General features: G+C 37.6%; 4 protein-coding genes and 1 long non-coding RNA gene across 7 annotated transcripts; 4 read left to right on the top strand and 1 right to left on the bottom strand.

Annotated features, from left to right (window-relative positions):
• The first annotated feature begins 16,971 nt into the window (after window positions 1-16,971).
• On the top strand, window positions 16,972-18,972 carry LOC142644700 (CCG-binding protein 1). The gene is made up of 3 exons (XM_075819275.1): window positions 16,972-17,432; window positions 17,612-17,685; window positions 18,440-18,972. The coding sequence occupies exons 1-3, from the start codon at window positions 17,189-17,191 to the stop codon at window positions 18,749-18,751; spliced, it is 630 nt and encodes a 209-aa protein (XP_075675390.1). The 5' UTR covers window positions 16,972-17,188; the 3' UTR covers window positions 18,752-18,972.
• Window positions 18,973-22,432: 3,460 nt separating this feature from the next.
• On the top strand, window positions 22,433-24,661 carry LOC142644347 (uncharacterized). The gene has a single exon (XM_075818979.1). It carries the CDS (start codon window positions 22,433-22,435, stop codon window positions 24,659-24,661), a length of 2,229 nt encoding a protein of 742 aa, XP_075675094.1.
• Window positions 24,662-29,856: 5,195 nt separating this feature from the next.
• On the bottom strand, window positions 29,857-36,395 carry LOC142642338 (uncharacterized). The gene is made up of 5 exons (XR_012845643.1): window positions 36,156-36,395; window positions 35,423-35,569; window positions 30,782-30,906; window positions 30,628-30,706; window positions 29,857-30,166 (listed from the first exon to the last, which is right to left on the bottom strand). It is a non-coding gene; the product is annotated as an uncharacterized LOC142642338 (long non-coding RNA).
• A 7,473-nt stretch (window positions 36,396-43,868) lies between these two features.
• LOC142643461 (uncharacterized) lies at window positions 43,869-52,189 on the top strand. Of its 2 annotated transcripts, none has more exons than XM_075818105.1 (9): window positions 43,869-44,377; window positions 45,364-45,561; window positions 46,063-46,160; window positions 48,299-48,386; window positions 48,467-48,670; window positions 48,752-49,008; window positions 50,033-50,123; window positions 50,252-50,468; window positions 51,712-52,189. In XM_075818105.1, the coding sequence occupies exons 1-9, from the start codon at window positions 44,156-44,158 to the stop codon at window positions 51,921-51,923; spliced, it is 1,587 nt and encodes a 528-aa protein (XP_075674220.1). In that variant the 5' UTR covers window positions 43,869-44,155; the 3' UTR covers window positions 51,924-52,189. The 2 variants fall into 2 exon arrangements, with proteins under 2 accessions (XP_075674220.1, XP_075674221.1); XM_075818106.1 differs by lacking the exon at window positions 51,712-52,189 and adding an exon at window positions 51,368-51,483.
• A 1,901-nt stretch (window positions 52,190-54,090) lies between these two features.
• Window positions 54,091-56,740, top strand: LOC142643121 (protein DOWNY MILDEW RESISTANCE 6-like). 2 transcript variants are annotated; one of them, XM_075817657.1, is made up of 3 exons: window positions 54,091-54,666; window positions 55,523-55,850; window positions 55,934-56,205. In XM_075817657.1, the coding sequence occupies exons 1-3, from the start codon at window positions 54,206-54,208 to the stop codon at window positions 55,952-55,954; spliced, it is 810 nt and encodes a 269-aa protein (XP_075673772.1). In that variant the 5' UTR covers window positions 54,091-54,205; the 3' UTR covers window positions 55,955-56,205. The 2 variants fall into 2 exon arrangements, with proteins under 2 accessions (XP_075673772.1, XP_075673771.1); XM_075817656.1 differs by lacking the exon at window positions 55,934-56,205 and adding an exon at window positions 56,269-56,740 and having other exon boundaries at window positions 54,095-54,666.
• The last annotated feature ends 15,179 nt before the right edge of the window (window positions 56,741-71,919 follow it).

The raw sequence follows: 71,919 nt of genomic DNA, 5'->3' as shown, positions 1-71,919 counted from the left end.
TTCTCTTTTTTTTTCATTTGATAAAAAATATCATTTTATTTATTGATTATAAATAACTCTATTGGTTAAAATTTGGGGGCCTTTTTTTTATTTGGGGCCTTAGACGATTGCATCTATTGCTTTTACTATTCAGCCGACCCTGATAAGTAATAAAATTAGCAGCAAAGAATGTTCCTTTTCTTTTTATGATCTAGTATATATTTACTATGAACTATCCAAAAGATGCCATCTTTCGAGCAAACTGATGCTTACAAAGGGTTTAAGAAGAAATTCCAGCAATAAAATGGGATTATAGTGAAAGGAAGATAATAAGTATGAAGTTAAAAATGATAGAAGATTTAATTTTGGGCTCAGGTTGCCAACAAAGACTCAAAAGAAGTTATTTATAATAGGATTTAGTACACCTAGCATCTTAACCCTTCATTTTTCAAGTGTTCAAGTTTGTAAAATGGTGTGAGTAGATTCATGGATCATAATATGCATTGTAGGCTCTGCCCCTTTGATGTTTCATTATTAGGCTTGTTCATCCTCCGCCCGCCACCAATTGAACCGCCCCTCACCGCACCGAGCTGCTCGACTCAAAGCTCCACTTTAAGTGTCTGACGCGGTGGTCGACAGTGTTTTTTGAGAACCAAAGCCAATAGGTACGGTGTGTGTGTGCGCGCGCATGCGTGTGTGCATATACACATATTTATTTATGTTTTAGTGGGACAAAGAGAGCTTAGAGAAGAAGAGGATGAGAGAGAGAGAGAGAGAGAGAGAGAGAGAGAGAGAGAGAGAGAGAGAGAGAGACAGAGATAAAGACACGCTATTGAATCTAAAGGAGGAAGAATATCATGTCAAATAGGTTGAGGTAATACGATATAAAAGGAAGCCATTTTGTATTTTTTTTTTTTTAAGTTCTAATACTAAATCGACGTAGTTTTGGTCTTTAAAAAAAAATTCAAATTAAGGAACGACATCATTTTATCCTAGGTTAAACTTTTAGTTCCTCGTTTATATCACTCTCCCTCTCTCTCTCCACAAGCCCACCGCCCATAGCCTCTCGCTCTCCCTCTCTCTCATCACAACCCCTCTCTTTCCTCAGCCTTAACCACTCACTGCTACCGTCCTCTACCACTTGATGCCATCATTATCCAAGTGTCTTCCTTTCCACTCTGCTCTTTATCCTAGAAATTCTCTAGAAGTTTGTAGAAAAGGTTTTCATGGTCAATACTTAAGACTACCGTGCTTCTCATTCTTCTATTAGGTATGTGAATTTATTTGATACTTAGTATCTAGGTTACTAACTATGCTTTGTCTTGCTATACTTTTTAGAAAGATTGTGAATTTCTTTGAGATATTTTGTGTGGGTTTTAGAGAAATATAGTGAAAATGTTTATTTGTTTCTTTTAATGAATGTTTGTAGTGTTTGATGATTCAGTATGGGTTGTTTGATGTGGTTTGATTTTTTTTTTTAATATTTGGGTTTTTTTTTTAACTGAACGCACCACACCGAACCAACATGGTTCACCACACCGAACCAACATGGTTCACCACACCTTATGCAAACCAATTCCTACCCCTTCACAGGTAAGGTGCAGTCAGGGATAAGGGGAAACCGCCTCTGTAGGTGCGGTACAAAAAAGCTCTCCAAAACCAGCCACACCACACCATGTACAACCCTATTCATTATCGCCCAATATCTTATGGTAATCTTGCCAGTGATGGCACTCTTGTAAGTACTCATCAGACCAACTAAAAAGATATGTCTATCTTTTCAAACATTATTAGTGCAGTTAGTTTGCAAGCATGTGTACTTTAGAGTATTCACATCAATTCGTGCAAAAATTCATATTTATTTTAGCATTAAAAACTTGTTTTTTCTATTTTATACAACCACTTTTCAAAATATAAACACTCACATTAGATTATTTATTCTACATTCTATTTGATTTAAATAATCATCTTTCATTCTTTGTTTATTATTATCTTCATATATATATATATATATATATATATATATATATATATATATATATATATATATATATATATATATATATATATTGTGGGGAGTAAAAGGACCCAAGCGGGCATTTGGGCCTTTGGGCTCTTGCAAGGAGGGCCGATCTGTTCTTGAGCTAAGAATTTGTTAGTACTACGAATGGGCCCATACGCCGAGGGTCCGATGACACATACGATGGTGATTTTCTCCTCAGACAGACCCAAGAGAACTCGGAGATTCACTACGAAGGTCAAGGCAGAATTCCGGAAAGACTGTTGGTTAAGAGGGGGAAACCCTGAACCTTCTAGATACACCGGTGTTAGAAAAATATCATGAGCAAAGGGTGCCACCCCCACATTAAAGACTCTGCACCTACCTCCCTGGCCGCATTAATGGGGAAGTGACCCCTGAACAGTAGAATTGAAACTTCTGGTTACTATTCAAAGGCACTAAGAGAAGAAATATCTAGAGGGGAAGGAATTTGAGCAACACGTGGATAAAGCATCAGGGGAAGAAGTATTTAAGGGGGGAAGGCCAAAGAAAAGGGGGGGATCAGTCAAAAAACCAAGAAAGAAATTAATAATTGTAATCTTTAAGAAAGAAAGAGAAATAATACAGAAGTAATTCTCGGCTTACGTCCGAGGAGGTCCATCTGCAATTATCGTTCATTATTTACGAGCGTTTGCACATCATAGCCTGTTATTAAGTTCTCAGTACCTCTAATCTAGATTTCAAGCCCACACTGTATAAATTTCATTGTTTAAGGCTCATTGGGCCTGAGCCCATAATTGTCTTTGGGTCCAGGTACAATTGTGCACTTATAATTGGCGCCGTCTGTGGGAATCTAGTCAAAGAGGAGCTGGGATACTATGGCAGGCCTAGGTTCTCACCATGTAGAATCATAAGGATCACAACCGGAGGATCTTTTCGAGTGTCTTGAGCGTCGAATGGATCGAGAGGGAAGTGTCCATACAGAATACCCTAGGGTTAGCCATACTCATGGCGGGGGCAGCACCACTCACGAGGATGGTGCTAGAGCCATGTAGAAGGCCACGCCAGACGTAAGCCTTCACCGTCCTCATCTAATCCTTCTTCAGTGGAGGTCCGGGGAGGTAGTTACAGCTCGAGGTCATGCTCACCCCCCAGCGCAATGTTCTCTTGTGAGGAGGATGATCCACCAGCTCGCAGACGCAAGAAACTTCCTTCCAGGGGCTTGGGGAACGATGCTATGAGTCGGGCGTTGCACCAACTCTCCAAATCTCCATTCTCACGGAGGCTCCCCAGGAGGTTCACCCAGCCCACCTTTACCATCTACAATGGCCGGACTGATCCGGTGGAGCACGTGAGTCACTTTAACCAGAGGATGGTGGTACACTCTCACAATGAGACCCTGATGTGTAAAATTTTCCCCTCTAGCTTGGGACCTGTTGCTATGAGGTGGTTCAATGGCCTTAAATCGGGGTCTGTAGGTTCGTTTGGGGAGCTTACTAGAGCATTCGCTTCGCGGTTTATTATGTGTAGCAGAGTGCCTCGGCCATTGGACTCGCTGTTATCCATGACCATGAGGGAAGGGGAGACGTTGAAAGCATACTCCGACCGGTACTGGGAGATGTTTAACGAGATAGATGGTGATTTTGATGAGGTGGCGCTCAATACCTTTAAGGTAGGCCTTCCTACTGATCACGACTTGAGGAAGTCCTTGACCAAAAAGCCCGTCTGCAGCGTACGTCGCCTCATGGATCGTATTGATGAATACAAAAGGGTAGAGGAAGACCAGTAGCAAGGAAAGGGTAAGGAGAAGGTTATCCCGCAGGAGAGAATGGATTTCAGGTCGGACAGATACCGCAACAACAAGCCGAGGAGAGATTACATCGGTCAATCCGGCTCAGCAGCACCTCAGACTGTGTACACTGTGTTCCGAGAACCAGTACACCAATTACTGGAGAAAGTTCGTAAGGAGCCCTTCTTCAAGTGGCCTAGTAAGATGGCAAGAGACCCTGCAAAGAGGAATCAGAACCTCTTTTGTCAGTACCATCAGGACGTGGGCCACACTACCGAGAATTGTTGGACCCTTTGGAACCACTTGGAGCAGCTTGTCAGTGAAGGAAAACTGAAGCAGCACCTATGTCAACCTAATGGGCAGGGCAGTCAATCCGGCTCAAACAATCAGAAGAATAATCCATCTCGGCCGGCATTGGGAACAATTAACGTTATCTTCGCTGCACCTGGCAGGACCGGCTCAGGTCCCACTAGGGTGATGGTGGTTTCCCATTCTCAGGCCGAAGAGGCAGGCTGCAGGCCGAAGAGGTTGAAGGTGAATTTACCCATCTTGGGATTTTCAGAGGAGGATAAGGTTGGTACCATTCAACCTCATGACGATGCTCTTGTGGTCACTCTCAGGATAGGGAATTATGACGTGAAGAGGGTGATGATTGATCAGGGCAGTGGTGCAGATATCATGTACCCTGATTTATTTAAGGGGCTAAGGTTGAAGCTGGAAGATCTTACCCCTTATGACTCGCCACTCATAAGCTTTGAAGGAAAGGCCGTTGTGCCGAAGGGACAGATTCGTTTGCCCGTTCAATTTGGTTCAGAAACGATTGAGGTGGATTTCATTGTGGTTGACGCGTACTCCCCATATACAGCCATCCTCGCCAGGCCATGGCTGCACGCTCTAGGAGCCGTCTCATCTACCTTGCATGTTAAGGTTAAGTTCCCCTCTGGGGACTATGTTGAATAGATCCTCAGCAGCCAATCGGTGGCCAGGCAATACATATCGGCTACAGTGCTTCATCAGACAGAAGCCGAGTCATCGGCTTTGCTCATTAAAGACTCATAGCAATTAACAGCTCCGGATGCACTTGGAGCGGTGACAGGTGAGGAGGCTCTTTGTGAGGAGTTAGAGAAGTTTTTGATCGCGGATGACCCAAAGAGGTTCTTCCTAGTCGGCATACGTTTGCCACACTAGGAGAAGATGGAGTTGTTGGAATTTCTAAAAGGCAATATTGATGTTTTTGCGTGGGATCCTTACGAGGCTCCAGGCGTAGATCCGAGCTTCATTCGTCATCATTTAAATGTCAACCCCGCCATTGTTCCGAGAAGGCAACCACCTCGGCGTTCTTCCAAGGAACATTCCGAGGCTGTCAAGGAGGAGGTGCTCAAACTCAAGAGGGCTGGGGCTATTAAAGAAGTTTTCTACCCCGAATGGTTGGCGCATACGGTTGTGGTCAAAAAGAAGAATGGAACGTGGAGAGTATGTGTGGACTTCACAGATTTGAACAAGGCCTGCCCCAAGGATTCGTTCCCAATGCCGCGTATTGATCAGCTTGTGGACGCCACTGTCAGACATCCTCGTATGAGTTTTTTGGACGCCTTCCAGGGTTACCATCAGATCCCATTGGCATTGGAGGATCAAGAGAAGACTGCTTTCATTACTCCAACAGAAAACTACCACTATAAGGTCATGCCGTTTGGATTGAAGAATGCTGGGCCTATCAAAGAATGATGACCAGAATGTTCGAACAGCAACTTGGGAAGACCATTGAGGTATATGTGGATGATATGGTAGTGAAGAGTAAAACAATACCTTCACACGTTAAAGATTTGGCCGACACCTTCCAAGTGCTAAGAAAGTACAGGTTGCGCCTTAACGCCTCAAAGTGCTCTTTTGGCGTGGGATCTGGAAAGTTCTTGGGATATATGATTACTCATAGAGGTAAACCCAGCGCAGGTCAAGGCTATTCAGGATTTTCAGCCACCTCGGAACCCAAAAGAAATCCAGAAATTGACCAGAATGATTGCCGCACTAAGCAGATTTATCTCTCAGTCAGCTGACCGGTGCCGTCCTTTCTTCCAATTGTTGAATAAATGGAAAGGGTTTCAATGGACTGAGGACTGCGTGTTAGCCTTCCAACAGCTTAAACAATATCTTTCTCGGCCACCCATTTTGTCTCAACCCGAGGCGGACGAGGTCTTGTTTGCTTATCTGGTAGTGGCCGTCCACGCGGTCAGCCTGGTCCTCATAAGGGATGAAAGTGGGGTGCAAAGACCGGTCTACTATGTTATTAAGTCTTTGAATGAGGCCGAGGTGCGCTATCTACTCTTGGAGAAAGCACTTCTGGCCATAGTTCATGCCACGCGGAAGCTTCCTCATTACTTCCAGTCCCATACTGTGGTGGTTCTTACCCAATTGCCTCTCAAGGCGGTGTTATGCAGTGCCGATTACTCTGGCAGGGTGGCAAAGAGGAGAACCATTTTGGGAGCCTTTGACGTTAAATACAGGCCTCACACCTCGGTGAAAGGCCAGGTCCTTGCTGACTTGGTGGCAGAGTTTACCGAACCATTGCTAGAAGAAACTCTGAAAGAAGCACACATGGATGAAAAATCAGTTGGTGTGATCACAGTCGCAGCACCTCTGACTTGGAAAGTGTATGGGGATGGGGCAGCTAATCAGAGAGGGTCTGGTGTTGGACTTGTCCTGATATCCCCTGAGGGAATTGTCTTCGAAAAATCACTGAGATTGGCATTCTCGGTTACTAATAATGAGGCCGAGTACGAAGCAGTCTTGGTGGGCATGAGCATGGTATATAGGATGGGTGGAAAGAAAGTTCATGTGTTCTCGGATTCTCAATTAGTGGTCGGCCAGGTCACGGGGACCATGGAGGCTAGGGACCCAAGAATGCAAGAATACTTGGCCCAGGTCAAACGTCAGCAAGCTAAATTCGATTCCTTCGTCTTGTCTCTCATCTCTAGGAGTGGAAACACCCATGTAGACTCCTTGGCCACATTGGCAACGTCTTCGGCTCAGGGTTTGCCCAGGATTATCCTCATAGAGGATTTGATAGAGCTAACTCTTACCGCTGTCAACGCAGCTCGCATCCATCTAATAAGGCCTGGACCTAGTTGGATTGACCCGGTCATATCTTTATTTAAGAACGACATCCTTCCTAAAGATAAGTCTGAAGCAGATAAGATACGCCGAAAGGCGCCACGTTTCTGGTTGTCCGAGGACCAGAAACTGTATAAACGATCCTTCTCAGGACCATACTTGTTATGTGTGCACCCTAAATCAACGGAAGCACTTCTGGAAGAACTGCATGAAGGGATTTGTGAGAGCCACACCGGGGGAAGATCCTTAGCCCACAAAGCTCTGACTCAGGGTTATTGGTGGCCCAATATGCAAAGGGAGGCTCAGGACTATGCCCGAAAATGTGATCAATGCCAGAGGTTCACCCCTAATATTCATCAACCTGGAGGGGTTCTCAACCCTCTCTCCAGTCCTTGGCCTTTCGCACAATGGGGATTGGACATAGTGGGGCCATTTCTGAGGGTTGCAGGAAACAAAAGATGGCTTTTCGTGGGGACAGACTACTTCACTAAATGGGTTGAGGTCGAGCCCTTAGCAAATATCAGAGACGTTGATTCCAAGAAGTTTGTCTGGAAAAACATCGTCACTAGATTCGGTATACCACACACACTTATCTTGGACAATGGCGTTCAATTCGACAGCAAGGCTTTTAGGAAATATTGTGGTGATATGGGCATCATAAATAGATACTCCACCCCAGCTTATCCTCAGGGAAATGGGCAAGCCGAGGCCGTTAACAAGGTCATAGTTAGTGGGCTCAAGAAAAGGTTGGACGATGCGAAAGGCAGATGGGTAGAAGAACTCCCACATGTTCTGTGGACGTATCGAACTACACTGCGCAGGTCCACGGGAGAAACGCCATTCTCTATGACTTATGGAGCCGAGGCGGTGATACCTCTGGAATCTGGTTTTCCCACTCTAAAGACGAGTTCTTTTAGCCCAGAGAATAACAATGGCCTCCTGGAGAAAGGCCTGGATTTAGTTGAGGAACGGCGTGAGGCAACTATGGTCCAAATGGCTTATTATCAACAGAAGCTTAAACGGGAATATGATGCCCATGTGAAGCTAAGGCCACTCGCACCTGGGATCTTGTACTAAGAAAAGTTGTGGGCGCTTCTAAGAACCCAGCTTGGGGTAAGCTAGGACCAAACTGGGAAGGCCCTTATCGCATTGTTTCAGTAGCAGGCATAGGGTCGTATCGGCTAGCTGACCTAAATGAAAGAATTGTACCACGCCCATGGAATGTAAATAACTTTCGAAGGTATTATTATTAATAAAATGTGCTTTTGTTAGTTAACAGTTGAAAGTTATAAATACCTCTGGGGCTTACAGTTACTATTCTTAAGTGTCAAACAGAAACTTGGTTAAGTATGGTCCTCGGACCACAAACCTTGTGGAAATTGATATCTTGTCATTTGTTAAACAGAACATTAGTTATGCCGGGTCCTCGGACCTCCTACTTTGGGAAAATTAACATTTGAAATTACTATTCTTAAGTGTCAAACAGAAACTTGGTTAAGTATGGTCCTCGGACCACAAACTTTGTGGAAATTGATACATTGTAATTTGTTAAACAGAACCTTAGTTATGCCGGGTCCTCGAACCTCCTACTTTGGGAAAATTAACATTTGAAGTTACTATTCTTAAGTGTCAACCAGAAACTTGGTTAAGTATGGTCCTCGGACCACAAACCTTATGGAAATTGATATCTTGTCATTTGTTAAACAGAACCTTAGTTATGCCGGGTCCTCGGACCTCCTACTTTGGGAAAATTAACATTTGAAGTTACTATTCTTAAGTGTCAAATAGAAACTTGGTTAAGTATGGTCCTCGGACCACAAACCTTGTGGAAATTGATATCTTGTCATTTGTTAAACAAAACCTTAGTTATGCCGGGTCCTCGGACCTCCTACTTTGGGAAAATTAACATTTGAAGTTACTATTCTTAAGTGTCAAACAGAAACTTGGTTAAGTATGGTTCTCGGACCACAAACCTTGTGGAAATTGATACCTTGTCATTTGTTAAACATAACCTTAGTTATCCCGGGTCCTCGAACCTCCTACTTTGGGAAAATTAACATTTGAAGTTACTATTCTTAAGTGTCAAACAGAAACTTGGTTAAGTATGGTCCTCGGACCACAAACTTTGTGAAAATTGATATCTTGTCATTTGTTAAACAGAACCTTAGTTATGCCAGGTCCTCGGACCTCCTACTTTGGGAAAATTAACATTTGAAGTTACTATTCTTAACTATCAAATAGAAACTTGGTTAAGTATGGTCCTCGGACCACAAACCTTGTGGAAATTGATATCTTGTCATTTGTTAAACAAAACCTTAGTTATGCCGGGTCCTCGGACCTCCTACTTTGGGAAAATTAACATTTGAAGTTACTATTCTTAAGTGTCAAACAGAAACTTGGTTAAGTATGGTCCTCGGACCACAAACCTTGTGGAAATTGATACCTTGTCATTTGTTAAACAGAACCTTAGTTATGCTGGGTCCTCGGACCTTCTACTTTGGGAAAATTAACATTTGAAGTTACTATTCTTAAGTGTCAAACAAAAACTTGGTTAAGTATGGTCCTCGGACCACAAACCTTGTGGAAATTGATATCTTGTCATTTGTTAAACAGAACCTTAGTTATGCCGGGTTCTCAGACCTCCTACTTTGGGAAAATTAACATTTGAAGTTACTATTCTTAAGTGTCAAACAGAAACTTGGTTAAGTATGGTCTTCGGACCACAAACCTTGTGGAAATTAATATCTTGTCATTTGTAAAGATTCTATAAGGTATGATCTTCGAACCTTACACTCTACTAAAATTGATATTTCGGATTACAAAGTTTAACTATCATATGGGCTTTCTAATTAAAGCACTGCATACCATCCAAGCTAAGTTAGTTTTTGCCAGATTCTTGAATAATATACTTTGCAAAGCAAGTATGCATATGGGTGTTTAAAAGTTATAATTGTTTATCTGAGTGGAGTTAGACTTATTTATTCCATTCTTTCTTTAGCTACGTGCTAGTAAGAACTTTCATGACAAGTATAAACAGGATAAAGTCAAGTAAATACAACATGAATGAAAGTAGAATAAAAATTGTTCTTCATTAATTATAAGCAGAATACATCATTATGTAAAGAAATTGCAAGTACAGGAAAAGTCCTATGCTAGGCCCTAAGCTTTGGGAGAGGGGTCTTGAAGGGAGCTGCTGCCAGCCTCTGTGCTCTTCAGCTCCAACTCAAAGGTAGACAAGACTTGTTTCCCTTTGTCTGTTAGAGGAAGGATGGGCTCCACATTCTGGCTTTGCTCCTGCTCGACAGCTTCACACCCGTCCTTCTCTTTATGGGAACATTCAGGTTTTGTAGGATCAGGAACTAGTTCTAGAACCACGGGAGGAAGGGCAGGAGAGGCAACAACAGGAGGGTCTTCTATCTCCTGTATGTCTAGGGGAAGCCAAACGTTCTCGGGCTTCCTCAGCTCAGAAGCTTGAGGAACCCCTCCTGCGTTTAAGGCCTCTCCCCAGAGCTGTTGACAGTACTCTCGGCACAAGGCCGCAAAGGCTTCTGTCAACAGTTCCTGCGTTGCAGTTACTCCCTCCTGATAGCTGGCCTGCTTAGCGGCCTCCATTGAGCGCTTGTGGGTGTGAGCCTCCTCCTTCATCCGCGTAAGCTCCTTCTCCAAGTCAGAGCGTGCCCGTTAGGCTTGGGAGAGCTCGTCGTCCTTTTGGCGAAGAAGCTTACGTTGCCCCTCCACTTGGTTCTCCATCGTCCTTAAGCTGGCCTTGGCACCATCTTTCTCTCTTTTTAGATCGGCCAGCTGCGATGTGATCTTCCCATTTTCTGCTAGGGCCTAGCGTAGGGACCTTTCTGTCTCTCCGTAGCTCTTGCTCCATTCCAGCTCGCTTCCGAGAATCCTCCACGAACTTCTCGGCCGCGAAAACTTTTTGGATGGCCTGCAAAAAAAAATGTTAGGGGGTTAAATGTGGTAAAGTGTTTACAAATGAACCTAGAGTATAAGTGTGAGGTGGAACTTACCAGAGCTAAATCCCTTTTCAATGAAAGGAACAGCTGAGGCTGGCTCATTGTCTCCAAGGCTTCCATGTCCTTGGGCAGCAGAAGAGGACGCTCCAACGCCTCGGCCAGGTGGAGGGCATGGCCTTGTTGGAACAACCTGATGTTGGACTAGAGGGGAATTGGCGCTCCATCCAGTCTCAGTTCGGGAGACCACATAGCTGGTGCTCGGCGCACCTCAGCCATGTCTCTGATCTCGCCGCTTTCAACCGAACGGGCACGCCCTTTGCCCTTGTCTAACTTCTGCTGCTGAGCCGGCAGTGGTTGCTGTTTCAGCTTCTTTTGCTTTTTGCCACTAGCCCCCTTGGCTTCCACCTTCCTTTTCTTCTTCGGATCGTCGGCAGGAGGCTTGGGGTCGGCTGGAGGAGGGGGTGGTGGCAAGGCAAGGCGAGCTTTGGATTCCCTCGTCCCCTTTTTGGCAACTTTCTCCCCTCTCGTGGTCAGGAGGTCCTTAAGCACGTCCATGTCCTCTTCAATAGAGCTGTCGTCTAGACGTGCTATCACTAGACGGGCTATCCTAGAGGTCTCAACGGCTTCCTCTTCCTTATCGGAGAGGACGACAAATAGGCTTCCATGAGGCTTTTGGACGTCCTCAAGTTGAAAGTTATTTATCTCCTCGTCCAACATGTTCGACGAAGACACTTGCTCTTATGGGAAAACTGTTGCCTGAGAGTGCGTGGCGAGGGGGATTGCCGCAATGGTTTGTGTGTACAATATAGTGCGGGGGTCGTCAGGAATGTTGTGGTTGGCTAAGAAGTGTGGTCTGGCTACGTGAATCCTTCTTCGCCTCCGGTCACCCTCAACGATGGTGTTCTCAATCTCCTGGGAGTCCGAGGAGATAGGGTCGTACCCTAATATCAAGTGAGCCGCTCTCAATTGCAAGTCTTCACTCACGAACACTTCTGAGCGTAGCACTCGGTTCAAGTCGGCAACGTTGTAATGGCTCAGGCGCGGGCGAACGTATTGTTTATCTGCAAAGAAAGACACCAGAACAGACAAACCTGGTCAGATTTGTAGGAAATGTAATAAACTAAAGTTAAAATGCTCAGTAAACGTAAATGGACATTTTAACATGTTTAGATGGAGCTATGGGGCGGGAAGTTAGATCCTAAGGAGTCACACCTGGATCTCCCCACTCGACTGGGCAGTGGGGGCCATCGTGTCAGTTGCCTGAAGCAATGAGGTAGTCGTCCTTCATGCCTTTATTGGACTTAGGCAGACAAGAAATCAACCTAACTATGCTAGAGCGAGATTTGATGTAATAGCCTACCCCAGTAAGTTTATGGCATTCGTACATAAATGCGACGTCATGCCAGATAAGGTTCAGACTCATCTGCTCGTTTAGAGCATCAACGCTTCCTAAGACTCTAAAGACGTTAGGAGCACACTGGTCAGGGCATAACCGGTGGCTGCGGAGGTATTCCCTGGTCACGCTTCTCATAGGGAGGGTCATCCCACTTTCTATGAAGGCAATCATGGGAATGATAACCTCTCCCGTTTTCCTAGACCCAACTACTGCCCCCACCGGACAGTATCTTAAACCTACGTCGCTGGGAATGTGATATTTGGCTCTAAAACCTTCCATCCCAGCGGCGGTGTCAACTAAACACTTAAATCTACTCATCAGAAAGGAACGAAAGACTAAGTTTTAAGAGGGAGAATGGTTAAAATGGGAGCCGAGGACAGGATCTGAGGAGAATGGGTTAAAGAAAAAGAATAGGAACTTACAAGTTTGAAGTTGTTCGAGTTTCCACGGATTTTTGCAGAGAAAAGGTGATTACTGATGTTTTGATGGGATTAGCCTCTGAAGAAATAAATGAAGGCGCAGGTTCCCAAAGCGTCACGACGTGCGGGAAGCGGCCTTGAAATTGCATTCGTCCCTCCCAAATTTTCAAGGGGTAACAAGGGCCGTTAGATGCTCATCTCACCGTTGAACGTGGGGGACAGGGTGTAACTTACGGTAATAAATGCGCGCGTTTTTGAAATTAAAACCGCCAAGTGGCATCCTTTGGAACACGAAACGATCTCCGCACGCGCAGTTATTTACAAAACGTATGGGGTAAGTTCTCGTTGTATCAAAACCCTATTTTTCTCCTCGGATGTTGAAAAATAGAGTTTTGAGGGGCTATGTGGGGAGTAAAAGGACCCAAGCGGGCATTTGGGCCTTTGGGCTCTTGCAAGGAGGGCCGATCTGTTCTTGAGCTAAGAATTTGTTAGTACTACGAATCGGCCCATATGCCGAGGGTCCGAGGACACATCCGAGGGTGAGTTTCTCCTCAAACAGACCCAAGAGAACTCGGAGATTCACTACGAAGGTCAAGGCAGAATTCCGGAAAGTCTGTTGGTTAAGAGGGGGAAACCCTAAACCTTCTAGATACACCGGTGTTAGAAAAATATCATGAGCAAAGGCTGCCACCTCCACATTAAAGACTCTGCACCTACCTCCTTGGCCGCATTAATGGGGAAGTGACCCCTGAACAGTAGAATTGAAACTTCTGGTTACTATTCAAAGGCACTAAGAGAAGAAATATCTAGAGGGGAAGGAATTTGAGCAACACGTGGATAAAGCATCAGGGGAAGAAGTATTTAAGGGGGGAAGGCCAAAGAAAAGGGGGGGGGGGATCAGTCAAAAAAACAAGAAAGAAATTAAGAATTGTAATCTTTAAGAAAGAAAGAGAAATAATACAAAAGTAATTCTCGGCTTACGTCCGAGGAGGTCCATCTGCAATTATCGTTCATTATTTACGAGCGTTTGCACATCATAGCTTGTTATTAAGTTCTCAGTACCTCTAATCTAGATTTCAAGCCCACACTCTATAAATTTCATTGTTTAAGGCTCATTGGGCCTGAGCCCATAATTGTCTTTGGGTCCAGGTGCAATTGTGCACTTACATATATATATATATATATATATATATATATATATATATATATATATATATATATATATATATATAGAGAGAGAGAGAGAGAGAGAGAGAGAGAGAGAGAGAGAGAGAGAATTTAATGAGACAAGAGGTGAGAGAAGAAAAAATTACTCGTGGAGTGACCATCACACCAAGGGTGTGTGGTGATCAATTTCTGCTATAGCAAATTGGCAATTCTTTGATTATAGGAAAATGGGTTTTTAGAAGGAAGGATTGTGTATAATTGGTGTATTTCATTGTTTAGTGAAATTCTGATGTGACATGTTTATATTGGAAGGTGTAAAATGCAGAGTTTACACAAATCTAGATGAAATGTATTTCCATCGTACTAATATGTTATCTTCCCCTATATCATAGATAACTCTAACACAGGGCCGGCTTAACCAATTTTTGAACCTAAGGCGAAAACTTTAAATGGAGTCTTTTCTCATCTTATATTTAAATATTAATTATATGATTTTTATTTAAAATCTATATTTCTTGCTTTTTGTTGTATTTTGTTTAATACTTGTAATAAATTTATCCATAGAACCTTTTTGAGATTCAATTTGTTTTTCAATTCTCTCTCTCTCTCTCTCTCTCTCTCTCTCTCATAGTTTTTATATCCAACTGGATATTTTTGTAGGCATTTATGATTAAAAATACACACACACACACACACACACACACACACACATATATATGACTAAGTGAAACGCAATTTATAAATAAAAAGCTATAATTTAAAGTATATAACAATACTTGATTTATCAAAAGCAAAATTGCAACTTTACAAATGAACATATCTTTTTTTTTGAGAGAGAGAGAGATTCAACCTATGACGTCCGCTTCTGATGATAGCTCTTTATCATCAGACCAAGACACCAATTAATTTTTGGTGTAGGCGGGGATTGAACCCCAGATCTCTTATTCAACCATCATAGACTTTACCAGTTGAGCTAGCTGGAACCCACACACGATTGAACATATCTAAACAGTTTATTTATCACATATCTCAATAAATTAAAATTGATACCAAAGTAAACTTCAAACTCATATTTTCATTATATTAACTTTTATATAGATATTTAGGTTTGATTAAAATATATATTACTAAAAAAGGAAGAATACTAGAATACTTTATGAAAACATCATTTATTGTATTGTTTACTGTATAAAAATGTATAATTTTCTAAAACTACCCTTAAATAAATTTATTAAAAATGATTTTGGAAATAAAGTAGGGGCATAATAACAGTAAATTAATGGTTTTTAATTTTAGAAAACGTTTACCTTACGTCCCGTACTTTTTTAGCAGGAATATCTTTTTATTTTAATGAGAAACTGTTATACCATCCACTAATTAAATAAAAGGTGGATATTAAAACCTACTATCACTTACAATTGTGTATTTAAAACTAAAGGAGACCTTCGGTTTAAAAAGTACTAGAGGTAAGCCAAACCCTTTTAGAAATAGGACAATATTTTAAGACCTCTCAAAATAGAATAAAGAACAAACAAATTGGGACGGAGGAATTAAAAAATAAGATAAAACTGGATTTATATTAACATATAAAAAATCTTGGATTAATGTAGAAATGGAAAAGAGAAAGGAAAAGTGATATAACACATATAAAGGCCAAATAAAATTTTATATATATCAACCCATGTAATAGCTTTTTTTTTTTTAGAGAGAGAGTTTCAAACTATGATATCCGCTCTTGATGATAATGATAGTTTTTTTTTCATCATCATACGTTTTTTATCATCAAACCAAGATAACAATTAGTTTTGAGATAGACGGAGATTGAACAACAGATCTCTTATTAAACCATCAGAGACTTTACCGGTTCAGCTAACTAAAACCCACAAAATAATAGCTAAGAGCTAATAGGTGCAGTGATATCCAATAATTACTATGAGAAATTATATGTCCACAACATTTTTACAACATTTTTACAACAAATCTTAAGTGGCAGGTTGCTACTAGTTGTTATTGTTGGGGCAAAAAAGTAATCTTAGTGTTAAGTTCAAATTTGAACCAATAATAACTAACCACCTATGATTTGTTGTAAAAATGTTGTAAAAATGTTGTGGACGTAGCACCTCTCAATTACTATAGAGGCTAAATTGTAAATGTGTGCCAACATTATGCATTTATGTTGGTTGAAATACACAAATTTCATTCATTATTACATCAGTTTTTATACTTCATACAGTAAAATTTGTAATAATTTTAGCATTTTATTATTATTATTATTATTATTATTATTATTATTATTATTATTTATTTGATAATTTGTTGACTAATTTCTTAAGGTTCTATTGGTTAAAATTTGGGGTCTTATTTCATTTAGAGGCCTTAGACAATTGCTTAATTCACTTAGTGGGATGAGTCGACCCTACTTTAACATCCCTTATTCTGTTTCAATTACCAACCGATGTTGTTACCTATATTTCTTCTGACCAAAAGAAAACCATGAATTACCAACCCACGATGTTTCCTATATCTCTGACTTCATGCTAAATTTGGGGTTTCTTTGAGTGAGGCCATTTATTAACCTCCTATTTATGAATAAGCTTGTTGTACTAGAACTGTTTGAAGACTTGGAAACCTCACACAATTCATGCTTATTGCTTTCTTAAGGGAGAAAATATCTGAATGTCTTGTTTTCATGGAAACAACTTTGTAGGAAAAGTAATCGGATAGTAGGGAGCATTACTCCCTCCCATAGTAGGTCCCATTTGTGGAGCCCACTTCACATGCTAGAGAAGCGGGCAATGCTTTGAAACTAATCAATAATTCTTTTAGTAGACATGAAATTCAAAAAGAAGAAGAAAGATAATAAAAATAAAAATAAATTTAAGTTTCTAGACTCAATACCATTAGCATAAAAGAAATTGGAAAACGATGGGCGCTCCAGAATTCAAATATTAAATAAAAAATTAATTAATAAAATAAAATAAAAGACACACTAATCTGATCCTTATCCACCTAGCTCACCGACTCTAACACACCGCCGCGTATTTCAGATCCAAAATCATCGCTCCTGATTTATCTACAGATCCGCCAAACAATCATGATCCGTCCGTCCTTTCCTAAACTCACAATCCAAGGTAACAATAACACCACCCAAATCACAGAAACGTTAAGAAATAAATATCTTAAAATTCCCAAACAATAAAATATCTTAATCCTTATCCACTCTGTCTCTGTCTCTCTCTCTCTCTCTCTCCAATTCAGCCATTGAATATTTTGGTATAAAAAGTAAAAACTGTATCTTTACTCATAAATTATCTCAAATCCAATCTGAAACTCTCTGATACTAGCATTGGTGTGCGTTTGGACACGATGATAAGGTCATCCCTGATCCGTTCTTCTTGCTATTCTCCTCTTCTCCTCGAAGCCAAAGATGTTACACGTTCATCTTCTTCATCTTCTTCCTCTGTAAGATTTGCCTATACTACTACTGTAACTTCTTGCTCGTCAAGAAGCCATGCTTTTATTCCAAAGCTTGAGCCTTTTAGCCGACCCAAGTTCGAAAGGATCCTCAAAGACCCACCTTTGATCGAAAAGTCAGAAAACGAGCTTTCTGGTATTAATTAACATTATTTTATGTTTTTTTTTTTTTAATTTTTTATGTGTGAGCTAATTTTTGTGTGTTTTTATGATTGACCCATGTGAGATCTTTGTGAGTTTGGTGGGTTTTGTGTGTGTGTGTGTGTGTGTTGGTGGTTTTGGTGATCTTTTTGTATGGTTTGTTTGTTGTTTCAGATTATTGTTCTACGCTAGAAGGAGATGATTCTTATAGCTGTTGGAGAGGTTATTTTGAACTCAAAGAACTTGAAGTAAGTTTTTTTTTTTTTTTTATAAATTTTTTTTATATAAATTTATTGTTATTATTATAATTTATAAGTCTATATATGAATCTTTTAAGGCTTCTGGGCATGAGCATAAATTGCTTAGCCCATCAGGGATGAATGAGTTTGTTTTACTGGCTAGAAGTTAGTTCAAAGAATCTAAAATTAATCAAATTGATGTTAAGAAAACAGAGTAGAAGAGCAGAGAATATACCGAGTCTTGTGCTATATATTGCTTTAGTTTTCAGTAATTTAGAATTTTTAGTTTTTGTAATTGAAATACTTATTTTAGATTATAATGATTATTAGTTGAGTAGAGACATTAATCTTTAATGGGATTCAGTTTCTGTAACTGCCTGACTCTGAATGTGTTTGGTTGCTGAGAATATGGAGGGAAACGAAAAACAAATCACCTCCATGTATCTGTTGGTATGCACGTGCGAGTTGAAAGTCCTATGTGGAGGAAAAATGAAGAGCTTTAACGTAATTGAATTCAATTTCTTAGGTATATGCCTTTAGATAACTTCGTGGTGTCTCAATATGTTATATTAAGCTTCACTTGGAGTCTTCATAAGATGTGTTCTTCTCAAGAGTATCTCATAAAATCCGGAGTTGTTTCCCAAAAAAGAAAATGAAGACATAAAAATTCAACCTCATTGAGCTATATGTACTTAATTCAAGTTTGATAATCAGTACAAGCTTATCTTTTTTCTTTTCTTTTCTTTATGGTATTGTTCTTCAGAGGCAGTCACCAAAAGAAGATGTGGAGAAGCTAATTCTTCAAGCAGGGGGCTTAAAGTCCTTAATTGGAGTCTTACACGGCATTGCTGCAATGTTTAAAGGAAAGACTAATGAGTTGAATATGGCCAAGCCATTAAACATTGAGGAAGGAGAGAAACCCTGTCCAATACCGGATGGATTGCCGAAATCAACAGAAGAGCTTGAGGAAGAAGAACAAGCTAGAATGCCTGATTCGCCATACACCCGGATGCTTAGAACCAAGGGGAGGTTCCCTGCATGGTACTCCCCTGCCCCTGACCACGAAACTGACTGATTATTGTGAGCTTTGTGCTGTGTGTAAGGGGTGGGCGAGTTTGAGTCCAGTGGTTAGCTGTAGATATACATTACGGATGTGGTAGTGATAGATATAAAATTCTCAGGCGGGTTGTGTCGAGGCTTTGAGATTTGTAACCATAGAAGTTTCTTGTAAAATTGCTTCAAGTAGTGAACCTTATCTCCTACCAGTAAAATCAAGTTGAGGTTATCAAAAAAAAAGTTGAGTATATTTCAAAATAATGTTTGATAATTGATATTATGTAACTATGATATAAACTAGGAATGGCTAATAGCTTGATTTGAGTTGCATCTTCAATCCTCAATGTTTTACTGCACTGAAAATCACAGTTTATTAATGATTTTTCTTGGGAAAATTATGTTTCTCTCGTCTTAGAATATTTATAATAAAAAAGAAAAAGAAAAAAGAACAGCCTCCGCAGCTGGAGAACCGTTTAAATTTCTTCAAATTAGTGCTGGCGCACAGAATTAAACCTAGTGTTAGTCATCCAAACCTCATGCAATCTTAATGTACATGGTAATTTTTTTTTTTTATCATGGTTGTAAATTATGTTGCATCACCACTACAAAAAGGTATCAAAAACCAACATTGTCAACACCAAAAACATATTCCATCTGCCATGCTCATGTAAGGAAGTTCTGCCTCAAGTTCAATTGCCGCATCCTAACTTAAAAGTTATCATAGTTTTTGAGTGGAGTTGTGATGTGTTAAAACCTCTTTCTCTCTCTCTTGTATGTGTTTGTTTCTAAAAAAAAAGAATGAGTAATTGTCCCACATTGCTTAAGAGAGTGTTGTATGTAGCATAACTTGCATCACTCTTCCTTAAAAGTTACCATAACTTTTGAGTAGAGTTTCAGTATGCTTTTATGTTAAAACTTAAAACCCCTTTCCCTCTTCCATGTTACTACTATGTTCAACAAAATTTCATCAGTCTGAAAAGCCATAAATTGCGCACAAGAGGAATTGATAGAGACACAAAAATGAAAAGCTAGAAATGATTTTATTATTTATATGCATGATGGGGAACAACAAAATCGTTTTTCTGGGAACAAGATGAAAGATTTCTTTAGGAATATGTATCAAATCTAGAAAAGATCAATAAAGAACCGAACCAGCCAACAACCCCTATAAATATTTATTTTATTGACGACAGTGACTCATATTGCAGCACCCAATGAACTTGAACAACAAACTAACAAGAAAATCAGAGATGTAAAAGATATTGAACATCAGCAGACTAACTGGCAGGACACCACATATATGAAATTTGAATGGTTACAGACGCCCTAAACGCAGAAATAGCTAGGATGATACCAATAGCAAGAAAAATACATTCCTGCCAGGGTTCTCATCATCAAGGAAGATTTTCCGAAAGAGTAATTCTTCAACCAAAGAAAGGGCTTTTAAACGTTCAGATTCATAGAAAATATAAAATAATTGAAGAAAATAAACTGTAGGATGTTCAGCCAAATTAGGAATAATAAATTTCATGCAGACCTTAGAGGCACTCAAAAATCCCACAATTCATGTTGTTCAGCGCCTTTAGCTACTGACAAAAACTCCTGGAAAGATAGCAAAACTATAGCAACAGGAACAAGCAGGGTGGCCCAGACATTTAGAATTGTGCCTTTTTATATCTATGTATTAATTAAATTAATGAATATTTGTATATTATAATATATTTAATTTAAAATTTATTTTTCTTACTTTTTGATAGGCAAGTTGACTAATTAAATTTTTGTATTCAAATTTTTCTAACCTTTTTCTTTTTAATAATATAACTAATTCACTTAATCTTTTTTAGGACATTGTTGATCATAGATATGATTTTTTTTCTAATATCTCATTCTTTCTTTCTTTTTTTTTTCTTTTTTTTTTTTTTCCCCAAAGACTCCCTTCCACTTGGGCCTTAAGCATTGGCCTAATTGGCCCAATGGAAGGGTGGAACAGGTAGAAAAGAGAAGTCAATACAAAATCAATGCAGCAGGGGATAACTAATACTTGAATATATTTATCAAGCTGAATGCATCCTTGTTGATCAAAATCATCCTCTGTACTTGATGAGAATGTCCTTTAGGAGGAAATTTTATTGTATACAACGTCTTTAAGATGCCGATGTAATCGCTCAAAATTCCTGTATCAGTAGTAAAAAAAAAAAAAAAAATTAGAAGGAAAACAAAACCTAAAAGAAAATCCAGACATGGATGGTGAAACTCCACTTTCTCTAAAATTAAAAAGTAAGCAGTTTAAACATAAATAACAATATAACATAGTAAGTACTAAGCAGGCGTGAATTTCTGACAAGGCTGAGTACAAAAAATTATTTTCACGAACCAAGTTCTATTTTCTGTATCTGTCACTGCTATTTATTAAACTGCGGCAGATTTTGATCCAAGTTTCTCAAAGTATGCTCCCATAACCCGTAGAGGCGTAAGTATGCAATGCAAGAATCAAGTTAGAATCAGAGCGAGCATTTGTGGTGACAAACCATACATAGCGAAGCCAAGAAATGTTCTAATATATAACCTCCAATTCCTAATGATTCTACAAGCAGTTCATATTACAGATTTGTAAATCTCATGATATTTACAGCAAAACAAAAATGCTCACCCGGCACCTGAGCTTCTAAACTTGTCATCCTTCACTGTGAAACACCACATCTGTAGCACTCTTCACTATGCCTGCCGCCAAACTTGGTGCTGTAGGCCTCTCAAATAATGGTCCCTCCATGCTCTCCTGTAAATGTCCTTTCTGTATCACGCTGGACTACAAAAGCAGAAGTGCTATGGGATCTCTTAAGCCAACTTTGGTTTCCATCAGTTGCAAGAGTATTAGTACGCTCCAATTCACCAACAAGATGCCCACTCTCGAAAGACAATTCCTTGTTAGGATCCTGAGAGAAATGCTTCCCAGATTTGTTTGCATTACTTTGATAGAGGATCAATACCAAGTGTAAGCTGCTTTACAGTTCTCTCGTTCACTCCTACAGATATTTCAGGCCTGTTGTCTAACATTCCGTTCACAGATCTTTACTAGGTACAGATTTTTTCGTTCCAGAACCCATTGTTATAGGAACGGCTATAACAGATCACCTAGTACCAGATGACATTGTTACCAAACATTGATGTCCTGATTTTGGAAAGTTAATTTGGAAACCATTCAATTAAAGATGACTTGGTCAATTGTCAATTTTTAGCTATGGTTTTCTTGTTTTATACACCCATGTACACCATATAAATCCAAGCGAAACAAAGTTTCTATATTTGTACTAACAAATTAGAGGAAGCTCCGAATTTTGTGAGTTTCTGAAAGAGCAGCCACATTTCACGGTGCTAAAACTGGAGGCCTGTTATTCACAACCTCGCAATACCTTTCAATTCACAACTCTCCTCACCCTCCATATAACACCCTTCCCCTCTTCACCTCCCCTGCCTACTATAAGCAGCCTTGGGCCAACCAAGGTGGTCAGCAATGGCTAAACCTCAAATAAAGCAGGCCTTAGGCTGCTTCCTATTCCTCTCCCTTCTCTTCTCTTCTTTTTCAACCTTCTCTCTTGCTTTGTCTGATGCTGAAGCTTCCCTCATTGCTCGCCGCCAGCTCTTGACCCTCCCAGAAAATGGGGATCTTCCCCGTGACTTTGAATATGAGGTCGATGTTGTCATGACCTTTGCCAATGAAAGGCTCCGAAAAGCTTACATCGCACTTCAGGCATTGAAAAAGGCCATCTACTCTGATCCACTTAACACAACCGGCAATTGGGTTGGTGCTGATGTTTGTGCATATAACGGAGTCTTTTGTGCTCCAGCCCTTGATGACCCCAAATTGAGCGTTGTTGCTGGTGTTGATCTTAACCATGCTGACATTGCGGGATACCTTCCAGTTGAGTTGGGACTCTTGACCGATCTTGCACTATTCCACATTAACTCAAACAGGTTTTGTGGAATTATCCCAGAGAGTTTGTCAAGGCTTACACTTATGTTTGAGTTTGATGCTAGCAACAACCGCTTTGTTGGCAAATTCCCTAACGTAGTCCTCACATGGCCAGAGCTCAAGTATCTTGATCTCAGGTTCAATGACTTCGAAGGGAAATTGCCTCCAGAACTCTTTGAGAAGGATTTGGATGCATTGTTCTTAAACAACAATCGGTTCATATCCACCATCCCCAACACATTAGGCAAATCCAAGGTTTCTGTTGTGAGCTTTGCAAACAACAAGTTCAGCGGTTGCATTCCACGTTCCATTGGGGACATGGGAAACACCTTGAATGAGATCCTATTCATAGGCAATAACCTTGGTGGTTGCTTCCCTCCAGAAATTGGTTTGCTTAACAATGTGACAGTGTTTGCTGCAAGCTCTAACGGGTTCATTGGTACCTTGCCAAAAAGCCTGTCAGGGCTAAAGAATGTAGAGGAATTGGACATTTCAAATAACAAGCTGACAGGTTATGTGCCTGATAATGTTTGCAAATTGCCCAACTTAGCGAACTTTACCTTCTCTTATAACTACTTCAGTGGGGAGGCTCAAGCATGTGTGCCATCTCAAAAGACGCAAGATGTGGTGTTGAATGACACAAGCAATTGTTTGCCAGGAAGGCCTAAGCAAAAGTCAACCAAGATGTGTTTCCCAGTGGTGACTCGACCTGTGGATTGCAGCAAGAACTGTGGTGGCTCCTCTCATCCATCTCCAAAACCATCACCACCTAAATCTAACCCAACTCCATCTCCAACACCATCTCCATCTCCAAAACCAACTCCAACTCCAAAACCATCTCCAACTCCAACTCCAAAACCATCTCCTGTACCAGTACCAGCACCAGCACCAGGACCAGACCCATATGACAATTCACCTGGCGAAAGGTACCGCCCACCTCCACCACCATCACCATCACCATCACCATCACCCCCACCACCAGTTCACTCTCCTCCACCACCAGTCCACTCACCACCACCACCATCACCACCTCCACCAGTTCACTCTCCACCCCCACCACCACCACCAGTCCATTCACCACCTCCACCAGTATTCTCACCTCCCCCACCAATCCACTCACCCCCACCTCCACCACCAGTGTACGCACCTCCACCTCCGGTCCACTCTCCACCACCACCACCACCCCCAGTCCATTCACCACCACCCCCAGTTCACTCTCCACCACCACCAGTCCATTCTCCTCCTCCTCCAGTGCACTCACCCCCACCACCAGTTCACTCACCACCACCACCAGTCCACTCTCCTCCACCTCCTGTGCACTCTCCACCTCCCCCAGTTTACTCTCCACCACCACCAGTCCACTCACCCCCACCTCCAGTTCACTCTCCACCACCACCAGTCCACTCTCCACCACCTCCGGTGCACTTACCCCCACCACCGGTGCACTCCCCTCCACCTCCAGTGCACTCACCCCCACCACCAGTCTACTCTCCACCACCTCCGGTGCACTCACCCCCACCACCGGTGCACTCTCCACCACCTCCAGTGCACTCACCCCCACCACCGGTGCACTCCCCTCCACCTCCAGTGCACTCACCCCCACCACCAGTCCACTCTCCACCACCTCCGGTGCACTCACCCCCACCACCGGTGCACTCCCCTCCACCTCCAGTGCACTCACCCCCACCCCCAGTCCACTCTCCACCACCCCCAGTGCACTCACCCCCACCACCAGTGCACTCTCCACCACCCCCAGTACACTCACCCCCACCACCAGTGCACTCTCCACCACCCCCAGTGCACTCTCCCCCACCACCAGTTCACTCACCACCACCACCAGTTGCTTCTCCTCCTCCTCCTGTACCTGTCATTTCACCACCACCACCAGAGATCATCCTCCCACCAAGCACCGGGTTCCAATACTCATCGCCTCCTCCGCCACTATACCCTGGCTACTAAGTAGCGTAATATCATACATATTTTTGCCTTTTATTTCATATTGTAGTTTCAGAATGCTACGTATACACACTCAATTTGTAATCTCAGCTTCTCATCATTGAATAGTAATATGTGTTTCCATAATTTTTTATTTTTTATTTTTATTTTTGCAACTTTTTCCCTCAGATAACATTCAATTCTTTTTTTTCCCCCCTTGTTTTTGGATGTAAAGCAGTTTGTTTAGATACTTCTATGTAACTATTTTTAGTCCAGATTTGGACTAACCGTACAAATGTGACATTGCAGCTCATCGTTTTCTTTTTTTCTTTTCTCAATATAAAGATAGGACTAGTTAATGGATGAATGTACAAGGTGTGAGATCCAAGCGAGAGTTCTGCATGCATACACATCGTTTTTTGGGCCAATATGATCATAAAATAATCAACTTTCAATGTTAAACCAACACTATGAAATAAGGCTTTCATAATTTAGAATCTGTGACAAATAAATTATTATGTTTCTTCAATATATATAGCTTTGTATACTTATCCAGTATCTAGATCTTAACTGGGTTTAATGATAAAAATTCTCAGGACTTGTACGCAAAACTTACCTGATTGTGAACCGATGACTAGCTTAAGTTGCAATACTTTAGGTTCTGAAAGTATGACCAATTTCTGCAAATGATTTTAAAGTCTAATCAGACCTAGTTAGGTAGTCAAGTCTTTAACTTGATTTTAAAATTTATTTATTTTTTAATTTTTTGAGATTTGAGATTATGCCAAAATACTAATTGGATTTATGTGTACACAATGGCAGGATTTAAACTTATCTAGTAATTTATTTGACAAAAATGAATTTTATTAGTCAAGTTAACCGATGAGACCTATTATAACTGTGCGTTCCAAAATAAGGCTGCTGGGCCTCAGAGGAGTTTGGGCTCACAATCTATCTGTATAGTGGGCTTTTGGATTTCCTACCACGGGTGGCGCTATGCTCGGCAGGCCCATTTCCTGAGTATTCCCTCTTTTCCCACTAACACTCCACTTTCTTCCTTGGGGATGATTTGTATTACTTTCTCTAGTCTCTTTACTCTGGAATTGCTAACCCCTTCAACTGAATCTTCCCTGCCTATTTATAGCCAAACTTAGTGGAACGGTCATGATTATTCCCCTAGTGGATGGAAGGAAGGGTCCAATACTATTACCCATAAGTGGGGGTTTAGTTGGGAGTGGGAGGAAAATAGGAGTGGCATTGAAACTGACTTCACCGCTGGATTTGATGCTCGGCAGGGGCGTCCCCTAGGCAATGGAAGGGAGGTCCAATACCGTTTCACCTAAGTGAATGTTTGGTGACGGGAATGAGAAAATGATAGCGGCGTTGGGACCAGCCCCGCATGCAAGTTCTGTGCTCGGCAGGGGCACGTCACAGGCTGCTTTGAGCACTCCAAGCTCAAACACCTTGGACGGCACGTGCGTTACCATGTGTAATCAGTGCGGAGCTCTTATAAGAGTTAGTCTTTATGGGCCTAGGCAATGGAAGGGAGGTCCAATACCGTTTCACCTAAGTGAATGTTTGGTGACGAGAAGGAGATAATGATAGCGGCGTTGGGACTAGCCCCGCATGCAAGTTCTATGCTCGGTAGGGGCACGTCACAAGCTGCTTTGAGCACTCCGAGCTCAAACACCTTGGACGGCACGTGCGTTACCATGTGTAATCAGTGCGGAGCTCTTATAAGAGTTAGTCTTTATGGGCCTTAGGGCAATTGGGCTTGACGGGGGGTGAGGCCCGTACAATAACAATATACATTTGAAAAAAAAAAGTGCTTTTCTTTTACAGCACGGTACAAATTACATCCCATGCGTGTAATAATGAAGAACAACTTTTTGTTGCATCTAATTATTGTTTCATATTCTCTTTTGGTTTGATATAACTTATTTTGCATAAAAAAATATTAATTCAACAAAAGTAATTATAAACAATGAAGTTTTAAAAATTTGTAAAGAAGAAAAAAAAAAAAAGAAGGAAGAAAAAAAAAAGCCATACCAAACCAAGATTTTATATATCATTAACTTGCAAAATTGCTATTAATTATACTCATTAGCCATTACCAAGAGTAAATTTGAGAAAAGAAAAAATATATTGTTTTTAAATGCTTGAATTTAACTAAAGGCCCTAAATCCAAATACTAAACAAAGTAAAAAGAGATGAAAGCTCAAGTGTTACCAAATATATAACATCATCGTATATTTAGTTTTTTTTTTTTTTTTCTTTTTAATTAAGGACCCATGTCAACATAAGCTTGGGAGTCCAGCCCTTAACTTAATGTTAGCCCAAGAGAATGACCAACAGTTGCCAATGTGTTTCTCAATCCCTAGACCCACCAGCCCAAGGCCTAAATTGCAGAAAAATGATGGGCAACAAATTCTCACAATTCATTTTAGGCCAAACTTAGATACAGTATCTTAGGTATTGTTCCTTAGGTACTCCTTTTAATTTTTTGACATCTGTTTAATTAAATAAGTCAACTAACAATGTTAACGCTGTCTCTTTTTTTTTTTTTTCTTTTTTTTCTTTTTCTGGTTCATCATCTCTTTCAGATCTATCAAACTTCTCACGGATGTGTTAAAACCCATTTACAAAACCCACAAGAAAACCCTTGAACCCCAACTTCTTCTACTTTTTACACTCACAGAAGATGAGATCTAGCTTCAATAAAGGTTTCAAAGGGCAGAACATTTGGAACCTAGAATTCGACAGAGGGAAAAACTGATTTTTATACACATAGGATGAGTTTTTTTTTTTGGGGCTAAACACACAAAATGAGTTCAAATATAAATAAAGAATATAATGGAGAAGAACAGAACCTCACGAACCAAGGCCAATCATTCATTGATCTGTGAACCAAGCATAGGAATAAATCGACTTGTTTTATAATGAAAATAATGGGATTAATGGAGAAAATAGCCCCTTTATCCTTCTTTGCTTGATTTCAATAGAAATTTTAGAGTTTGAATGTGAGAAGCTTGCTACTATTGAAGGTTTCTCGATTTAAGAAACCCAACGGGATCTTCTGAGATTGTGCATTAGAAATTTAAGAGTTTTGTCGATGATATGAAGTGCATGAACCAGCCCCTTTGTCCTTCTTTGCTTGATTTTGATTAGAACTTAAGAGGTTGGTTGTGAGAATCATAATAGCCACCTGGGTTCTTCTAAGATTGTGCGTGAGAAGTCTTGCTGAAGGAGACAATGAAAAAAAAGAGAGTAAAAGAATAGAAAAGAGACGGCGTTAACGTTTGTTAGTTTACTTATTTAATTAGACAAATGTCAAAAAATTAAAAGAAGTACATAAGGAACAGTACCTAAGGTACTGTATCTAAGTTTTACTCATTAATTTTAATACTAGTTTTGAAGCACGTGCAAGGGCACGTGTTAGCTAGTAAAAAAATTACAATTAAGGTTAGAAATATAATTTATTTATAATTATTTAATTATTGGATTGTTTAGAAATTATACTTTTAAATGTTTCAAAATATTCAAATATATTATCAAATCTAAAATTACCTTCAATATAGACACCAATACTTCAGCCCTATCCCAATCACTTTTCTCCCAAATGCTATTTTTATATTTTACTGTGAAAGATCACATACATAAAAAATGTTATTTGTTATATTAAGTAAATAATATAATTTTTTATGCTATATTTATGTCAAAATCTAAATGTAGGACTTTTTATATATTATAAATTAACTATTATAATAACGTTAGATCATATTAGAATTTATACAAAAAAGAGCTTCAATATCACAAGTGTAGCTTTTAAAGACGAGTATGTATTGTGTACAAAAGGTGGTCTAAAATAACGAATTTATCCATATCTACACATTTGATCCACAAAAGGGAAGAGAAATTGATACATAATTGAGTAACAATTATGTTTCTATCGGTCTTCCATGATCTTCAATTTTTTTTTTTTTTTTTTGACTTCTAGTGAAGTTTTCAAACATATATACATAGTAATTTACTTGTCACACTAGCTTGTATTCATTCACTTTCATTTGGCAAATCAAAGATGGAAACAATATTAAATCTATTGTGCGTTTCTCCACAAACTTCGTATAGCTTGCAGATTTGAAATGAATAATGAACTCTTGGTTAGAAGAAATCCTTGCAATATTTTCTAACTTTTGTATACCACACTACCATTAGAGCAACAATGTGAAAATTTTGTATATTTCAAACATAATTAAAACAAGAGATTTATGAACTATTAAACTATATCTTTATAAGTTTAACAAACAAATAAATGGAATTTTATAAGTGTGCCTGTGTTATACCTTAGTGGTTGCTAGTAGGGCTGTTCACGACCTACCTGGACCTAAAGAACCACTCGAAACCCAATTCTCTTCACCCAAAACCGCCCGATCTAAGCTATGTTTCAGTTGGACATGGGTTGCCAGCACCAGGACCTAAGACCGTTGGTTCAAGTTGTGGGTTGGTTGTCTGAGAAATCGACAAACTCAACCCGCCTGATGAGTTGTTCTTCCCATGTTAGAAATCACGAGTTTCGGCCAAAAACCGATAAGTCCAAACATTTAGTCTAACAATATAGGGAGATTTCAACCAGATCTCGATAGATCCTTCAAGATCTCGGCCCGATCTTTATAGATTCAGAGGAAATATCGGCCAAATCTCGTTAGATTTAGCTAGATCTGAAGAGATCTAGCAATATTTCGATCAAAATCTGGCTAAATTTCGCTCCACTATAGCAAACTCGAAACCGACCAATATGAACTTGAAACCGATACAACCCAAACCGGCAGATCCAAAACTCTATTCGAGTCGGTTACGGGTTAAATTTTTCCCCACCTGATGCATTCGAGTTGAGTCTGGGTTGGGCATAAACCTGACCCGTGGACAGTCCTAGCTGCTAGCATCAAAGTTTTTGATGTGCAATTCAAGAAATTTTTTGCATTGTTTCCAAATATGATAGCTAGCAATAATCCAATTTCATCACATAAATCAACTTCAATTTGACACCTAAAATGAAAAACGTAATAAATAAGCATTCCAATAGTAAGAATTATTTATGGAATTATTGACCAAAATAAAGGTTATATCTTTGATAGTGTACATGACTAGGTTCAGTGACAGCATCTTCCTTGCAAAATAGGCATTGAAATGGCTTATTTTATTCAACACCAGTTCCTTTGTTACAGTTGTTGCAGGCCATATACCCGAATTTTTTATCCAACTTTTTGACAAAGATAGATGCTCTGACCCAAAAATTTACCTATTGTATTCATTGTATGTAATTTTTGCCTCGTTATTCGCCGGGTTTTTGTGAAAAAAAAAAAATTTATATAAGAGAGAGAAAATTATATTATCATTTTAGGCAAAGTTGCAATAGCACCAATATTTGTCAAATTTGCCATTGGTGGAATTATAGAGGTACTAGATGAAGATGCAAGATCAAGTTTTTTGACAATGATATCCTCAAGCAACTTTTCATTCCTAGCAGCCCTATGGGGATGGAAAAAACAAATTAGAGAGTGATAAATATACACACCAAAAACAAGAAATGACTAACAGTCTTAGTGGTGATTTAGAAATATGCAAAAAAAAAAAAGCCTATGATTAAAAGTACTCCTATGTGCAGCAACCAAAGATTGTACCATTCCATTCAATTAATATTGTTTGTTGTTTTTTATTATTATTTTAAATTACATACAACCACCAAAGAATATGTCATTTTATTCTAGTAAGGGGACTCATTAGATTAAAGTCATATGTGTAATCAAAATATAATATACAACTAAAGCAATGATATTAATCATGAACATTAATCACGAAAAGGAGGGTGTGAAGCAATTAATTAGAGTCAAATTTTTGTTATAATTCAAGTAAAAAGGTACAATAAGCTACAAAATATCTTAGGAATTTATAATCTTAGGGAAGAAGTTCATAAGAGATTCAAAATTTACCATTCTTCCAATGCAATTGCTTTAGAATGATTTAGATTTATGTCGAAGGAGCTGGATGGCTTGGTTGATAGAGAGATTCCTACGATGAATATAAATATCTTATTAAATAGGTGTTTTTAGTTTATAAAGAAAAAAGATTTTGGAAATCTTTTACCATTACGCATAACCACTTTTAGTCTCATTGCTATAATAACAGGTTTGTGATTGATAATCTCTGAAATAGTTGCTGATTCATTCGTAATAAATTGGTCCCACATTGTTTAACCAACAGGCTTAAGGCTGAAACATATAAATCCAATTATAGTAATCAGTATTTGTGTAGTACTCAGATATAAGTTTAATAATTGTGCTTTTAAAAAATTTATTGTTGCTATTATTTTTCTTGGCTATTTATCTAAACTAATAAGATTGAAGCAAATAAAATGTAGAATGAAAATAATCACATGAAGAAACATAAAGATACTAATTAGTAGATCATATAGTTGATCAATGAGAGTGAATTCTTGAATCATTGAAGTTCCATTTCTCGTTTGAAGCTATTGAGGTGGTTGGACAGCTATCTCAAGAGCAATGACATCTAACATATTAAACACAATAATTTTGTGAATAAGAAGTATGTTAAAGGGAGGTTTTGAATTTAAATTTTACAAATCTTATCAATAGGGTCCTCAAGGTAATTTGAACCATGTTTATGAAAAAAGCAGCTCCACCCCTAGACGTATAGCCATGTTTACTAAACACAGCTATAGACCAGCTCTGAAGCCGCGTTTTGTGATGTTGAGGTTGCGTTTAGCTAGGTAGGACTTAAGCCGCGTTTTTAAAAACACGACTCCGTGGGTTTTTTTTTTTTTCAATATGTCTGGAGCTGTGTTTAATAAACGTAGCTTAACAGATGCTTAGAGATGTGTGTGATTAAATGCAGCTTAAACATGTCTGGAGCTGCGTTTAATAAAAACAGCTTAAACATTTATAGAGCTGCATTTGATTAAACGCAGCTTATACATGTCTGGAGCTGCGTTTGATTAAACGCGGCTTAAACATTTAGTATAAATAATAATAATAAAAAATCCCTCAACTTCACACCATTGAAAAAAAAAACCCTAAATTACAAAAAACTCTTAGATCGCTCTCAACTCTCAAGCTACCTCTCGATCCAACACACTCCCCTCCTTCCCTCACTTCCACCCTCTCTGAATCCCCTGCCTCCCTCCGCTCTTCCCTCCTCTCCATTCCCTTCTCATCGATCGATTCTCTTCCAATTTTCGCAGCGAAAATGAACACGAAATCTTCATCTACTCCTACTCCGATCTCAATAGTAGCTCAATGAAAAATCGAGAACTTCCGGTTTTGTTTTGACAAAAAGTCTGACCATTTCAAGGTCGAAATTTGGAACTGGTAACACACACACACTCTCTCCCTCTCTCTCTCTCTCACACACACACACACACACACACTTTGCATTGTCTCTTTATGTGTCGGTTTCAATGGGTTTGATTCACTGATTTTGATATGAGTTTGTAGGCATTTATTGATAGAGAAGAATCGGCGCTGACAAAGCCCAGTCCTCCATCACTGGCGCTACCTTGGGTCTCTCCCTCTCTCTCTTGAACTCTCAATCTCACTCAAGACACTTTCACAAGGCCGACTAGCAGTAAGTTTTTTAAATTGTTTGTTTTGATTTTTGGTTTAAGGTTTCGATTTTGAGTTTAAATGGACTTTTTTGAGGGATTTGCTTAATGGGATTTTGATATTTTGTTGTTTTCTTGTAGAAACAAAACAACCTCTCTCTCAATCTCACTCGGACCTCTCTCAATCTCCCCAACGGTAAGTTTTTAAAAATCATGGAATGTTTCAAAATTCATCTTCGACACTAGACTAGATATACCATTTGGATTTGTTCTATTTAATCAGAACTACGAAATGGATTCACTTCGAATGGAGATCCTTTTCCTGTTGGTCATGTGTATGTGTGTGTGTGTGTGTGTGTGTATTGCATCAAATGAATTTGCTGTTGATTATGAATTATTGTTGGCAAGGTATATGCTGTTGATTTAATGAATTTGAATGCCATTAATTTTCATCTACTTTTATCTAGTTATTCTATTTGGTAGTTTTGGAATTACTTTTTTAGTTGATCATTTTTTTTATTCCTTGAAAAGTGAATTTATTATGGATTTGTTCTAGTAAAGTACTAGAAGAGACTAGTAGCTGTAGGCCTCAGCCTATAGTCGCAGTTAAAAAACGCGGCTATCGGTTTGACCTTTAGTCGTGGTTATAAAAACGTGGCTATAGACCCGCAGGGGGTTGTTGTTGCGTAGTATAGGCTTGGTTTGTAAATGTGGCTATAGGAAACACAACTATATCCTATAGCTGCGTTTTTGGGGGCTATAGCCGCGTTTTTTAAACTCGGCTATAGACCTCGTTTTTTATAGTGCAAGGCTCATTTAAAATAGGTAAAAAGAAGCTTAAGCTCATGAATGGATAAACTTTAGGCCTTAGAGAAGGAAGAAAAAAGTAGAGGAAGCTTAACCCAGCCTTTGTATGAAGAACCCCTAAGGAGCCCAAAAAGGAGCTGCCAGAACTAGGGAGAGGATCCTTGGGAAGTGGAGGATAGAATCAGATGGGAGATGGATAGCTTAGGGAAGCATGCCATGGGCACAAGGAATGAAGAAAGATATGTTTCATCTAGTCGCTTGCAACTCAGGAAAAAAGGCTTTGGAAAAAGATGATGACTTAGGAACCAGCACCTATGAAGGGAAGTTTGGTACTTCAAGAAAAGCAGCAAGGTGAACCATTAAGGAAGGTGGCTAAGGATCTTTCAGCTTAACAGGGGGAATTTGCCTATTTAGAGAAAAAAAAAAAAAACAAAGAATGAGACAGCCAAATGAGAGGTTCTAAAAAACCTCTCTAGAAACCTTGGAAAAAGAGATTAAAAGTCAACCCCTAGGACCCCCCAAAAGAGGAAGATCAGCTGGGGACTTTTTGGAGGGAAACCTTGAAAGGGGAAAATAGTGAGAAAATAAGGAAAAGACCAGTCACCAATGTGTCTGACACAATATTAGTTTTGGTACCCAAGGCAGCAAATGGAGGGAATCAGTGGTGCATCAAAAACCCTAAGAAGGTGCTATAAAAGGGGTGAAGCCATCAGCAAAAGCCATTTAGCAATAACTGATCAGAGCCTAAAAAATTTTTGAAAAATTTCCTTAAGATTCAAAAGTTGAGAAAAAAGGGAAAACACCGTCCGGGATCCTAAGACTGACATTAGAGGATACACTTGGATTCAAACCTCATAAGTCTTAGAAGCCTAAAATAACTGTCTAAGATTGTGACTTTTGAACTTATTTGGACCTTGTAACATATCTTAGTGCAAAAAGGACATAATGTAATAGAAACTCAAGAAATAATGAAGCATTATTTACTATTCTAAGGACCCCCTAACGTTTTATTCACATTTCTTTTTATTTATATCATTCTTTACTGTTCCCTATTGTGCAATACATATATATTTTGTATGTATAAGTGTGTATGTATTGTAGGATCCATATTTTGTGCACAACTTGGCTCGTAATCATCTCAATATAATTACGGTGAACCATGTCCAGTCCACCAAGTAACAAGTATAAGGCCTAGGATCCTTGTTTCTACTTGGGCCTGGGTACTATCCAAAAAAAGAACCCACACAGTTCTTGTATTGATTATCCATTGATAGTTATGGTCAACAAGATGAAGTTTTGTAGGAATTGTTTTGACAAGAGCGTTGGTGATAAAATGCATTTTTGCTTGGATCAATGTATCCTCATACATTTGAATGTCACAACCAAACAGTACAACTTGCACTTGGTTGTCTTGTATATAGATTTAAAAAAAAATCAAATTAATGATTGATTAAAATTCTATAAAGGCTGAAATGAAGATGTATATTATTTGGTCAGATTAATTTACAAAAGAAACTAAGCTTAAACTCTAGTAAATGTTAGAAGGTCTATTCATTTTAAATTGTATTGAATTTTCATTCTTGTACTTTTGAGACAATAAATAAAATGTAAATAAATGGTGCTTATATAAAAGTGCAAGGAAAGATTTATACTCTTACAAGATTGTGCCCTTACTACGTTATTACGAAATTGGTAAAAAATGTGTATATCTTATTGTGAAAGAATTTTAAAGTTGTCTATGATCTTAACTTGCAATTTTTTTTTTAGTTAGTCATTGCTTTTGTTTCATTTGTTTTTTTTTAAACTTTTACCTAACAATATATATGGGCTAAATATAGTTATGGCTCTTGATAGGAAGGGGAAAAACTGGTTATTCAAGTGAAAAAACATGTTCTATTAATTTAAATTACATGAGCTGCAACATTAAAATTGTATTCTAGACAAAAAAATCTAGCATATATCACTGTCTTCTTGCTAACTCACATGTGGTTATACTACAATTGGTATAACTTAAAAAGGGGAAAATAGTTATTTATCTTGCTATTATATAACTTCAAATGCAACAACTGTTTATTCAAAATTAATAAGTAATCCTAAACATGATTTTTTTTTTTGTATCACTATAGTAACAACATAAATTAAGAATAATAATATATTGATGTACGGAAATAAAGTTGTAGCATATTGAATAACATATGAATTATAAAGTATCTATACTCTTACATATAAAAAGGGCAAATATCCTCAATAATTAAATGAAGAACAATTCTAAAATACACAAAAGTTGAAATTTCAAAATTAATCTATATAAACCTATATAAATTGGACAGTGTATAATATTATTAATTTTTATTTCTAACCTCTTTATCAATCAATATAAGCCTTTGATATGTGCAGACACCTTGCATTGATGTTCGTGGCATTGTTATATTAGCCACTAAAACTTAACTTTCCAATTTCTTGTTTTGAAGTGAATGTCCTTTATGGAAGTGTAAATCGTCCATATCCTAGTCATTTGAGAATAGGAGAAAGGAGAGACATTGCATTAGTTTTTTTTTTCAGTAGGTAAATAATTTGAATAAGAAATATAGATCAAAATTTCGTATAAATTATAAATTCTATTAGTTACAATCAAGTTGTCCTCAAATAAAAACTACAGTCCTTGAACAACAACTATCTATATCTTATATGAAATTAATTACTCAAATCAAACCTATAGAATAGGAATAAGATAGCAGGTCAGGTCCAAGAGGGCCTATACAAAATTTACTTTCGCATGAATAAATAAAATGAATTGCATGCAGTATGAATTTGAACCTTTATGTATCAGTACAGCAAATTGAATTTACATGCTTTTAAACAATAAGAGCAAGAGCATATATATCTTATATATTGGCAAATAATATTAATGTTATGACAACTATGTAGGAGCTATTTAACACAGACAAATTATGAACTTACGAACAAAAATACACATAAAATAAAAAATAGAAACTAATTACAAAAAAATAATCTTAACCAAGCAACTAATCAAAACAAAATTCAGTGAAAAAGCCAAGAAAAGTATAGGAGAAAGAGAGATCGAAGAGATACTTTTTCTAAGGAGAGCTTCACTGTGATCTTCAAAGGGATGGAAGAGGGTATGAGGATGCTTGGAGGGGTCATTTCCACACCTACAACGTATCTATACATCTATATAAATGAAAAAACTGATTTGAGCAGTGGTATTGATAATTGAATGCTATGGCAAAACAACTTAGAGAAGAAGCAATCATTAATTTTTTTCTTTGAACCCTAACAGTGAGGTAATCCAGGTGATAAACTTGAGAGAAAAAATTGACTTGTGTGTGCATATCAATGTTACCGATACCGTACCGGCCAGTGCACCGGTACCGGTACACTTTTATTTTGTACCGGAAAAAATACCGGGCGTACCGGCCGTGTACCGGCCATACTGGCCAATTTCAGGCAATATCGGCTGGTACAGAAAAAAGCCTTTTTTTTTTTTTTTTTTTTAGTTTTGTAATTTTTGAATTTTTGTAAGGGCATAATGGTAACTTATTTACATTAACTTATTAGTATTATTTGTTTTCTTAGTATGCAATGAACAACAAGCTTTCTATTTTTTATATTGTGTTTTTTTTTTCCCTTTTAATTGATACTAAAGTCTAAAACTATGAATAATTTGTTCTGAATTGAGGTAATGTTTTATGATAAACTTTTATATTTACTATAATATAAGTGAAATATTATATGCTTATAAACATGGTTCTAGAGATTTTGGTGTGTGTGTGTGTATATATGTATATATATATATATATATATATATATATATATATATATAAATAGCGGTAAACCCGAAACGGTACACCGGTATTGACCGGTATCCGAAATATATCGTACCGGTGGCCAAACCGGTACAGCCTCCGGTACGGTATTGACTTTCTTGGTGCATATGGATAAGTAAAAAAACATGTATGCTTATAAAATCTAAACAAGAAGTAATCGTGATTCCCAAATTTTCTCTCTCTAAACCCTAACAACAAGGTGTTCTAGGTGATAAATTTAGGAGAAAAAATTGACTTTTGTGTGCATATGGATAAACAAAAAAAAATGTGAGAAAAAAAGACAAAACACTTGCCTCTTTTCACTCTTTCTTCTCTTTCTCTATTGATTGGCTCACAGTTGACCTTTTTGTTTTCCTCATCTTTGTATCTCACCCAGTTCTTTATTTGCAACTGTGAAGAAGTTAAGTAGCTGAATAAAATGACAAGGAATACACAATGGCAATATTCAAGAACCATCTACATTCTAGGGTTAATAGACGAAAAGACAAAAAGGCCCTCATACACTTTTAGCCTACCCATGTACTTAGAGTCAACATGGTAATTTCATAAGAAAAAGCAACACATCTTGGCAGCATTATAAAGTCGAACACCTGATAGCGCTATAAAATTGACAATAAAAAGACTAAAAAGGGCTCGCTTTTTCTTTAGATAACAAATGAAGTTAGGAGCAATATAGTAATTTCAATCAAAATGACAAGGAAGACACAAATGACAATATTCAAGAACCATCTACATTCTAGGTTAACAGACAAAAAAGAAAAAAAAGCCCTCAGACACCTTTAGCCTACCCATCTACTTAGGAGTCAACATGGTAATTTCATCAAAAAAATCAACACATTTTTGTAGCACTATAAAGTTGAACATCTAGCGACACTATAAAGTTGACAATAAAAAGACTAAAAAGGGCCTACTTTTTCTTTAGCTAACAAATGAAGTTAATTACAACACAGTAATTTCAATCAAATGTATCAGCAGTAGATTATAAAGGAAAAGACCAAAAAGGGCTCCAACGTTTTTTTTAGCTCACATATACCATTGGGAGCAACAAAGTAATTTAACCACTCTGTTGAGCCTCTACCATTTTAAGTTTTTTAGTGTCGTTTTACCAAACACAAACAACTCAACTGTCCTTTTTTATATAAAGTATAGATAACTGAAATAACCATCTTACAATAGCATGTTAGTATGAGCAATCCCAACCATATGTCAACATATATAATTTATCTAATAGTTATTCAGTATAAGATAAATCCAACAATAAATAACTTAGAAAGATGATGACAACCATTGCATTTCCTATTCTATTAGGAAATTTATAAATGAGATACAAACTCAATAATAACAAACACGTCATATTTATCACTAGTGAAACTATAATATGATATGAGTTCTTCCATTATAATCATATAGCAAACGATGGCAAACTTGGTTTAGTTGAAGGGAGAGAAAGAGTGTCTAGCTATATACTGCAATACTTACTTCAAGTAAGCTTTATTTCTCATAACATACTTAGATAATGGTTGTGTGATGGGGTGTTTTATGATGTTAAGATAGTGAGGTAAATTTTGTGAAGCTCAGAGTGTGAGACTTCTATGAGAGAGATGAGATACATGAGAACTACAGCTTTTAATTGAGGCTTTTGTGTTGCGTTTTACTTAGTTCTTGTTGCTGGTTTTTTACTAATGTTCTCCATTTTATAGAGTTGTTGGGAGTGAAAAGATGTGAGATGGTAGAGATAGAATATGTTTGATCCAATAGACATTGAGTTTTGACCATTCTTCCTAATTCTTAGCAAAAATGGCAAGTTTGTTTCACTTAAGTGACTTGCTTTTCTTTCATAATCGATGCAAGATATTCAAACAACAAGATTGAATCTCTTCTCAACATTTAAGTTTTGGTTAGGTTTCTAGGCTTTGATTAGCTAGGGAGAGTCTCATAAACCTAAGTAAAGTTAAATTGTGAAGAATGCATGATGAAGTTGGCTTGCTGGTTGCTGCACATGAATTACCAGAAGCCTAGGACTTAAGGGAAGACATGTCAAGCTCCATACCTCCCAGCTAACCTAGAGTTGCTAGATCTCTACTAGATAAATCCTTATGCCTTTTCAGTGATGTTCCTCGAGTTTTCTCTCTTATGATTCATGAATAAAATAATATCAATCTTCATGATGAAGTTTGGCCATAGGTGGAAGAATTAAAAGTTTCCCTTTAGAAGTTTCGGTCCTAGCTTCTCAAGCCGTGACTGAAACTTCAAAGAGGAAGAATTTTTTTTTCTTCTCTTTATTCCATATTTGGTGAAAGAAATAAGAGTCTAACAAAAAATGAAGCTCCAACAACCTCTCTAAACTGAAATAAGTTTTATTTGTTAATGAACAATCACTCTCTTTGCTTGAAATGAATAGCTAGGATTTAATTTTTATAATATTTTAATAATATTTTGGTGTCTATTTTTTAACTTGAGTATTTAAATATAATATAGATTCCGTTGTTGGCATAAGGCATACAAATGATTTCTTATTCAGCAGTAACTTTCATGGCTAGCTGGCAAACAATTACAAACTAAGCAGTGTTATTTTCCCAACAATCCCCTTTGGAAATTTGTGTTTATTTTTGCAGTTTGGATGATTTGGAAGTCTAGAAACCATATAGTTTTTAGAAATAAAAACATGAGCTCAAATCTAGCTAAGGAAATCAATTAGCGTACCGTTGAATTTTTCCATTGTGCTGGTACGTTGAAAGAGGAAGCTTGACTTACCATCAAGTTAATTCATTAAAAAAACTGGCTGCCAGGTAGGGATGGAAATTTTGCTTTGACCCTTTTCGCATCGCCCTGTGTGAGTTTTCCTCTCTTTTCAAGGAGATAAGTTTAGACTTATTAGACCCACCTCGCCCTACATTGATATTGGTTAAATTGTAAAATTTTCATAAACTAAAACCCTATTATTTAAACAAACATATTATTAACTTATTTTATTTTGCTTAACGTGGTTCTCTACCTCTTTTTTCTCTCTAGCAAAGTTGGAAATATGGTATCAATTTTAACTTTTTTTTTTTATTATTATTAGAAATAAATTCATATACTATTGAATTATTGATTTTGTATTATGAGATTTTTGTTTTTTTTTTGGAGCAAGAGATTTTTGTTTTTATTGTAATATTGTCTTATTAAACACTTGGATAATATTATTTAGTTTTTGCTAAAAATTATTTTAATTTGATGAGATAATTTTATTTGTAATTTCAACTATATTTTTAGTAATGAAACAGGTTTTATTAAAAAAAATTGTAATAGTTATGGGCAAATCAACAAAATATTGAATTTTACAAGGTAGGGCGGGCTTCGCGGGGACCTAAAGGGTAGGGATGGGGCAATAAAATTTTCCACATCATGTGGGGTTGGGCTGGGCAGGGCAGGGCAGGGCAAGGCAGGGGGGGGGGGAATGGTGCAAGACAAAACTATGCAGGGCGAGGGCGAAGACCCCATTGTTCGGCCTTGCTGTGGACATAATGGGGAGTTGCCGCCTAGTTTTTGCAATGGTCTAGGAATCATATATATAGCGTTCTCTCGAGGAAGGACCTTTTTGACCTTCTTTCTAGAGATTTGGGTTCGGAGTTAAGGTACGGTCTTGGGAAGGTGTTAGGCATCTAAAATCGCCCAACCCTAGGGTTGGCTTCCTCTCATTATGTCTTATGTCTTAACCCTATTAAATGCATATTCAATATTGTATCCACACACACACACACACACACACACACACACACTAGCATTCATCTAACAATAAATATGACATCAATCATCCAAAAAAAGACCTAATCATCCATTTATCATGGCAATTAACCAAAGCCTAGCATTCATCTAGCATACATGTCATATCATCATGGCATCTCATCAAATCACAAACCCTAGCATGCTCCTATCTCACATCATGTTATATCATCCAAGGCATCAAACAAATCATGGCAGAAACATAAGCATGAGAAGATCTAGATAACATGTGATTGCGTTTATATATTGGAAACAACTCATCCAAACAAACATGCTCATACTCATTATCAAAGCAAGATTATATTCAAAGATGCATGTTTATATGAATGAATGACTTACCTTACTTACCTTGCTGCATCTTAGCACCTATGTCATAAATGCATATACATGTAAATGCGTATTTATGGCATTAAAACAAAGAAACACAAGGACTCATATCTATAAAAAAGGGATAAAAAAGAGGCACACTATGTGAAACAAATGAAGAAAACAAAGTAGAAAACTTAAACTAGGGTTTCTGGGTAGCAGTATGCACGCGCATGAACAAGCCTGCGTATGCATAATCCAGCCTGCATATGTAGCCAAGCTTATGCGCACGTGGGTTTTAGCCCAGAAACCCTAGCAACACAGCTTATAGAGCAAGGCTTTAAAACAATAGATCTAACAATCTAACATGCTTTTAATATAAAACTAAACAACCTAAACTAAGAACAAAAATTTCAAAGATAAACAAAACAAAAACTATTCCTAACATGTATTAGATCTAACAACAAATGAAAGCAACACTTAACACATCAAAACATATTCATCAATACATCAAATCATTCAATTCTCCAATAGAAACATGATGAGACAAAAAAAAAAAAAAAAAAAAACAAAAAAAACAAAACATATTTCTAAGAACATATAATATATAAATCAAATATGAGCAACAAGAACACAAGTTATACAAAACCAAAAATTAAGGAAGAGCTATGAAAAAAGACTCACCTTGCTTATACAACAAAACTTGGTTGAAGTTTAACCTACCCCTCAATGCTTACACAAAAAGATTCAATGCTAATCAAGGGAATCAAAATATTCAATAGTTCATAGGTAATCATAACTCAAAATAAAAGATGTTCTTGAAAAGATTGTTTGGAAAATGTTTTATTTATTTATTTATTTATTTTATTTTGATTAGAAAGTAGTTTCTGTCCTAATGAGCAATAGAGATATGTTTTGAAAAGCCAAAAATGTGCTTAGTGCTTGATGTCCATAATAATCAGAGTTAGAAAAGACTTTTGGAGAAGTTTAGGTGAAAATCAGCTCTCTCTTGCTAGGGTTTTAGTTTGGAGGCATAAGAATGTATTTATCTGTTTAAACTAGGGTTTTTAGGCTCATTTTTAGGGTTTTGGACGTTCCAAAGGGTCTAGCAGCTGGGCCCTATCAAAGAGGGAGACTTTGTGCCCTAAAAATTGAAGTTTTAAGGTTCTTGAATGGGCCTTGCGTACACAGGTTTGTGCATGCGTACGCATGCATCCTTAGAAACCCTATTTTTGACAACTATGATGGCCCAACTTCAAACGGTCATAACTCACTTAATTTAAGTCTAAATTAAGCCCAATTTGTGTTCAAATTGAAGCTCAGGATGTCCAATTTCCAATGCAACAAACCTCACTAAAAAAATCTTTGTGGATAAAAAGTTATGGTCAAAACAATGAGCAAAGATCATTTTTCAACATCAATTTTAAAACGATTTGAGTACTTTTGAGTTGTGATTACTTTCAAACTATCAAAATAACTTCAATTACTTTTTGTAGACATGTCCATCTCATCATTGGGACCGGAGGCTGAAGTTTGTTAACTGGGTACAAAATAAGGTGTCTACACGCGCCACACCCCATTGTCATCCCTAGTGCTGGGTGGTTAAAACTCAACATAAATGAGGAGGGAGAATTTTTTATGATGAGGATGACAATTGGGTCATGAGATTCTCTAGGAAGATTATAAATACAACCAGTTTCTTAGCCGTGATGTGGAGTCCCCTAGATGAATTGATTATTTGCCTCAACCAAAATCTCCCTGCTATTGAAGTAGAATTAGATGCTAAGTCTATTGTTGATGCTTTAGCTAATTTCTCTCTCTTAAATAATGTAGTTTCTCCTATTCTAGATGATTGCAGGCAGCTGGTTTCCTTATTTTCCCAAGTTCATATTAAGCACTGCTTTCGAGAGACAAATCGTTGTACTAATAGATTAGTTAGAATTGGAACTAATCAAAACTCAAAATTTATTTTGTATGAAAGTCCGCCGACTTAGTCAAAATAGCTAAGGCTAATCTCAATGGCATGTATGAAGCTTTGTCTTATAACTCTTTTTGCTCTGTTATTTACTTTTTACTTTTAATGCTATCCTCTCTTTTACGCCCAAAAAAAGAAAAAGAAAAAAACTAAACTAAACTAGTTAAACTATCGGCTAGTTCTGTTTGGACACGAGAGTAGCTACCCAACCGTTTTCATTTCCTTGCTTTGTTATGGGCTAGACTTTGTTGCTTTTGTGCTTAGTTAGTTTGGAGCTTCAAAGTGGGCCGAGGGCCTTTGTTGAGTGAAATGGCCTAGGTGGCCTCTTTTACCCGTGGGAAATGTATTTTTTCTCCTTCTCCTTCTCCTTTGGGTTCGCGTTATTTGAGGTCCCTTTTGAGCTTTCATTCTCATTTGGTGAAGTGACGAAATAATTGGTTTTCAGGGCATATTGTGTAATCTAGTGTGGAAGGAAATTTATGGACTTGTGGGCTCAATTGGTTAGGCTATCTAGATTTGGGCTTCATGGTTTGGTGCAACATGATTGGTTTTTTAGCCCCCTTTTTTGTGAGGTGATGTAAATGGAAAGAGTGTTGCGCAAAGCCCAACTTGTAGAGCCATGTGAATAATAATTCGATTCAACTGTTTTTTTTTTTGGAGGCCAATCAAGTAAGTATTACCCAATAAGATTGATAAAAAAAAAAACCTACAATATTGTTTAATATGAGATAACTACAATATTATTTCCAAAAAAAAAAAAAAACCTACAATATTGTGGATTTGGATTGGTTTAATTGATAAGGTTTCCTATAGTAAATGAATAATTTGAAATTGAATCTTGTTTAATAATTTTAAGTTAAGGAAAAGAAAGCTACTTTATTTTGAGAGAGAAAGAAAACTACTTTCAATTGTGACTTCTTGTTCTTCTTCATTAAAAAAAAAAAAAGGGTTGTTTTCACTTTTCAAATTACAAAAGTTATTTATTTATTTTTAAAAAATACACGTTAATATGTAGAAGATGAAAACGACACCGTTCGTCTGACTTGAATTTTACGTTTGGATTGGGAAAATCAGATCGCAAAGGCTCTCTCTCTCTTTCTCTCTTCGTCTTCTCCGAAGAGAGTCTTTAAGTCTTAAGAAATTTGAAACAAACAAATAGTAAACAGCTTTTGCATTTTCCAGGGAGTGTAGACCCAAAAATGGAGGAAGAGAACAAACAGTTACTGAACGATGAGAAAGACAAAGAAGCAGTAAAACCGAAACCAAAAACAGAAGAAGAAGAAGCGAAATCGGAAGCACCGAAAAAAGCCAGTGGCGGTGGCGGTGGCGGTGGCGGAGGAGGAGGGTGGGGCGGTTGGGGTTTCCCTACTCTCTCTGTTTTCTCAGATCTCCAAAAGGCCGCCGAAGAAATCTCTCGTAATGTACGCATTCACATTTCCTCTCTCTCTCTCTCTCTCTCTGATGTCTTTTTTTTTTTTTGGGGTTTTTGGGGAAATTAGGCTTTACAGTTGAATTGGTTGGATTATCAAATCCAACTTTTTTTTTTTTTTTTTTTTTTTTGCTTTTAATCAATCTGATTGGTTTAGTTTAGTCGCATTGTGCTGAAGTTTGGATTTTAATTTGAATGTTTGGACAATGTAATTTGTTTTTGGAAATTAGGGTTTTTAGGTGAACTGGTTGAGTTATCAGATCCTATTTTTGTGGGTTGCAGATTGATTATGTTTTTTTTTCAATCAATTTGATTAGTTTAATTGCATTGTGCTGCAAAAGTTTAGTTTTTTTTTTTTAAATATAATATATTCTAGTGGTTTCTAATTTTGGAAATTAGGGTTTATAGGGGAATTGAAAAGAAAAAAAGAAACAAGGTTCATATCTCAATTTTTTCCTATTATCATCACCAACATGAATTTGGTATTTTCTCAACTAAAGTCCGGATGTTGAAGTTTTGTACAGCAAGTGGTTTTGGAATCTTACATATGTTGTTATCAATGCAACATGAAAGCATTGAATAATGGAATTTTTATAAATTGAGTATCTTAAAATTGATAAGAATTCTCTTCCTTAAATTTAGACTCCCTTGGAATTGAGAGGGAGTTATGTAAACTTTCTGGGCACAGCAGTCTTGCTACTCAATTAGATATATCCCCGATTGTTCAAAAAATAACTTGCTCCAGCAATGTAATATTAGTGTTATTTTTCTCATTCTTCCACCCCATCATCCAGCAGTTTGCTTTTCAATGTCCTTGGTAGATGGTAGATAATTAGATACATGGTGAGTGGCTATCACTTGCTCAAGCACTTCAATTATCAGTGCTCTATTATGTATTTTGCATTTTAAATTCCAGTAGTTTGTTATTCAGTGTCCTTTGGCCGATTATTTGTATTTTTGTTGACCTTGTGGGAGCAGGCTGCTGCTGTTGCTCAGACCGCAGCAAAAAGCATTTCAGACATGCAAATTGCAGATGAGGACACTGAATCTTCTAAGGATGAGGAAGAGGCAGAAGACTCGACCAATGAAAAGGAAAGTGAAGATGATAAAGACAAGATACGGAAAGCTGCTTTGGATAAGTTGGAGAAAGCTAGTGACGAGTCAATCTTTGGCCAGGCAAGTCATGCATACGAGTGCTGAAAATTTTTGTTTGTATTGCAAACTCTAATCTGATATTGCATTTCCACTAAACGTGTTTATGGCATGCATTCTTTTGCCATCTCAAATATGGGACTTGCAATGGTAAATATGTAATCTGCAGCCTTTACTTCTCTGTTTTTTTTATTGTTTTATTTCTCTATTCTTTTATCCATTGCACTAAATGTTCCTTGATGCTATAGCTGGCATTAATGCAACTTTTTCATGTTTGCCTCTACTCTATTCATATTTGAAGAATCATCATTTATTGACATTGCTATCTAGATTACTCTTGAAAATATGTGGAAGGTATTGATTATGGCATAGTGTCACAAAATGCTTATATTGTAGTTTTAGTCTAATTTAGTTACACAGTTTCACCAGAAACGAGTGTTATTTAATTGATATTTTTATCATTCTTATACTTTGTATTCTGTGTCATTAACCATAGATTGTTTTAAAATTTTTCAATATTTTTAGGGTTTGAAGGTTCTTGACAATTCTGTAGAGAATTTGGCTTCTGGAGCATGGCAAGCGTTAGGAAGTGCATGGAGAGGGGGTTCAGATTTTGTTCACAAGTATGTTCCGTTGAAGTTGGATGTGTATATAATTAGACTATTGCTCAATTCTTGCATTTAATTTTAGATAGAAAAAAACAAAGGAGAATATTGCAAGCACATGAGTAATATCTGGTTACTTTCTGGGGTAAACGTGGTACTTACTGATGCTTGTTTGCCAGAAAGTCGCTTCAATTCCTCCATAAGCTAACTAATATATTAATGTTTTGTTTTGGTACATGGGGCTTACACTTTTTAAGTTATGGAAATCTAACTTGCATTTTGGATATATATATATAGGGCAGATTTTCACCCCTAATTTCTGTCTTGTGATGGCACTAAGTATGACTTACTCTCTTAGTTAACAACCCAACAAATCACAAGTTAGTCAACTTTGAGCTTGAGTGAATGCACAAACTCAAGCTTACAGGAAGTACGAACTTTGAGGCGTTTTCCTCACTCTTAACCTACCTTAGCCTGATCAGCCACCCAGGCTTACAAACCCACAGAGTTTACAATGTTTCCCCACAGAGTACACTCTGATTTTTCTCATATGCACCCCAACAGCCTAATGTTACTGCCCCTCAACTTGCTGCCACATTATGGGAACAAGTCTGTGCTGATAGAGTGTATTCTTTCTATGTTTCATGATTTTTGAAATCTGTGTGTCTGGATATAGCCAATTTGTTATGAAGTTTGGTAACGTAAAAAGATAGCATTGTTTTGGCTAATTTGGTAAGTAGGTTAGATGTATCTTAAAGAAGAAATATAAGATATTGTGGGAAGCATAACACAATAGTCAGTTTGTGTTAGAAAAAAATTTAATGGGAGTCTTTGCTACTTCTATGCCTCTCAAGACAAGTCTGTCATGATCAGATGCAGTTTTGCTTGCTCCTGTGTCTTTATCTGTGCATTTTGAAGTTGTGAAAATGTAGGATTTAGGGCCTTGTACAATTGCGTACAATCAGGCTAGAATGTGTTGTATTAGAACTCAAGTTTCTGTGGGGATTCTTTACAGGCATTGAAGTTATATACATCTCTAGATGTTTTGACTATGTTAGCAATGCTGTTAAAAGCGTGCCTAAAAGCTCGAAGCCCCAAGGTCTAAGTGCTTTGCTTGGCCAAAGTGAAACTCATTTCAAGAAGCGCGCCTTAGGAACGCTTTTTTGGTGCTTTTTGAAGGCGCACAAAGCATGCCTAGACACACCTTTTGATTTTATTGCTAAAAAAAATATTTATTCATAAAATTAATTGCATGTTCTTGAAGGAAATGACATGGACCATCGATTTGCTATGCATACACCAATCTTAAGGTGTTGTATTATTATTTTTATTTACATGTCAAAAGATGCAGAAAGGGCTAATGTACTATTCCTCCTTATGTTTTTTGGTCTTTGCCTTTTAGATGTATGTTGATTAAACCATATACATCATTTGATCATAACTAGCGTGGTTACTTATTTTTATAAAGCACAAGAGAATTATAGAAAATGTAATGTTTAAACTTTTTATGACTAGTTTATTACTATATTGTCCATTGATAATTGTTTTCAATTTACTGTATAAATATTAAGAAATTGAAATAACTTAAAAGTTTGAACTTACAAATTGTACAATTGCACTTATAATGGGTCAAATATAAACAAAATTTGAATTTGAATTTTTATTATATGTCATGAATATTTCTAATAGAGGCTATAAGATATTATATCTGAAAAATGTGCACTTTACTTTAATAGTGCCTAGGCTCCAAGAGGCCTATGCGTTTTAAGTACGCTTGATGCATTTGCCAACACTGTTTGTTAGTGCCCTTTGCATTCCTTACCTTGGGTGTATTTTGGGCATCCTCAGTTCTATTTATTTTCTAATATATTCTATCTATTGGGGAGGTTGGAACGAAGGAAAGAAAATGGAAAACCCTTGGAGTAGTTCCATTCCATTAGAATTTATGATAGTAAATTCTGCTTAGATTTAAAGGTGCCTTGTTTCTAATATCATTTCATTTTGACAATTTCTGAATTCAGCTCTCTATTTCTTTCACTGGATAATTGTAAATTATGTTCCATTCGATTAGATATGATAGTCTCTTGTTATTATGCTCATCACAACCAGCTGTTTCATTTGTTGATCAAATGAGTTTTGTGTTTTATCTTCTTCAGGATTGAGCATTCTGCTGTTAACCTGGCAGAATCTATTCAGCATGGTGGATTACCAGCACCCGGATCTGTTGCGCCATCAATATTAGAGGTTTGCATGAGTGTGATGATCCATACTGTGTTGCTTATCAATGTTGCCAAATTGCTTATTCCTCACCTTCAATGTTACAGACTGGAAAAGCTTTTACAGCAAAGGGAATGCAAGTGCTTGAACTTGTAGGCAAGGAGACCATTGATCTACTAATTACTGAGACTGGTATTGAAGTTGAGAAGAATTCAAAAGAAACTGAACAACCAACTGATGAGGATCAGTTGTACGAGGAAGTGACATTTGATCGATGCTTCTACATATATGGAGGTCCAGAACAGTTGGAGGTCACTTTCTTAACTTTGGATTTGAATTTTGATAGTTAAAACAATAGTATCATTGAAATTGTCAAAGTTTAATACTGGCAGGAGCTGGAGGCATTGTCCAACCATCATGCCTTGTTATGTAACCGAAGAAAAGCAAAATTATCATTGGAACAGAGACCTGCATTTGATGGGAAGCTTAAACAGGTCCAGCAAATTTTTAGTTTGAGTACTGAAATGGATGGAAATGGTGCAGAGACAGACAAAGGGAAGAAAGTAGAGACTGGGGCTGAGGGAAGTGATGATGAGATGAAGAAATTACACGACTCAAGTGTTAGCAAGGCTGCTGACATGGCTGTGGGGTAAATTTCTTTTAAAAGTTATCATCTTCTCAACAGATAATGGATGTTGCATGTGATTCTGCACTGGTTTGTTAGTTGTCTTGCTTCAGCTTGCACTTGTATATGATTTTTCATTTAGTTCCCATTATCTAATTTCCAAATCTTTTATAGCTGATACGATTGCATGTTGTAATCACTGTGGCTTTATAAAATCCTCTAAGTCTCTTTTTCTTATTACTTATCAAAAAAAAAAAATCCCCTAAAGCCCCATGAACAGTGCATTAAGGCAAAACTACAGTGTTTTCAGCCGTGAACAGTGATCCAAAAATATTTTATATTGTTTTCAGCAATAAGTTTTCAGTTTTCAGCAAAATAAGGGGTATCTAAACACACACTAAGTCTCTTGTTTATTCTGACTTTTTTTCCCCCTCAAGTTCTACATTTTGTGCAAACACAGCAAGGATCAAATTATACCAGCTGTAAATCTGTGGATATTTTTATACCACTAAAAGACTTTTTGTGTGATACATTTTGTGTTAAGCCCATTTTTGGAATATGTCATTACTCTCTGCCAAATTCCCTTCTCAACTATTAGGTAATTGGAATTGGGAGCTGTCTTGTCCGTATTGTACTCAAAATTGAAGTTTCTTTAAAGAAATTTGTCTTTGGATTCAGTCTGTATCAACATCACATTGATTTGACATTTGGCATGGATTAACACATACGTGGAACATATAGTTAAATGGTGGAATTGGGGACAGTTGAATGCTTTAGAAATTAGATAGTGCAAGAATGTTAGTTTTAGACTAGCTTTGTAGTGCCAAGAGCCCCCATTCTAACTATCAAATTTATCAAAAAAAGAAGAAGAAGCTAGTATTAGTCTAGTGGTTATTCAATCCTGTGTCATACATAAGGGGTTTTAGGGTGTGTGGTTTTCTGTCCTGTAGTATTGGTGATACCAGCTGGGTTACTGTTAATGAAATTCTCCATGACCTTTGTAAACACCGTTTTCACTATGCTGCAATTATTTCTTTCAATATTCCAGGTTCACTAGTGCATTAGCAGGAGTAGCTGTTAATGATATGATCCAAAGGACTACTGGCAGAATAGACTCGCTTCACTCAGAGGGAGTTCATGTATGTAGATATTAGGGATTTTATTGGAAACATCTGACCCAAATCTCTTATTTTCAATATGGCTGCTTAATTTTTATTATTGGTAGTTAAAAATGAAATTATTATTTATATATATATATTTTTTGCAGAGACTCTCAGAAATGTGCTGTTTTGCTGTTTCTCAACTGTTGCTGCTTGGTAAATCCATTCTTTCTAATGCTAGCAAAGTTCAGGATGAAGATGCTGATGAGGATATTGCCAATATTGACTGGCCTGATGATTCTGTTGAAAAAGCTAAGATAATCAGAACGAAGGCACAGTCAATGACAGGATATGTGGAAGCTGTTTCCAACAGCTTTATTACAGGTTGGTTGTCTAGCACTTCATCTCTTTAGTTGAAATTTTATTTTTAATTTTAATCAACAGTGCTTGCAAATTAAATATAGTCTTTTTTTCCCTGATACAATTTTCTTTTAGTTGGGAAAACTCACCTTTGACCACTTCTAGTCTTATCTTGTTATTTCATATAAAGGAAGTGGCACAGTTTATTTATTCAGAAGTTCACTGTCCAAGATAATGAAGTGATTGCAAATAGCCTTTGAATACTTTGTAGAAGTATAATGTTTTATTTTTCATCAAAAAAGAAGGATAATTTCTTCAAAGCCAATTGATTTATTACTAAGTGAAAGGATTTAAAGATTTCACTACTTTAAAAATTATAAGACCATGAGACAGTTCTGGTCTATTTAACATAATAAAATTTGAATATCAAATATAAGAAGACCATGAATGTGATTCTGGTTTATTTTAGCAAATAAATTTGATGGGAAGGAAAAGGATCCCCTGCCATTTAAATCCCCCAATTTTCTCTAATTTTAATCCAGATGTAAGACTTTTGACATTTAAAGAATCCAATGGTCTTAAAGAACCCATGTAAACTACACAAAATTATATAAATGCCTCATTTCTCACATCTGGATCTTATCCTGAAACTGATTTTATGTACTTTGACATAAAGATTTGTTTTCATTTATGATTACACTAGACTACAATGTTGAATAAGGGGGAGGTATGTCATGAAGCATTCTTTATAATCAAGCAAGGTGTGGACCTTGATGATTCAACTGAGATACCTATAAACTAACTTTAAGTAAAAACAACATTATTATATTCAAGATTTACCCCTATATATTTTAAACCTTTATATATTTATATTTAAAAACTGGTGATGTTTGGTGATGAAAGGCAACTAATTGTGTTGTTAGGAACATTCATGGAATAAGCTCTAAGATTATGCAGCAAATTCTGTGTGTGAGAGTGTGTCTGGTTGGGAGGGGGAGGATAGAGCATGGCTTTATGAGGGACAGTCTTCGATATTTTCAGTTATGTGTATGGGACTGGCATGATTATGCTTTTGACATTACTTTTGACTTAAGAAAATAGCTTTTGGATAAAGGTTTTCAATTTTTTTCCCTTCATGCTTGTAACATTTTGGACTTTTTAATATAGTAGGAAGTATTCAGTAAGACGCTCTGTATTTAATATGGTTCTAGCCAGTTTTTCATTCTTTTAATATTGTTTGACATTTGAATTTTAATGCCTTGGTCAGGCATATCGGACGTAACGGAAGCTTATCTAGCAGCCATAAAGGGTGCCACAGCTGAATCCCATGAAGTTATTCCACAAACTTCAATCCAGGAAAAAGCCAATGCTTTCTCTGAACATCTGCGTGCAGATCGGATCACAGCTGTGTGCAAAATCCAGGATGGGCTCCAATATTTATCTTATGTGGTCCTTTCAACCTCCATGCCTTCTGCTTGAAAATATAGCTTCCTCTGTGACACACCCTTATTTGTTTCATTAGTTCTGCTTGTAAATAGTTACAGTTTAGAGTGGCTTTGATCCCTGATATTGTTTGAAAATCTATGCTCTAACATTTATTATTGAAGTCAGCCAAGAATAGAAGATACACTCTCTGTCTGCGGAAGTCTTCAGCTTGTTTGGAAGTGTTCCGATTACTGAACGTTTTATTGTCCCTTCGAATCAAAAATAAATTAAGGAAAAGGAAACATGAAGAGAGAATAAAATTTATGGTAGGCATGGATTTGAGAGCTTGCAGGTGCACTTACCTCAAAGAAGTTTGGCTGCATTCATGTATGAAGAATGTGAATGAGGTGAACTTATGAAATATATCCAAGTTTTTAAAATTTTTTTTTTATCACAGTTAAAAAGACTAGCCAGACTATATAGATAGATTTCATATTAGGCTCCTGATGTCTAGTCCTTCTAAACTTGATGTAGTCTTGTAAAACCAGATGTTACACCGGATGTTTTCATTAAAAAATAAATAAAGTTACAGTGGATATTGTATTGGTTAAAGTGAGTTAACTAACTAGTCTAAGGTGCCATTTAGGAACAATTTATTTAGTTGAAATTGAAATTTTTTTTTCTGATAGTATTGTAAATAAAATTAAAAGTTAGCTGAAATAGTATTGTGTGACCATAAAAGTGTAATGGGACTCATGAATAATAGTAAAAATAAACTAAATAGTAAAAAAAACTGTCCAATATAAATTATTCCAAATGCAACCTAACTTTGGAAAAAGTATCTTATGTATACCAACTCCTAATTTTATTTTGTTTTGTTTTGTTGCTATTTAAAAAGAGGCAATGATACTCTTGCATTTGTATTTTATCCATTTTTATGTTTCAAGATGTGGGCAATTCTATTTATTAATTATGGATATTGATAAAAAGAGTGAGCTGAAAATGAGTGTAAGAGGATATATATATATATATTAAAGAAAAAAATTATAGAAGCTTCTTGTGAGTTGTGACAATTTGATCATTTATTTATCTTATAACTAGGTTGTCCCAATGAAATTATATATATATTAAAGAACAAAATAATAGAAGCTTCTTGTGAGTTGTGACAAGTTGATTATTTATTTATCTTATAACTAGGTTGTCCCAATGAAATTGAATTATTCACAACAATCTCTTATCTAGATTAGTAGATTGTTCCAATGAAATAAAATTATTCATAAAAATCTAATCGACTTCTAGAAATTTGGTTCGGAATATTTGCAATAATTAACAATAAATATAAACAATACACCAATTTTTGTGTTTCTAACGGAAATCCTCTCGTCAATTATTGAGTTATAAAAAAAAAGTATAAATAATCAATTTAAACCTAAGTTTGATTGGAAAAGTACTATTAGGCACAAGATAAGGATAATACTAATAAAAGTCATAAGAAAGCATTAGTGATAGTTTTCTTTTCAAAGTCTCACCAACCATAAGAGATGACGTTCCCACCTACTTCCACTGTGCTCCTTCATGTTCAAATACGCTACCCGTAGCGGGTGGGAATAGCACTATTCTTCACTGCCCACTTAGTCTTTATTTTTTTTAAAAGAAAAAAAAAAAAAAGTCTAAAAACACAAAAAATGTGTAACATTGGCCGCAATTGTTCGTGTAGTTGAGTGTGATTGGTAGAAGAAAAAAAATAGTAACTTCTATCTGAAAGTATCATGCAACAAACCATAGTCACGTAAGAAAGTTGTAGCAAAAGTGATGAGTTTATTCGTGATAGTAGTAGATTTTTTTTTTTTTCATTGTCTTTTTTTTCAGACAGCGCTGAAACACTCGCCATCCATGCAATCACAATCTTCCAAACTGTCCGGCTATGTATTCATCAATCTAACCAATCCTTTTCCTTCACCCATCAAAGGTCTACATTCAATGAATCTAGAATTGAAAATCCCAAAAAAAAAAAAAAAAAAAAAAAAGTAATATACGAGCATAATTCTAATGGACACACAATATAGTACGGAATTAATATCTTTCTAAACACCAATACCAAATTACTACAAAGAACAAATCGATAGAATGTTAAAAAATTGAGCAAAGAAAAAACCATCCTTATCAATATAATTTACCTCATCACTACATATAAGAAGAAAGAAGATTCTAGCAAATAACATTTTGACAAGGTCAAAATAAAACACCACCTACTACCACCATCGTAGGCTCTGCTTTCGTTATAAAATCAAAAAAGGAAAAGACCCTTCACATTTCTTTGTCATTGAGTTTCAGCCATGGGAGAGGTAGACTCAGCTTTCATACAGCCCATTGACCACAGGCCAAAGCTCAAGCCCATCGAGGTAACTGATGAAATCCCAGTTCTTGACCTCTCCAGTGTGCCCAACTCTGAAAACAGTGACCAACAACTCATCTCTGAGATTGGCAGTGCATGCCAGACCTGGGGGTTCTTCCAGGTGATCAACCATGGAGTCCCAGCTGAGCTTCTCAGAAAAGTAGAGGCTGTGGCTAAGGAATTTTTTGCTGGGTCTTTTGAGGAGAAGAAGAAGGTGCAAAGGGACGCGTTGTATCCCATGGGGTACCATGATAGTGAGCACACTAAAAACGTTAGGGACTGGAAGGAGGTGTTTGATTTTTTGGCCCATGATCCCACAGAGGTACCAGCCTCGCATGAACCTGATGATGAGGGAATTAGAGTTTTGACCAATCAGTGGCCTCAGTACCCGCCCGAGTTCAGGTACTTATTTATTTAGTTTATTCAATGAAAGAGTTCAGGTACTTTAGTTTGCTTATCCTAGGGAACATGCATGTGTTACATGAAGTAGCAAAATGTATGTCAAATTTTTTATTTTGATCAAGATGAAATGGTTTGGTTGAACTGAGAATAATTGTTATTTGTCTGCAAAAAAAAAAAAAAAAAAAAAAAATTGAATGCAAATAGAATTTGAGGAGATAAAGGTACATCTGGTAAAAATTTTTGTTAATAATTATTGGTGGATTTATGAAAAAGGGAGAAATAGATAATTCCAAAGTTCTAACAATTTGTTAACTTTTAATAAATCAGCGTTAAAATTGTGAATTTCTACAAAATCTTGGATTATGTTGGTTGTCTGCAATTTTTTACATCAAGAGAGAGATTAAAATTTATAGAGCCATAGATTAATCTCCATGTCAAAATGTCAAAGTCCAGAACATGGTAGGCCTCTAACAGTGCTAATGGTCACATGGGATTGACATTCTGCAGTCTAGGTTTGTGCACAAAGCTGGTTTGAACCTCCAAAATTTTGGTCCAAAATCAGATTAAGTAGCAAAAAGAATATTGTTGGCAACAACATTTCCAATTGGCATTGCAGATTCATGTTCTGTTCTCATATCCTATACCAGGGAATTTGTTTATTAGGCGCTAAGCCATGTTAACCTTCTAAATTCTGATTTACTTACTATACCCAGAAAATAAGGGGGGGCATCTTTTTGCTACTTTTTTGTTTTTGTAATAAATTTTATTAGCCCTTGTTCACTTAATTGTCTTGGAAGTTAAATAAAATTCCATTTTGTGGTGATTAATTTTTGTGTAATGTATTTGATATTTCCAGGGAATTATGTGAGGAGTACGGCCAAGAAGTAGAAAAGCTGGGTTTCAAGTTATTGGAACTTATTTCCCTGAGTTTAGGCTTACCAGCTGATCGGCTAAAGGTCTTCTTCAAGGACCAAACCAGCTTTCTCCGGTTCAACTACTATCCTCCATGCCCTTCCCCCCACCTAGCTCTTGGTGTTGGCCGCCACAAAGATGGCGGCGCCTTAAGTGTCCTTGCACAAGATGATGTTGGGGGACTTGAAGTGAGGCGGAAATCAGATGGTGAGTGGATTCCGGTTAAGCCTATCCCAGATGCCTATATCATTAATATTGGTGATGCTGTTCAGGTACTATTCATGAACTTTGAACAGTGTTGAAATTTAATTTATGTTATGTATCATAGATGGTAATGTGTGAATCTATCATACAGGGTGATCTTTTAACCATATGATGAGATGCATCTCTTACCCTATCTAGGTGTGTGAGTTATGTTTAATTACCAATAAAAAATGTAGAAATTCATTATGTGATCCTTGTGCAAATAAATGAGCCATTAACACAAAGAACTTGAAATTGATCACATACCAATGATTTGCACAAAGGAACCAACCCCACCCCATCATTTCTAGTCCAAATTCATTTGTTGTTCAACAAATGTTACCCCTCCATTCCTATTGGAGATAGTATCAAATATTGACCATTATGTCTGTTTATTAATGGACACGGGATTATATAAATAGTGAGATAATGGTGGTGTTTGTATAGGTTTGGAGCAATGACAAGTATGAGAGTGTGGAGCACAGGGTGGTGGTGAATTCTACCAAGGCAAGACTGTCTATTCCATTCTTCTTCTTCCCAGCCCATTATACCATGGTGAAGCCTCTAGAGGAGCTAGTCAATGAACAGGACCCTGCCAAATACAGAGAATTCAACTGGGGAAAATTTGTTGCCAATAGAAACCGAAGTGATTTCAAGAAGCAAGATGTGGAAAACATCCAAATTTCTCATTTTAGAATATAAGAGTAGTTGTGGCAGTGTAAGATTTATAAATCTACTAGCAAGAATGGGTTGTTTTAAGAATGGGTTGTTTTAAATAAAGAGTCTCAGGCTGTGGATACATATCAAAAGACTCATATTGGTTATCCTGTAACTTATTTCTGGATGTATATCTTTCTGTTTTGAAGTGTTTTTTTAGCCCAATTTCAATAAGAATTTGAAGTGGAAGCTCCAAATCAAACTGACCTTTTAGTCCTACTTTAGGATCAAACAAAATCATTCCACACATTTTCTCTAGAAACAAATGGTCCACTGTTTTCACCTTTTTAGTGAAAATTTTCCAGAGTCCCACTTGAATGGCATATGTATGTAAAACCAAATTTAGACCGACGGGATAATAGGCTGAAATTCAAATATGTAAAACCAAATTTAGCAGCAGTTGCGTTGGACCGAGATTAATACAAAAGGAAAATTGGGTGATTGGTATAAATTTAGCAAGAATGCGTTTTACTCTTATCTTTGCTGATAAATTAGTAAATTTTACGTAACTAGCACAGAAGAATTTAATTGGTGTAGACAAATTTTCTGTGGGTTGGGTTCAAATTAGTTCAATTGGTAAAATTGAACAAATAAAAAATATTTAAATACAAATTAGACTTTTTGAACTCGGTGATTTGTCATTTTTTCCCTCTGAAGTTTAATTTTATCATTTCCAAAGTTCAAATTTATGTTTGTTGTCAACATTAGTACTCTATTAACTATTAAAAATAAATAAATACATTTTAATACTAATAAGTTAATAAGATTTCTTTTAATTTTTAGAAAGAATACAATTTCTACCCTTTAAGTTTAGTGAATTATCATTAAAAGAAAAGTTTTAATACTAAATTGACATTTTAGTCATTTTTTAAAATAAAATTTTAGCAATTTCTTAGTATTAAGAAAAAAACAGTTAACAGATTTTATAGATGAAAGGACTAATGTTAATAACAAATATAAATTTTAAGAACTTAAATGGTAAAAATAAAACATAAGCAACACAAATGATAGTTCACCAAATTTAAAGGATACAATTTGTAATTTAGAAATTTTTTTTAATACAATGACTTAATGGTAAAAGATGATTATCATTGAGTGAATATTATAAGTTTAAATCCTATTGTATTAGAGGGAAAAAAAAGTCAGACTTAGTTCTCACTCTGCATCTTAGGTTCAAGTTATGCCATGTGTATCGATACAATAATAATGGTTAAGTTTTAGACTCTTGGAAAACACAATATGTTTAATCTAATTTATTAGCCAAGTTCTTACTTAGGTTGATTATTCAAATCTAGGTTAAGCATTCATCAAATATAACATGTACAACGAAAAACTAAATAACACAAGATGTGATGGCCTAAGAAAATCAATGAAACAACTTGTTTCAAGGTAAAAAACTTGGGGGAACGATCCCAAGAGAACAATCCACTATATCAAATTAAGATTAACCAATTCATAGTAAATCTAACACAATTACCAAATTGAGCTATGAACTCCTCAAAATTATTTGATGTGGATCTACTCTCACTGGACTGATGGGCCGAAATTAAAATTTGAAGAATCGCAGTTCGATCGGTTGAACATTCTTCTCAATCGGTCGAGCTTGACAAGTTTTGTTTTCTTGAATCTGTAGCTTCCTTGTTCTTATATTTTGACTTGCAGCATCTTGAGCATTATCTAATATACCTTTCTAAGATCTATATTTAGACAAGTTTCAGTTCACGGTTTGCCAATTGTTTTAAATTTTTAGAACCTAATAATAACAATAACAACAATCAAATCTTAGTGCGCGTTTAGCATGAATTATTTTTGTCAACTTATTTTACTATTCAACTTATTTTTGGTACTATTCATAGGTCCCATTGCACTTTTTGATATTATTCATAGGTCCCACTGTACTATTTCAATTAACTTTTACCTTTATTTACAGTATTTTCAGCAAAAAGTTTTCAATTTTCGTAAAATAAGTGGATTCAAAATGGACACTTAGTCTCAACTCTCAACTCTCAAAAATTTTAAATCAATTATAGATTATCAGCTAATTAATCAGGATTGGTCACATGTTTTGACATAGTTGAACAATTCTCCTTGGCAATACTAAACACATGCGCAAATGATAAATCACATTCCTTTATCCAAACGCTAAAGCAGATATGGATTGTACTTCCTTGTACTCCATATTTTATATTTACTAGTTAGGGCAGCACATGCTTGTCGTGGAAAAAAAGTACTGTAGTAATTAAGGTCAATTCTAGATTTTATTTGTATTACAAAACAAAAATATGAATCATTTGATTTTTAAAGTATATAGAGATTTACATTAATCAAAAGAAACATTAATTTTAAGAATTTTGATAATTATGTCGTAAAAAATTAATCTCATTCGTTTAAGATTTTTGATCAACTACAAAGTTAGGGTAGCTATTTAACATATAAATATTTATTTAACTATAATAGTTTTTTAGTACCTACTTGCTAAAGACAATATATCTATTTTCTTAAAACTTCTAAAAATGATAATGAATATCATCATCTTCCAACAATAAACAACTGAGTTTTGCTAAGAAATTTAAAATAAAAAAAAAGAAGATAACAAAAGGCATGTGTTATTGAATTTTCATTAGATAAATTATAAGTTTTGAAAATTTAAACCTAGAAAATCAACATTCTTTAGATAACAAATAAAACACCTAATATCATCATTCTAACTTTTTAAGAATTTTTATCATTTAAAACTCAAAATATGTAAAGAAAATTTTTAGGATGTTAAAATTTAGCAGGAGTAATTTAGACATTACACAATAAATATTTTAAGAATTATAAGCTTTCAATAGGGTTTAACTGAGAGAAAAATAATATGACATATTTGCTCTTTTCAAAATATTAAGGGAAAAATTGCTTGATTTTAAAGTTTAAGGAAGAATTGTAAACTACCCCAAACACAAAGGACGAAAAATGTTTTTTTCCTAAGTTTTTGTTTTTGTTTTTGTGTGCAAAATTGTGTGTTTTTACTTAAAATAGTTTGTAAAGAAAAAAATATACAAAAAGTCAATCTAAGAAAATTGTATGTAAATTAGTGAATTTTGGCTAAACAAAGTTGATTAAACCAACAAAAAATTTCTAAAAACACAACAGAATGACGCAACATTTTCATAATACCTTTATAATTTTGTTATAATTTGGCTCAGCAGTTTTGAAAATATTGTGACAAAATCAAGATATCTTAACATTTTTCACACAAAAAATGTTATGTCCATGATATTTTCACAACAAATCATAAGTAGTAGGTTACTACAAGTTGTTATTGGTGGGCAAAAAAGTAGTTTCATTGGTAAGTTTAAATTAGAACCAATAACAATTTACTATATTTGATTTGTTATGAAAGTGTTGTGAAAATTATTGTCGACAAACCAAAAATAATATAGCAAATATACTACAACTTTATGCATTCACAAAAAAAATGGCCTAACAAAACAGTGAAAGTTAAACAAACCAAAACTAATATAGCGAAATTAGTGTAACTTTTCCCATTCACTCTTTTTATATAGTATATATATACACACACACACACACACACACACACATTGCACTTACAATGTAAATTTATATTGTAAACACATAAAAATTGGTAAATGTTGTACACATTTGCAAAATTTGTACAATTTTTTTTTTTTTTTGCAAATGTATATAATATTTGTTACTTTTTGTGTGTATACAATGTAAGCTTACATTACAAGTAGAAAGTAAACATATAAAAATCCTTTAAAAGAAAAAAACAAACTCAGACCAAGTTGGTGAACTTGAAGGAAAAAAAAAAGGGAAAAAGGCAAGTCATTAAACCAAAAATACTGTTCATAACACTCTTCATGAGCCTATTCGCTCTTTTTATATATAGAAAAAAGAGCACAAATCAATGACCAAAAAAATAAATAAAAAAAGCAATGAATAATACATATTGAACAAATCAAAAGTACTGTAGCTTTTACATATTCATCTAACAAGTGTCACAACATTTTTACAAAATATTTTTTTTTCATTTGTGGTTGGTCACAGTTTCATATTTTATTATTTTATATTGATTTATAAGAAATTGACACCTCAATAATTATGAAAATATTGTAAAATTTTTTGTGTCAGTATAATAATATATATACGGGTTCTTATAAATATTTAAAAGAAAAAAAAAGTACAAACAGAAGAATGAAAAAAAAAAAAAAAAACTGTAGCTATAGTGCCACTTGAACAAACTGAAGTGGCACTATAGTAGCTGTTCAAAACTTAGGGAAAAAAAAAGGCTCACTACACCAAAAGGGGCACTGTAGAGGCATTGCCTCTTTTTATATAGTTAGTAGAAAAAAGAGCACAAATTGATGACTTAAAAAAAAAAAAAAAAAAAAAAAAATATATATATATATATATATATATATATATATATATATATATATATATAGAACAAACTAAAAGTATTATAGCTTTTACACATTCACTTAACAGGTGTCACAATATTTTCACAAAACATTTATTTTCAGTTGTGATTGGTTACAGTTTCATATTTTATTATTTTATTTTGATATATAAGAAATTGACACCTTAATAATTGTGAAAATATTGTGAAATTTGTTGTGTCAGTATAACAATATATATAAAAGGAAAAAAAAGTACAAACGGAAGACTGAAAAAAAACTGTAGCTACTGTAGCTACGGAGCTGCTTGGTGTGGGGAGTAAAAGGACCTGAGCAAGTATTTGGGCCTTAGGCTTTATTGACGGGTGCCAGTCCGTTTTTGACTAAAGGCCTTTAGGACTACAAGTCGGCCCACAGAGCGAAGGTCCGAGGATTCGTCCGAGGATGAATCTCCCCTCGGACAGACTCGCGATGACCCTGGGATTCGCCAAGAAGATTAAAGGCAGAGTTCTGGAAAAACTGTTGGTTAAGAGGGGGATCCAAGTACCTTCTAGATGCAAAGGTGTGAGAGAAATATCTCAGAAAAAGGCTGCTACCTCCACATTAAAGACCCTGTACCTACCTCCCTGGCCGCATTAATGGGGAAATGACCCCTGAACAGTAGAATTTACCTTCCTGCTATTATTTAAAGACTTAGGAAGGTGGTGGAAGGGAGGGGGGGGGGAGAATCTAAGGATAAGATTCGTGTGACACGTGGACAAAGAGGAAAGAAGAAGAAGAAGAAGTATTTAAGAAAGAGAAGAGAGGAAAGAAGGGGGGATCGGCCAGTTAGCTGAAGAATGATTAAGAACTGTAATCTTTAAAAGAAAAAGAGAAATAATACACAGATCGTCCTCGACTTACGTTCGAGGAGGTTCCTTTGTCATATTTGTTTATTATTTGCAAATACTGTAACACTCAAGACTATTTACCACGCTTCTCACATCCCTAACCTAGATTTCAAATCCACACTTTACAAATCTTATTGTTTAAGGCTCATTGGGCCTGAGCCCACATTTGTCTTTGGGTCCAGGCACAATTGTGCACCTATAATTGGCACCGTCTGTGGGAAATCTAGTGTTGGAGGAACTGGAACACCATGGCAGGCTTAGGCTCACACCATGCAGAATCTCAGGGATCGCAACCTGAGGATATTTTTGAACGTCTTGAGTGCCGGAGGGATCGAGAAGGTAGCGTTCACACTGAATATCCTAGAGCAAGTCATACTCGCGGTGGAGGCAGTGCCACCCATGAAGATGATGCCAAGGCCATGCAGAAGGAGATTAATCACCTTAAGAAGAAGCTGCGTCGCGTCAGGCGGAGGCGTGCTTCACCCCTAGCTAATACTTCTTCGGGGGAATCTTGGGAAAGTAGTTACAGTTCAAGGTCATGGTCGCCCCCCAGCAAAACATCCTCTTGCGAAGAGGATGACCTACTAGGTCGCAGACACAAGAAGCTCCCCTCCAGGGGCTTAGGGAACGATGCTATGAGCCGGGCGTTACACCAACTCTCCAAATCGCCATTCTCATGTAGGATTGAGAATGGGAGGCTCCCTAGGAGGTTCACCCAACCCACCTTCACCATCTATAACGGTCGGACTGATTTGGTGGAACATGTGAGCCACTTTAACCAAAGAATGGCGGTGTATTCTCACAATGAGACCCTGATGTGCAAAGTCTTCCCTTCTAGCTTGGGACCTATTGCTATGAGGTGGTTTAACGGCCTTAAATCGGGGTCTGTAGGTTCGTTCGGGGAACTTACTAGAGCATTCGCGTCACGGTTTATTACATGCAGCAGAGTTCCTCGATCGTTGGACTCACTATTATCTATGGCCATGAGGGAGGGTGAGACGTTGAAAGCATACTCCAACAGGTATTGGGAGATGTTTAACGAGATAGATGGTGATTTTGACGAGGTGACGATCAATACCTTTAAGGTAGGTCTTCTTACTGATCATGACTTGAGGAAGTCTTTGACCAAAAAGCTCGTATGAAGTGTACGTTGCCTTATGGACCATATTGACGAGTACAAAAGGGTCGAGGAAGACCAACAGCAGGGAAAGGGTAAGGCGAAGGTTATCCCACAGGAGAGAAGGGATTTTAGGTCAGATAGATATCACAACAATAAGCCGAGAAGAGATTACTCTAGGCAGCCTGGCTCGGCAGCACCTCAGACTGTTAATACTGTATTTCGAGAACCGGTGCACCAGCTACTGGAGAAGGTCCGTAAGGAACCCTATTTCAGATGGCCTAGTAAGATGGCGGGGGACCCTACGAAGAGGAATCAGAATCTCTTTTGTCAGTACCATCACGACATGGGTCATACTACCGAGAACTGACGGACCCTCTGGAACCACTTGGAGCAGCTTATTAGTGAAGGAAAATTAAAGCAGCACCTGTACCAACCTAACGGGCAGGGCAGTCAATCCGGCTCGAATAATTAGAAGAATAATTGATCTCGGCCGCCCTTGGGAACGATCAACGTTATCTTCGCTGCGCCTGGCAGGATCGGCTCATGTCCCACCAGGGTGATGGCAATTTCGCACTCCCAGGCTGATGAGGTGGGCTCCAAGCTGAAGAGGTTGAAGGTGAATGTGCCCATCTTGGGATTTTCAGAGGAGGATAAGGTTGGGACCATCCAACCCCATGACGACGCCCTGGTGGTCACTCTGAGGATAGGGAATTACAATGTAAAAAGGGTGATGATTGATCAAGGCAGCGGCGCAAATATCATGTATCCTGATTTATTCAAGGGGCTAAGGTTGAAACTGGAGGATCTCACTCCTTATGACTTGCCACTCATAAGCTTTGAAGGTAAAGCTATCGCACCAAAGGGACAGATTCGGTTGCCCGTGCAATCTGGCTCGGAAACAGTTGAGGTGGATTTTATTGTGGTCGACGCATATTTCCCATACATAGCCATCCTTGCCAGGCCCTGGCTGCACGCTCTGGGTGCTGTCTCCTCCACCTTGCATGTTAAGGTCAAGTTCCCTTCGGGGGAGTACATTGAAGAGATTCTTGGCAGCCAATCGGTGGCCAGGCAATGCATATCGGCTGCAGTGTTGCATCAGGCTGAAACAGAGTCCTCGACCTCGGCTGTGAAAGACTTATAGCAATTAACGACTCTGGATGCGCCCGACGTGGTGACAGCAGAGGAGGCCATATGCGAAGACTTGGAGAAGTTTCTGTAGCGGATGATCTTGAAAGGTTCTTTCAAGTTGGCGTATGTTTACCATGTTAAGAAAAGATGGAGTTGTTGGAGTTTTTGAAGGATAACATCGATGTCTTTGCGTGGGATCCCTATGAGGCTCCGGGGGTAGACCCAAGCTTCATTTGTCATCATTTAAACGTCAATCTTGCTATTCTCCCTAGAAGGCAGCCCCTTCGGCGTTCCTCCAAGGAGCACTTCAAAGCCGTTAAAGAAGAGGTGCTCAAGCATAAGAGGGCTGGGGCTATTAAGGAAGTTTTCTACCCGGAGTGGTTGGCGCATACGGTTGTGGGCAAAAAGAAAAATGGAAAGTGGAGAGTATGTGTGGACTTCATAGATTTAAACAAAGCCTGCCCAAAGGACTCGTTTCCAATGCCGTGCATCGATCAGCTTGTGGATGCCACGATCAGACATCCTCGGATGAGCTTTTTGGATGCCTTCCAGGGTTATCACCAAATTCCACTGGCGGCGGAGGATCAGGAGAAAATTGCCTTTATTATTCTAACAAGGAACTATCACTATAAAGTGATGCCGTTCGGATTGAAGAATGCTGGGGCTACTTACCAAAGGATGATGACCAGAATGTTTGAATTGCAACTTGGAAAGACCATTGAGATATATGTGGATGACATGGTAGTAAAGAGTAAGACGATACCTGCGCACGTGAAAGATTTGGACGACATTATTCAGGTACTTAGAAAGTACAAGTTGCGTCTTAACGCTTCGAAGTGTTCTTTCGGTGTGGGTTCTGGAAAGTTCCTAGGTTATATGGTTACTCATAGAGGGATAGAGGTGAATCTGGCACAGGTCAGAGCTATTCAAAGCTTACAGCCACCTCGAAATCCAAAAGAAGTTCAGAAATTGACTAGAATGATTGTTGCCCTTAGCAGGTTCATCTCTTGGTCAGCTGACAAATGCAGGACTTTCTTCCAACTGTTGAATAAGTGGAGGGAGTTCTAATGGTCCGAGGATTGTATTGTAGCCTTCTAACAACTTAAGGAATATCTTTCCCGGCCACCCATTATGTCTCGGCCTGAAGTAGATGAGGTCCTGTTTGCGTATCTGGCAGTGGCCGTCCATGCGGTCAGCCTGGTCCTCATAAAGGACGACGATGGGGTGCAAAGACCGGTCTACTACGTCAGCAAATCCTTGAATGAAGCCGAGGTGCATTACCTACTTTTGGAGAAAGCGCTTTTAGCTGTAGTTCATGCCACGCGGAAGCTTCCTCACTATTTCCAGTCCCATACCGTTGTAGTTTTGACCCAACTGCCTCTTTAGTCAGTGTTGCACAGTGCTGACTACTCTGGAAGGGTGGCTAAATGGGGAAATATTTTGGGAGCCTTTGATATCAAATACATGTCGCGCACCTCGGTGAAGGGCTAGGTTCTTGCAGATTTGGTGGCGGAGTTCATAGAACCATTGTTGGAAGAGACTGTGAAGGAATCACACATGGATGAAAAATCAGTTGGCGTGATCACGGGCATAGGACCTCCCACTTGGAAAGTGTCCGTTGATGGGGCAGCTAACCAGAAAGGGTCTGGTATCGGACTTGTCCTGGTATCTCCCGAGGGAATTGTCTTCAAAAAAATCTCTGAGGTTGGCGTTCTCGGCTACTAATAACGAGGCTGAGTACGAAGCAGTCTTGGTCGGTATGAACATGGTGTATAGGATGGGCGGAAAGGGAGTTCATATGCTCTCGGATTCTCAGTTAGTGGTCGGCCAGGTGACAGGGACCATGGAGGCTAGGGATCCAAGAATGCAAGAATACTTGACCCAGGTCAAACGTTTACAATCTAAATTTGATTCCTTTATCCTGTCTCACGTTTCTAGAAGTGGAAATACACATGCAGACTCTTTGGCTACCTTAGCAACATCCTCGACTCAGTGCTTGCCTAGGATTATCCTTGTCAAAGATTTGCTAGAGCCAACTCTCACCACTGTTAGTGCAGCCCGTGTCCATCTAATAAGGCCTGGACCTAGTTGGATTGACCCTGTGATATCTTTTCTGAAAAATGACATTCTTCTCGAGGACAAGTCTGAAGCAGATAAGATCCGTCGAAAGGCACCACGTTTTTGGTTGTCCAAGGACCAAAAACTGTATAAACGATCCTTCTCCGGACCATATTTGTTATGCGTGCACCCCGAATTAACGGAGGCACTTTTGGAAAAACTGCATGAGGGAATTTGCGAAAGCCATACTAGGGGAAGGTCCCTAGCCCATAGGGCCCTAATTCAAGGATATTGGTGGCCCAATATGCAGAGGGAAGCTCAGGACTATGCAAGAAAGTGTGACCAATGCCAAAGGTTCGCTCCTAACATTCATCAGTCTGGAGGAGTCCTTAATCCTCTCTCCAGTCCTTGGCCTTTTGCTCAATGGGGATTGGACATAGTAGGGCCATTTCTGAGGGCTATAGGAAACAAAAGGTGGCTGCTCGTGGGAACCTACTACTTCACTAAATGGGTTGAGGCTGAGCCCTTAGCAAATATTAGGGACGTCGATTCCAAGAAGTTTATTTGGAAGAACATTATCACTAGATTTGGGGTACCCCACGCACTCATTTCAGACAATGGCGGTCAGTTTGATAGTAGAGCTTTTAGGAAGTATTGTAGTGACATGGGCATATTAAACAGATACTCTACTCCAGCTTATCCTTAGGGAAATGGGCATGCCGAGGCTGTTAACAAGGTCATAGTCAGTGGACTCAAGAAAAGGCTGGATGACGCGAAGGGCAGATGGGTAGAAGAGCTACCACATGTTTTATGGACGTATCGAACTACACCACGCAGATCCACTGGAGAAACGCCATTCTCTATGACTTACAGAGCCGAAGAGGTGATACCCTTAGAGTCCGGTTTCCCCACGCTAAGGACGAGTTCTTTTAGTCCAGAAAATAACGACGGCCTCCTGGAGAAAAGCCTGGATTTAGTTGAGGAACGACGCGAGGCAGCTATGGTCCAAATGGCTTATTATCAGTAGAAACTTAAACGAGGGTATGATGCCCATGTGAAGCTAAGACCACTAGCGCCTGGGGATCTAGTGTTGAGAAAAGTTGTGGGTACTACTAAAAACCCAGCTTGGGAAAAGCTTGGACCAAATTGGGAAGAACCATATCGGATTATTTCTGTAGCAGGCATAGGGTCATATCGACTAGTTGATCTAGATGAAAAAGTTGTACAACGCCCGTAGAATGTAAACAACCTTCGAAGGTATTATTATTGATAAAAGGTACTTTTGTCGTTTATGGTTTAAATTATGAATGTATATGGTCTTATAAATTACAACTTCTAAAATGTCAAACAGAAACTTGGTGTTGCATGGTCCTCGGACCACATACCTTGTGGAAATTGATATCTTATCATTTGTTAAACAGAACCTTAGTTATGTCGGGTCCACAGACCTTCTATTTTGGGGAAATTAACATCTTAAGTTACTATTATTAAGTATCAAACAGAAACTTGGTAATGCATGGTCCTCGGATCACATTCCTTGTGGAAATTGATATGTTATTAAGTATCAAACAGAAACTTGGTGATGCATGGTCCTCCGACCACATACCTTGTGGAAACTGATACATTACTAAGTATCAAACAGAAACTTGGTGTTGCATGGTCCTCGGATCACATACCTTGTGGAAATTGATATCTTATCATTTGTTAAATAGAACCTTAGTTATGTCGGGTCCACAGACCTTCTACTTTGGGAAAATTAACATCTTAAGTTACTATTATTAAGTATCAAACAGAAACTTGGTAATGCATGGTCCTTCGACCACATATCTTGTGGAAATTGATACATTACTAAGTATCAAATAGAAACTTGGTGTTGCATGGTCCTCGGACCACATACCTTGTGGAAATTGATATCTTATCATTTGTTAAACAGAACCTTAGTTATGTCGGGTCCACAGACCTTCTACTTTGGGGAAATTAACATCTTAAGTTACTATTGTTAAGTATCAAATAGAAACTTGGTAATACATGGTCCTCGGATCACATACCTTATGGAAATTGATATGTTACTAAGTATCAAACAGAAACTTGGTGATGCATGGTCCTTCGACCACATACCTTGTGGAAATTGATATATTACTAAGTATCAAACAGAAACTTGGTGATGCATGGTCCTTGGACCACATACCTTGTGAAAATTGATATATTACTAAGTATCAAACAGAAACTTGGTAATGCATGGTCCACAGACCACATACCTTGTGGAAATTGATATATTACTAAGTATCAAATAGAAACTTGGTGATGCATGGTCCTCGGACCACATACCTTGTGGAAATTGATATATTACTAAGTATCAAACAGAAACTTGGTGATGCATGGTCCTCCGACCACACACCTTGTGGAAACTGATACATTACTAAGTATCAAACAGAAACTTGGTGTTGCATGGTCCTCGGATCACATACCTTGTGGAAATTGATATCTTATCATTAGTTAAACAGAACCTTAGCTATGTCGGGTCCACAGACCTTCTACTTTGGGGAAATTAACATCTTCAGTTACTATTATTAAGTATCAAACAGAAACTTTGTAATGCATGGTCCTCCGACCACATACCTTGTGGAAATTGATACATTACTAAGTATCAAACAGAAACTTGGTGTTGCATGGTCCTCGAACCACATACCTTGTGGAAATTGATATATTACTAAGTATCAAACAGAAACTTAGTAATGCATGGTCCACGGACCACATACCTTGTGGAAATTGATATATTACTAAGTATCAAACAGAAACTTGGTGATGCATGGTCCTTGGACCACATACCTTGTGGAAATTGATATATTACTAAGTATCAAACAGAAACTTGGTGTTGCATGGTCCTCGGGCCACATACCTTGTGGAAATTGATATATTACTAAGTATCAAACAGAAACTTGGTGTTGTATGGTCCTCGGACCACATACCTTGTGGAAATTGATATTTTATCATTAGTTAAACAGAACCTTAGTTATGTTGGGTCCACAGACTTTCTATTTTGGGGAAATTAACATCTTAAGTTACTATTATTAAGTATCAAACAGAAACTTGGTAATGCATGGTCCTCCGACCACATACCTTGTAGAAATTGATATATTACTAAGTATCAAACAGAAACTTGGTGTTGCATGGTCCTTGGACCACATACCTTGTGGAAATTGATATCTTATAATTTGTTAAGCAGAACCTTAGTTATGTCAAGTCCACAGACTTTCTACTTTGGGAAAATTAACTTCTTAAGTTATAAACTTTTAAGCATCAAGAAGAAAGCTGGAAATGTAGGGTCCTCGGACCCCATACTTTACTAAAATTAACGTTTCAGGTTACAAATTCTAAGTATCACATTGGTTTGCAAAGTGATGCACTACTTACTATCTAAACAAAGTCTGTTTATGTCAGGTTTTTGAACACTTTATTTTTTAAATTTTATTAAAAAGTTCATGTTGTATTCATGTAGAGATTTTGATGAAGTACTTTTGATCACTTTATGCCTCAAATTGACTTTCAAGTTAGCTCGTTGGGCGTCCATTATTGTGTCATACTTGCTACACTCCTAAGATGTAATTTGCGAGGTACAAGGCAAGTATGCGTACTGTTGTTTAAAGTTATAATTGATCAACTACTGAAAGTGGAGTTAGTTGTTCCATTCATTCTTTCGTTGTGCGCTAATGAGAACTCTTATAGTAAAAATGAGGATAAAATAAATAGAAGTCAAATAAAAATCAAACAACACTAACTTTCGTTAATTCCCCTTGAGGTACAATACAAAGAAAGTTTTGATTACAAGAAAGAAAAGGTCCTAGGCTCGGCCCTAAACTCTTGGAGGAGGGTCCTGCTTGGAAGTGCTGGTCGCCTCAGTGCTTTTGAGCTCCATTTCAAAGGAAGATATGACTTGTTTTCCTTTGTTTATCGCGGTTGATGGAGGTACAATGGGCTCAGTACTTTGATTTAAGGCCTTCTCGGCACATTCACCCTATTCCTTCTCTTTATTGGAACTTGTAGGTTCTGTAGGAGCAGGAATGGGCTCAAGGATCACAGGAGGGAGTGCAGAAGAAGCTGTCTCAGGGGTAGGAGCAACAGAAGGAGGCTCTTCTATCTCCTGTATGTCTAGGGGAAGCCAAACGTTCTCGGGCTTCCTCAGCTCGGAAGTTGAAGGAATCCTTGCTACGTTTAAGGCTTCCCCCTAGACCTGCTGACAGTATTCTCGGCACAAAGCCGCGAATTCCTCTGTCAGCTGGTCTTCTGTCGCCGCTGCCCCTTTCTTGTAACCAGCCTTCTTCACGGCCTCTAGTGAATCCTTGAAGGTATGAGCTTCCTCCTTCATCTTCGCAAGCTCCTTCTCAAAGTCGGAGCGTTCCTGCTGAGCTTTGGAGAGCTCTTCATCCTTTTGATGAAGAAGCTTGTGCTGCCCCTCTACTTGGGTCCTCATGGTTCTCAGGCTGGCCTCGGCGCCATCTCTTTCTCTTTTTAGATTCGCCAGCTGAGAGGTGAGTTTCTCGTTTTTTGCGATGGCTTGGCCTAGGGACTTCTCAGTCTCTATCCGAATCTCCTATTCCATTCCAACCCTCTTCTGAGAATCCTCCATGAACTTCTCGGCAGAAAAAACTTCCTGGACGGCCTGTGACAGAGTATCGGAGAGTCAGCCGCATAAAAACATCCACTAATAGTGAAATATCGTGCAAAAAAAAATGGAGATAAGGAGAAAAACTTACCAAGGCCAAGTCCCTTTTCAAAGAAAGGAACGGCTGAGGCTGGCTCATTTTCTCCAAGGCCTCCATATCCTTGGGCAGCAAAAGGGGACATTCCAACGCATCGGCCAAGTAGAGGGCATGGCCTTGTTGGAAAGCCCTAATGTTGGACTGGCAAGAGATTGGTGTCCCATCTAGTTTCAACTCTAGAGACCAGGTAGTCGGTGCTCAGCGCACTTCGGCCAGGTCCCTTATCTCCCCGCTTTCTACTAAAGGAGCACATCCCTTGCCTTTGTCCAATTTCTGTTGCTGGGCTTGCTGTGGCTGTTGTTTCAGTTTCTTCTGTTTTTCGCTACTAGCCTCCTCGGCCTCCCCCTTCCTCTTCTTCTTGGGCTCCTCGACGGGAGGCTTGGGATCGGCTGGAGGAGGGGGTGGTGGCAAGGACGGAGGAACTTGAGACCTCCCTGCTCCTTTTTTGGCGACTCTCTCGCCCCTCTTATTCATGAGTCCTTTAAGCACGTCCATCTCTTCCTCCTCGGAACTGGAGTCAGGGCGTGCAACTATCAAGCCTACTATCCCGGAGGTCTCGGCGGGTTCGTCCTCCTCGTCCGAGAGAACAAAAAATGGGTTTCCTTAGGGTCTTTCGATGTCCTCGAGCTGAAACTGGTCTATCTCCTCGTCCAACGAGTGTGACGAGGACACTTGCTCCTCCGAGGCGACGGTTGTCCGAGAGTGCGCCGAAAGAGGGATTGCTGCGATGGGGCTTGAGTACAGGATTGTGTTGGTTTCGTTGGGAAGATCGTGGTCGGCGAGAAAGTGCGGCCTTGCTACGTTTATCCTTCTGCGTCGCCTGTCCCCACGATAATCGCGTTCTCTATCTCTTGGAAGTCCGAGGATATGGGGTCGTATCCTAGTATTAAGTGAGCCGCTCTTACTTGCAAGTCTTCACTCACAAAGACTTCTGAACGGAGAACGCGGTTTAGGTCGGCTACGTTGCAATGGCTCAAGTGTGGGCGCACGTGCTATTTATCTGCGAGAAAGGACACCCAAGA

This window comes from Castanea sativa, chromosome 7 (assembly GCF_040712315.1).
Source record: "Castanea sativa cultivar Marrone di Chiusa Pesio chromosome 7, ASM4071231v1".
In the NCBI taxonomy this organism is placed as follows: Eukaryota; Viridiplantae; Streptophyta; class Magnoliopsida; order Fagales; family Fagaceae; genus Castanea; species Castanea sativa.
The sequence above is the reverse complement of the archived record's forward strand: the minus strand, read 5'-3'. Positions and strand labels throughout refer to the sequence as shown.

Excerpts from the sequence above, each read along its gene's own strand:
- LOC142644347 (XM_075818979.1), top strand. The coding sequence starts at position 22,433 with ATGACCTTTGCCAATGAAAGGCTCCGAAAAGCTTACATCGCACTTCAG.
- LOC142643461 (XM_075818105.1), top strand. The coding sequence starts at position 44,156 with ATGGAGGAAGAGAACAAACAGTTACTGAACGATGAGAAAGACAAAGAA. Across the intron at positions 50,124-50,251 it reads TTCACTCAGAGGGAGTTCAT|AGACTCTCAGAAATGTGCTG; the intron begins GTATGTAGATAT and ends TATTTTTTGCAG. Across the intron at positions 50,469-51,711 it reads TTCCAACAGCTTTATTACAG|GCATATCGGACGTAACGGAA; the intron begins GTTGGTTGTCTA and ends TGCCTTGGTCAG.
- LOC142644700 (XM_075819275.1), top strand. The coding sequence starts at position 17,189 with ATGATAAGGTCATCCCTGATCCGTTCTTCTTGCTATTCTCCTCTTCTC. Across the intron at positions 17,433-17,611 it reads GTCAGAAAACGAGCTTTCTG|ATTATTGTTCTACGCTAGAA; the intron begins GTATTAATTAAC and ends TTGTTGTTTCAG. Across the intron at positions 17,686-18,439 it reads TTGAACTCAAAGAACTTGAA|AGGCAGTCACCAAAAGAAGA; the intron begins GTAAGTTTTTTT and ends ATTGTTCTTCAG.
- LOC142643121 (XM_075817656.1), top strand. The coding sequence starts at position 54,206 with ATGGGAGAGGTAGACTCAGCTTTCATACAGCCCATTGACCACAGGCCA. Across the intron at positions 54,667-55,522 it reads CAGTACCCGCCCGAGTTCAG|GGAATTATGTGAGGAGTACG; the intron begins GTACTTATTTAT and ends TGATATTTCCAG. Across the intron at positions 55,851-56,268 it reads ATATTGGTGATGCTGTTCAG|GTTTGGAGCAATGACAAGTA; the intron begins GTACTATTCATG and ends GTGTTTGTATAG.